Genomic DNA, 72,089 nt, shown 5'->3' on the forward strand with positions numbered 1-72,089 from the left:
GAGTCATTCAAAAGGAGTGAGGTTGCAGAGAATTGGGGTTTGTGGTAGGGAGCCTAAAATATTTTGTATTTGGAAATATTCAAAGGGATTTAGGGATTGAGTTGGACATTGCAGTTGTAGATCAGAGAGAGAGCCAGAGCACTTGTGAGCTAAAATCAGCGGGAAATTTAAGGTATGTTGTTATCCATGACTTTGTGCGGGTCGTGTGCAAACCAGGGGGGAAATTGGGGTTACACCATATGGGGGCAAGAGGAGATATAGGAGTGGTAATATCAAATTTAAGTGAATATAAGACCCATATGTGTAGGAGGAATTTAAGTGTTGGTGGAAGGTTAGAGGGAGGAGGGCGGTGTTTCTTTTGTAGGCCCCATAGGGAAGATAGGTCTGGGGAATTGATATAGTTAGATTCAATATCAAGCCAGGAGGATGTCCCGTGGGGAGAGTAGGAGGAAACTATTTGGGAAAAGTGAGAAGTTAGTAGAGTTTAAAATCTGGGAGCCCTCTACCTCCTTTGGAAATACGTTGTTTAAGGATGGACAAAGATAGCCAAGGGGGTTTACCATTCCAAATAAAATGGTTGACAGATTTCTGGAGGTTTTGAAGGAGGGTAAGGGGAACCGCCACTGGGAGGGTTTGGAAGAGGTAGAGCCATTTGGGGAGAATATTCATTTTCACTGCGATGATCTTGCCCAGTCACGAGAGTATAAGCCGTTTCCAGAAAGTCAGATCTGTTTGTAATTTCATAAAAAGCTGGGGAAAAATTTCTTGATATAAAAGGTTATAACCGGATGTCAGGAAGACCCCAAGGTATTTCATTTTCCTATGTTGCCTTTTCTTTCATTAATCTTTTACTCAGGCTTTTAGATTTCACTTTTCTTTTTAATTTTAAAAACTATTCATACATAACACACATCATAAACACAATCACAAATAATGTTTATTATTGAAGAGGGTGTTAAAATATTTTTATTAATTATGAGATTGTACATCTTTATTATCATGTATGGCTAAGATTTTATCAAAGAATCTAAATATCTAAGGGTGCATACACACCTGTACGATATCGGCCCGATTTAGGCGATTTAGCCAAATCAGAATGACAAATCGAGCATATTGTGCAGTGTGTATGCCCAATTTGCGCGTACCCGCGGTCGCAAGCGATATCGTGCGATTGGTTGTGCTGCACAGTCAATCATACGATATCGCATGTGAGCCTGTACAAGTTAATGAAGGACGGAAAAGTGATTGTTCCGTCTTTCATTAAATCTTTCAAGTGTGTACCGGCAATCATGCGATGTCCAGGGAGAAGGCAATCACCCTGAACATCGGCACGATTGCCGGTCGTTTAGGTGTGTACCCTGCCTAAGCATGTGTATAACAGAAATTCTCTATAAAGCATACAGCAATTTTAGCGCTCTGCCCATTTTTAGCAGGCCAGGATCTTTTATAATGTATGTTAATCTTTAAAATTCCATTTGTTTAGAAGGCTTGATGACACTTTCAGTGGGTGTGTCTGTGGGTTTGTGTTCAGTCTCAAAGTATCATGGAATTCCCAATTGCTTCCCTAGAAAGGAATGACTTTGTTCGCCTTCTGAAATTGATTCCATTGGGGGGGGGAATTAAATTAGCTAATTACCCACGCCACAATTAAATAGCATTTTCCCAGCGCTGTAAACCAGGGGTTAACATTTGCTAACCCACTGATTTTGTGTAAACTGCAAAACTAATGGGTTTTGGCGCATGTTAACCCCCAGAGGGTGCCTTTTCTCGCTGCCTTTTTCCACTGATTGAATCTCCTGGTGTGGGTAATTAACCACAGGGTTTAGATTACATGTACTTGAATATATTTTAAACTAATAATATGAAATTACATTTTCCTATCTAACAATATATATAGAACAGAAGATGATTGGCTTCATTCAAATGTACTTTATCAAGGGATAAACATTTCATATTAAAGTAAAAAAGTATATATTTGTCGTCATTTTACCATATAACTTGAATATATTCCCTTGAGATACTCAGCAGATTATTAAATGTCCACTTCCTCTACATACCATGGCACTTACATTATGCAAGAATAAAAACATGACTATTTCCCTCATGAATTTTACCATATATATTGGTGCTTAGCAAATACCAACTAGTTAAGAAAGCCCAAATGATCACTAAACCCACAGAAAATCTTTTTTTTTTTTTTTTAAATCAAAGACGTTCTATTTTCGAAACCTTTACTCTCCTCAATCCGCCTTTACCTCAAATAACAAAAAAAATCATACTACTAGGTAAGAGGCCATCTTCAGCTCTAGGGGTAATGTGATAATCTGTCCAGCATGACGCACTGTCAGGAGTTAAAATTTAATTTTCAACCCAAGTTCATCAGGAAATGCCCAATTGCGCAGCTCCTCCCATCTACTCACTTGTTAAGGAATAAGAGTATGTATTGACCATTACTAAGTGCTGGAGATGGCCATTGCTGGTAAGGCAAAGAATGTATTCCTCAACAGGGCGTCACAGGGGCGCTCTCCAATTGGCAAATTAATTATATATTTTTAAAACGTATTCAAAATTAATAGACATTAATATTAATTGTCCTAGGTGCCTAGTGGTTTTTAAAAGCTCTATGTGGCATAAACAGTGCTATTTCATGTTACGAGTACACTGCTTACACATCTCTTTCTTTCTGAGCAATTATAACATAATAAGCCATGACATCTGCTTCCAGGGAATCTGCTGGTTTGTTAGAAATGATAACATTTTCAATAACAAACCCGGCTCCATTTAAAGATTTCTTCAGAAAACCTTCATTTAGACAAAGACCAGAGAACTTCACATTGCCTGTCATGTAGTAGGTGTTGCCCAGATCACCTATGAGCACTAAGTATCCTCCTAGTTTTAATAATTTTATTACATTTTTAAGAGCAGTAACATAGGCCTCATAATCTTGGCATGCTCCTTCCAGGCACAGACTGCTCAGGACACAGTCAGCCTGTCGGAGAACAACAGGCTCCAATGGATTGCTGTTGAAAACATCGCATTTCAGGACTTGTTTGATGGTTTTTCTCAAATGCGCTTCCTTTTCGGGCCAAGTTTTCCTAGAATAGATGACAGTTTAGAATTAGCGAGGTTCAATTGAATGCGATGTTGAACAGCTCTGAGAGGGAGCTCCCAAAGCTATTCAATTCAATGCGATGTTTGGACGGGCTAAAGGATTTCTTCGAGCACCATCCTGGGATCAGAGGAGAAATCCGACAAAAGTGCCGGGCGCGCAGCTGTGTTCATGCTTAGCACGGCGCTAACACCCAGGTTAAGCCGCGAGAACCAGCATTCTCTGACTTAGCGTGCTGAATTGAAAAGCTCCGGGAGCTCCTTCCTGGGGCTATTCAAAATCACATTCAATTGAATCGCACTCATAATAAGGTCTTCCTTCAATATCACCACTACAGATGTGCCCCCATAAATTCTTACTGCAATTGCGCCAAACAGTCCCTCTTGGCCAGCCAGGTCCCATGCAACTTTTCTAGCACTGGGCATCTTTTTTGCCCGAAAAGCGTTTTAGTCGCAATGTGAAGCAAATAGGATGCACCATTAGACTGTGCAGATTAATTTATTATGCAACACTTGTATACTGTGTGCGGTTGCGTTTTAATCTGTATACAAAATGCTATGATGCAGCGGCTGCGCAGTCCTCCCACCATTGTAGCTGTAAGCAAACCATCAGGTTGATGATGGTGAGCAACCACAAGAATACATGTGTCTCGTTCAATGCTGCACACAGACTTCAAGCAATAAGACCAGTAATCAATATCCAGTTTATTGGGAACAATATGCTTATATATTGTAATGGGAGCCCAGAGTGACATCAATGGTCAGATGCACAGGAGGTCACTTAAGAGCAAATGGGGGTCAGATGGAGTGCCAAGCCAGTAATCAGCACACACTAGTGCAGTAAGCAGGCAATTGAGATGTGCACAGCAAGGTCAGAAGGCAGATCAGGTTGGCACACAGTAATATCAAACAGGCAGTTGGAAATCCGCAGAGTGAGGTCAGAATGAACATATGGACAATAGATGGTAATATTAAACAGGTAGATGGAGCTGGGTAGAACAAGTTCAATTCAGAGCAGGTACAAATGTTAATTGCTTAGCACTGGCCTAGGTGAAGTCTCACTATATTATTATTATCATCATTTATTTATATGGTGCCACAAATGTTCCGCAGCGCCTTACAAAGTACATAAACAAGTTGTAGACAAGCGACTTACAGAACAATACACTACAGGACCAGGACATGGATAATATATATATTGCTACATTAGCGACCATAACACCCTGATAAGCAACAGAGCATAAGCAACCAAGTGTTAGGTGCCGTAGTGGTGAGTAAGAAGTAGATGAAACTAAAGTAGGGAAAAGCACAAGAGGGTAGAGGGCCCTGCTCATAAAAGCTTACATTCTAAAAGGGAGGGGAAGACAAACAGGGGTGACGCAGATGGGGTAGATGGGGAGGAAGAAGCATGTAGCAGGGAGTTAGAATGATAGCTGGAAGGCATTGATGAAGTAGTGGGTCTTAAGAGCCCATTTGAAGGATTGCAAAGAGGTGGAGAGTCTGATGGGGAGTGAGAGAGAGTTCCAGAGGTGGGGAGCAGCGCGGGCAAAGTCTTGGAGGCGGGAGTGGGAGAAAGTAATCAGCTGGCATGAAAGGCGGCGTGCATTAGTTGAATGAAGAGAGCGGAGAGGAAAGTGAAGGGCGATGATATAAGTTAATTACACACATTTCTTACTGTACGTGATATGGACTATGCGTGTGCCGCATTTAGTCGGAATTTAATTTTCATTATATTATTTTTGACAAGGGATGTCAAAAATTAGTACAGGTTGAGTCTCCCATATCCAAATATTCCGAAATACAGAATTATTTTGGCATGACTGAGATAATCAAATCTGTGATTTTGATGGTTCAATCCACACAAACTTTGTCTAAGGAACAAATTATAAAAAATATTGTATAAAATTACCTTCAAGCTGTGTGTATAAGAGACATAAATTAATTTCATTTCTGTACACAAACTTTTCTTGAGCCACAAAATTATTGAAAATATTGTATAAAATTACCTGCAGGCTGTGTGTATAAAGGTATATATAACACATAAATGCATTCTGTATATTTGGGTCCCATTCCAAAGATATTTCATTATGGTATGCAAATATTCCAAAATACGGAATATTCCGTTATTCAAAATACCCCTGGTCCCAAATATTTTGGATACGGGAGACTCAACCTGTAAAGATTTGGTCTTTCACAGTTTTTTTAAATATGTATTCACAACACATGAAATATATTTAATATAATCGGGGGTGCCGAGAGGGAGTGGGAGCAGGTACTATTTACTGGGGTCTGTTGGAAGGGCCTGGCAAGGGCCCATTTCCTGCAGCCCAAACCCACGATGATAATTTAGATCAGCGCGGACTGACTGCTGCTGCTTTACGTGGCCGAAAAGCAGGTGCGAAAATGTTTAATTTTCTATTTTTTGTAAGGAGGGGGTTTGGCCACACCTTCCCAGGTTGGCCACACCCCCTCCCTGTACCTGGGCACGGCAGAGCTGTCGGCAGCCCTGAATATAATACATTAGCAATACTAACGTATAAAAGCTATACATTGTTGGCTGCAAGCTCTGCAGTCTAGTCTAGTATTAGTTCTAAAACTGTAAAGGTTAAAATTATTTATGTAATTTCCCAAGTTCTACCTTACACATGTTCCAGACAAAAATAATTAGTCTGTAATTACATAAAATAAATGCTACTCTGGGATGTAGGCTGAGCTAGTGTGGCATGTTGTGTACTGCACTGTACCTGTCTCCTTCCAGGTGACATACATATTTCCCAATTGCACTCCAGTCAAATGCTCCAGGTTGATTCATAAGCCATAAATTAAACTCCTCTCTGTTTTTATCAGCAAAGTCAGAGACAGTAATTTCCTTAAAGGCTTCACATGCTGACAGGAGTTGGTAGATGGTTGGACCGGTCCCAATATCTATCAGAGTTTCACCTTTCACTTTACCTGCACATCGAAAATGAAAAAGTTAAAAGAAAACATTTATAAATATGGATGCAAATATTTTCAGACACTGAGGGCAGTATTCAATTTGAGGCGAAAACCCATTATCAACGATAATTTATCGCCGATGACGTAATTTTCGCCTGTTTTAATTATCCTCCTATTCAATTTCAGAGACTTTTCGCCGGTGCGAAAAGTCTTTGTAAAAAATGGGGATAACTTTTCTCCACACAATAGGTGGCGAAAAAAAGTGCTGAATTGGGGTTTAGGGCTGCAGGTTTTAAAAAAAAAATAGCCTGCACCCCTGGGAATGGCCCCTAAAATTAATTTGTGTCAAAAAAATAAAAATAAATAATCGGCACACCCCAAAAAATGTACTTGAATTTTGGGGTAAAAAAAAAATCTGAGGGACAAAATCCTAAAGTAGCTAAATAGAGCTTGGGGTTCCCAAGTATGTGGCAGGTGTTTTCTTCATTGCGGGTAGTAGCGGCAGGTGCATATTTGAAGAATTTTAAAAACAACTTTAGGAACTTAAAAATATGCTTGCACACATTTTCATTTACCCCAAATTTGATGGAAATACAGTAGTTATTTTTTTTTAATTAAGTGCTATTCTTCACCCCTTCTTCTTAAGCCACATTTATGCACCTGCCAGCTATTACAAACCCCAACTTCCTTCAGCAGACAAAAATGGGGGTACCCATAGTGATCCCCCATGTCTGGACATCTTTAGGGGGGTGCCAAGAACAATTCCCTGATTTTTTTCTATACTTACCTTCCTGCCGGGTCCCGATTCCACAGCTTCTGGAATTGAATGCGGGGATAAGAGGGCATGTGCCCGATACTTTATCCCCTGCCAAACCTCCGTTGTGGAGCGAAAAGTCCGGACTTTTTGCTTCAAATTGAATACCCCCCTGATTCATCTTCATATCTATGAAACTTAATGTAGTTGAGGGTTGAAAAAAAAGGCAGAATTGTTTGATAAACAAATTGCTTGTGGGCTCATTAACAAAATGAATCAATGGACTTCTTACCCCTCCCACCACATTAGCCAATCTCTTTGTAATGTCACGTTCATTACCAACCCCATCCCACATGACCATCACCTCCTCTCCTTCAACAACTGTCGAAATTGCTGATACTCTTAACCCTATCAGCTACTCCTTGTACGCTCTTCACTCTTACAGCACCAACCTCTCTTACACTAAAAAAAGCTTTCTACATTTATTACTGTGCCATTACCTCTTTCATTCACCCTGGTTTTAGATATCAGCCTTGGTTAGAGCCCTTGCACCACATTAACCTACTACCTTCAAAAATGCTATCATTATGATGAGCGCCTCTGCAGCAAATCACACTCCCTTGTTGACTTCCTGTATTTCTAATTATTTTTTTTCTATCTACAGTTTTGTGTTTTCTCCATCTAAGCAGTCATACTTTGTCTCTTATATCCTCTTAATCCTCCAACCCGCACCATCTCCTAATCACCATCTTATCTCTCCGCTCCACCTCTCCATCATATCTCTGCTCTCCCCCCTTATTTCTCTCTCTGCAAAAGATTTTACCAAGAAAATGTGTTTTATCCACAGTATCATCTCATCTCCACTCATCCTGCCTCCCCCTGACCAACCGACCTTCTCTTCCTTCTCACCCAGTCTCAGGGCTTAAGTACATGCCCTTCTTTCTTCATCTCCTCCATCCATCATTAACCCCTGCCACTCTAGTCTTTGCTAGTCCCTCCCTTATAATGACTGCTCTCATTTTGTAATAGCAGCTAACCAAATTCCTGATATTTTAGGTGCTCCTGTTCCTTTTCTGTTACCTACATGAAGGCCCTTTGCTCACCACTACAACAGACTTTGATGGCTTCAATGTAATGAAACCTAAGCCAAATCTTAACATTGGTGCTATCACAGCCCCTTGATGTGCTTGGAAGAGGAAATCTATACCTTTCAAGATGATCCTACTACACCTATGTGAATTTAAACAAACATTTTACCTCAATATAAGTTTATTTTTGTTCCTACACAAATTTTATTTTGTTCATACCAATTTAAACCCTAAATCTAACCACAAATCTTGGTCTGTAGAGAAAATGACTCCATGTGTTTGGCATACAGTTGCTGCAGATTTACCCTGCAGCTTAGTAAAGGAGCCTACTAATGTTATCATTGCCTAGGACCCACTGTAACCTGAAGGCAACAATGCTGACACCTGACCTGCATTTGCTGTACTTTTGCTACCATCAGATGACCTACCACCACCGGCTGTTTGTTCCGTCATTGTCAAATAAATTCCAGAGTCTGCTCTGGCATTTTTGCACTTTCCATTGTGATTGAGCTATACTAAGAGAATCCAAAGCAAGAGATATGTGCAAATTTGAGAAGCAAATGTACTGCCAAATTAGTGTAAAAATGGCTAAACACTCAAATTATGTATAGAGTAGCTAGTGACATGTGCTGTTATACTACATGCACCAGCATACATTATTAGACTTAAGCTTTCTGTGAGAACCCAAGGGAAAGAGACATAACTGCACTGAGTGACATTGTCCATTTATTCCTGACCTAAATATCCTACATAATGTAAGGTATACAAGTGCAGTGGCTAGGAGGTGCTCCTGGAATAGTATATAAGCTAGCAGTCATGGACAAAACTTAAATTGAAAAGAGTTTATTAAATAGTAAATACTTTAATTGATATGCTTTAAAATATTATACTCTATTGCTGACAAAAGAAAATACAAACAATTAAATAAGCAAAATATAAAAAAAACAACGAGACATGACCCAAAAGGTGATTAAAAATAAAAAACTGATTATCAACCAAAGTGAAAAGTTGGACGAAACAGATCTGTGATTTAAAATCATGTGACTCAGTTGAAAATTGCCAGTCCCTTCTACTTGCTGTAATAGTAATTATATCTGTAGTTATGACAATTAATACTACCACTTGCATGGATAAGAATAAAAAAGAGATTCATCAATTAATTTGTTTGTCCTTATTATAACAGCTATTGAATAATATTATATTGACACAGCCTTGCTCCGGCCATTAAAAAGCACTAAACTCTCGGGTGTCTGTCCAGGCCAGAGCTGAGGTCCGCTCGCACTGTGCATTACTCCCGGATGGCATAGAGGTCCGCTCGCACTGTGCATTACTCTCGGATGGCACAGAGGTCCGCTCGCGGTGCACATCGCTCCCGGCTGGTGCTGGTCCTGCCCTGTGCGCTCAATGTCCTGTCACTGAGCATGGAGATGGCTCTCCGCAGCCCCTTGCTTACAGTATGTCTTTCCAGCATGATGGCACATAAGCTGCACGCCCGAGTTTCCCTCTAAACCACAATATGGGTGATGCCATGTTGGACTCTGTCACCTGACGCTCTTCCTCCACTCAGAGCGCTGCACCCAGACCGGCTGATTGCAGCCTCCAATCCCTGGTGATCCACCCCTATAAATTCCATTTCCCGACTGGCATCTGTTGCCAGTACAATGTTGCTTCTGCTGAAGTTACAGCTCTGTGCTGAGCTCCCAGGTACTCTGTTTCTGAACAGTTCCAGTCTGTGTGATTCCAGTTACAAGCCTCCATTCCATTTAACACTCAGCCTGGTTTTACTACAGAGACTTGTTTCTATCTGCCTCCATCAGTCCTAGCTCATATCTCCAAACATCAGTCCCATCAGATATCTCCAAATACCGGTTCCTTTCGATATCCTCAAACATCGGTCTCAAACCGATCAAGTTCTTCAATTCATCAACATCGGTTTTACACCAATCAAGTTCTTCAATTCATCAACATCGATCTCAAACCGAACGCAGAATCCAGATGTATGGGAATCTGCGCAGACGCAGTTCCCATTCTGTGAGTGTACCTGAATGGGTCATGCTAACTTGCTCGTAGACTGGCAGTGAATGACAGTCTGCTGCCGGTTGTGGGCGGGGAGGGGGAAGCCATGCCCTCCATTTCCCAAAATGGAGGCAAGTCGCCGCCGTTGCGGGGGAGGTAAGAAGCCAGGATCATCGTCGGCTGACGGAGATTTCCTAGCCTCTTCCTCTAAACGATGGTGGCCAGCTACGGGACCCCCAAGGATCACCGCAGCTGGCTGATGTTACGCAGATTATACGATGCTGCTTTGGACAATGCAGCTCGGATAAGTCATGCACACAAGGTGTGATACCTCCTGCTGCACTACCATATCTGCATGTGTCGCAATTGCAAAGCTGCCTGCGTGCAGCTTTGCAATTACAGTCATTGCAGAATCAGGTCCTCAAACCGATCAAGTTCTTCAATTCATCAATATGGGTCTCAAACCAATCCAGCATCATCGGCCCTAATCAGATTCTGCCCATCTCTTTAGTATCATAAATCCAGTTCCCATTCCAACCAGCTGTTCAATAAAAGACATTTACTTTACTGTCCTCGCCTTTGGGCCGATCATCCTCTACAGTTCATATAACTCCTCACATTATACATGAGGAAGTCCTGGCTCAAGCCCAGTTTCATCCACGCCTCCCAAGTCTCTTCTTCAGCCTTCCACACCTGTTTCGACCAAATCGAACCTCAGGCATGAGTTTGTACTGGCCCATGGATTCAGCAGAGACTCAGGCACAAAGCTGCTTGGTTTACACCTGATCTGGTTGTTTGCCTAAAACACCAAGAGGGTCACAGGGTCAGGTGGTTCAGTTCCTCGAAGAACTGACTAATTGCTGGATAACATCAAATCCACTCTGAAAGATTAAGGAGGCACAGCTGCATCAATTCTGATTTCTCTGGTTTCAGTTTCCTCAGCGGCACAACATCTGCACATTCCTAATCCTGCAAAATTTGATGGGTACCCCAAAAATTACAGGAGTTTCCTAAATCAATGTGAAATACAGTTTGAGCTCCAACCCAGCAATTCTCCTATGGATTGTTCCCATGTGGCATATATTATCTCCTTAGTATCTGGATCCACCTTAGACTAGGCTTCATCCTTATGGGAAAGATCAGATCCCATCTTAACATCTTACAAGGAATTTGTCACAGCATTCCGCAGAATCTTCAACGAGCCTGGCAGAGGGTCATCTGCATCTTCAGACCTTCTACGTCTGCACCAGGGTTAAAATTCTGTAGGCCAGTATCTGATACAGTTTCAAATACTGGCATCAGAACTCTCTTGGAATGAAGGAGCATTCTATGCACACTTTTGGAATGGCTTATCAATCAAAATTAAAGATGTTCTTGTTCCTCGTGATCTCCCGGACAAGTTAGAGGACTTAATCTCCCTGTGCACCAAGATGGACTTAACGTTTTCAAGAACAAGCTATTGAGAGGGAGATTCATTCAGCCTAAGCCTCGGGTGACAGTCATGCCTCAGACAAAAATATACACACTGTATCAGTCCTGCAACGCTGAGATCTTAATGTCCAAAATTTTCTTAGACGATATCATAGGTATATAAACAAAAACTCCTTCTAAACAAGTAAAACTGGAAAAAACTCCCCAGTGGAAAGAGGATAATTACACTAATATGTCTTAATATCAAGGAGATATATAGTCAAAGCCGGACAAAACTTCAGAATGATAATGTTCAATAAAAAAAATAGTCTTTAATAGAACAACATACATGGCACAATGAATATTGTCAAGCGGTATGGGTGCTCGCTCCAGTAGAAACCATATAGCACCCGGTGGTAACCGGGATTGTAATTTCACCTGGATGCTAGATATCCTGTTGGTGACGGCTCTCACCCGGGACCTACCCATCTGTGCTAGCACTCCCAATGATGCACACATGGCTCTCACCCATTGTTTTTTAAGAAGATTGCATTTTTAGTTTGTTTTATTAAAGACTAATTTTTATTTTTTAACATACTCTATTGGGAATCAAGAACTTCTCGCTATTAAGTTAGCTTTGGAGGAGTGGCGCTCTTTTGGAAGGAGTTGTGCATCCCATTTACATTCTCACAGACAACAAAAACCTGTTATACCTTAAGAAAGCCCATTGTCTGAATCTGAGGCAAGCCAGATGGGCTCTCTTCTTCTCACGATTTAACTTCAAAATTGTCTTTTCATCCAGGGGTCCAGAACCGAAAGGCTGATGCCCTCTCTCACTCCATGGAGCAAGAAAATGAGACTACATCTGCTGAGAGGCATCTCATCATTGATCCAGTGGCTTTCTCTGCAGTAGGGTCAGTAGAATCCTCACCACCTGTTGGGAAAAATTGTCAAGCCCGCATTACTCAAGAAACTGCTACATTGGGCTCATGCTTCGCAGGTCATGCAGGCATACAAAAGACCTTAGAGATCATTTCCAGGTGTTATTGGTGGCACTCTCTCACAAAAGACGTCCAAGACTTCATTACCTCTTGTATCAAGTGAGCCCAGCATATAGTGCCTCGACAGTCTCCAGCTGGGCAGTTACTTCCTTCCTCTGTTCCACATTAATCATGGTCACATCTGTCAATGAATTTCATTACTGACCTTCCAGTTTCAAACAAATTCAACAGCATCTGGGTGGTATTTGACCGGTTAACCAAGATGGCTCACTTCATACCCCTCACTGGTCTTCCGTCAGCTCCCTAGTTAGCTCAATTATTCATACAAGAAATCTTTAGTCTCCATGGACTACCTCTGGAAATAATCTCTGACCGGGGATTGCAGTTTGTCGCCAAGTTTTCGCATTCTTGTGTTCTTCACTTCAAGTCAACCTTAATTTCTCAACTGCCTACCACCCAAAGTGTAATGGCCTGATGGAAAGAGTCAACCAGGATCTGGAGTCATTTCTTTGTTTATACGTATCTTCCTCTCAGGACAACTGGGGTGAACTGCTTCCTTAGGCTTTTATTTTTTTTAGAGTTTTGTCACAACAATCAGTACCATTCTTCATCTGGTTCCAAGCCCTTTTATTCCTCTTATGGCCTTCACCCATGAGTTCCTCAGTTTTAGCCTCTTCCTGCTTCACAGTTTCCAGCTGCTGGTCACATCTTGCAGCACTTTTCCAAGATATGGAAAGAGATCCGCTACTCCCTGGTGAAGGCTTCTGAGTGGTACAAGAAGTTCGCAGAAACAGGAAGAGGAAAGCAGTCCCCAGTCTCAAGCAAGGAGATTCAGTTTGGCTCTCTACACAAAACCCGCAGTTAAGAGTTCCATCCATGAAATTTGCACCCGCTACATTGGGCCATTCGCCAGTGAGTGTGTTATCAACCTGGTTTCATTCAAACTCAAGCTACCTCCCTTGGATAAAAATTCCTTCCATATTTATTTATTGAAACCACTCATACTCAACCGGTTTCATCCAGCAAATCCAAAGGCACCCAAAGTCCAGACTCTTCATGGAGTTGAATATGAAGTTGCAAAGATTCTGTACTCTAGAATCCGTTATAGATGTCTCCAAAACTTGATCAACTGGAAGGGCCCAGAAGAATGTTCCTGGACTTTTGCCTCTGATGTCCATGCTCCTCAGTTGATCCGAGCTTTCTATGCCAAGTTTCCACTTAAGCTTAAGGGGTATACTGGGGCCACCCCGGTAAGGGTGGATGCTGTTATGCTCGGCCCTTAAAAAAAACACTTTCTTACCTCTCTGGTGTCTGTCCAGGCCTAGTGCTGAGGACCACTCATACTGTGCATCACTCCCGGATACTCTGTATCTGAATGGATCTAGTCATTGTGATTCCAGTTACAAGTCTACATTCCATTCTACACTCCAGTCTGGTTACAAGTCTCCATTGCATGTAGCACTCCAATCTGATTTTACCACAGAGACTTGTTTCTATCTGCCTCCATGGGTCCCATCCGATATCTCCAAACATCGGTCCCATCTGATATATCCTAACAATAGACCCATCCAATATCTGCAAATACCGGTTTCCTTCAATATCTGATCAAATTCTTCAATTCATCAACATTGGTTTCACACCAATCAAGTTCTTCAATTCATTAACATCCATCTTCAACTAATCAAGATCTTCAATTCATCAACAATGGTCTCAAACCGATCAAGTTTTTCTATTCATCAACATCGGCCTCAAACTGATCCAGCTCTCAATCCAGCATAATCAGTCCTAATCAGATTCTGCTTTTCTCTTCAGTATCATATATCCAGTTACCATTCCAACCTGCTGTTCACTAAAGACATTTTATTTACTGTCCTTGCCATAATCCTCTACAGTTCATATAACTCAGTCCTGGATCAAGCCCCCCAGTTTCATCCCCGCCTCCCAAGTCTCCTCTTCAGTTTCCCAAACCTGTTCTTACCAAATCCAAAACTCATGCACGATAGACACGGTTCTCAAGGCACACTAACAGTCCAGGTTTTAAGAATAGCCATACCTGAACACAGGTGTCTTAATTAGTACCTCAGTTATTTTGATTTAACTATCTGTGCTCAAGTATGGATATAACTAAAACCTGGATTGTTAGTGTGCCTTGAGGACTGAGGTTGGTAAACACTGTTCTACAATGTGGGCTCGATTCAGACCTGCTCGCTAGATACGTACGCTCATTCTCAGAGTATGCAAATTCGGCTAAGGGGCGGCAAGGCAGGCAAACGCAAGACAAGGCATAAGCACGCCCTCTATGTCTAGGCATGAGATTGCTTTGAGTATGCAGATGCCCACCAGCCTGTCCTAAAGACGCCCACTTGCGCACGTCATCTCCAGGAAGTGTATGTAACCATCGGTACATCAGGTACCATCGGGAACATTCGCAGCACTTGAGGTTGATTATACCCTACCGCAAGCACTGCAATCACTTCAGTGTAAAAAACAGCCAGGTGATGTGTACTATGACGCTGCCTGTTAATTATGCACGCCTCTGAAACTGCGTTGAGACGCTCAGACACACCTGCATTCACACCTCCACTCCCCCGCTTCTAGTGGGGGCCCCTGTTACCACCCACAAACGGCTTCTCCTGTCACTCACTCTACTGGGCTTATGGAAAAGGACCCTAGACTACAAACCCTGAATATATGTAATGGGAGGTGCTACTTGTTGAAACTATTATTGTAGACAAACAAAGACAAATTAAAAGTGCACAACTCCAAATTACTAATTATATACAATACATTTTGCAATAAAATTTTGCAATAAAAGAGGTTTTAGCATAATCATGGCCAAGGTTATGGGCCTACCCACCACTTCACGGTAACCTCTGAGGGTAAGTCTCTAACATACTGAGGTTCAAATCCAGAATGCAGGACACCCCCAAACCAGCCCAGCTGAGCCACCCCAGGGCACCACTCTAATAAGAAAAGTGAAGTGTAAAATTGGATAGATAAGCTACTGCTGCATATATAAGAATAGAGATGTGAAAATACATATATAAGAAACAAACAATAAAAGTGTTAAAAAGTGCAAAAAAGTAAAAAAAAGTATTCTAATGCGATGCCCTGAACCAGCCCACCCAAAGCAATCCAGGGGACCCACGCCCCAAAAATCAACCCAAAGCTACACTACAGTATATAAATTTGTAGGACTTACCTAAATTGTGCTCCCATAGGGCTCCGAGCAATATTATGTGAATTCGGGGCCAGAGCAGGCTGCGAGATGACATGTCATTGCCGGCATTTTAACACCGTGGCAATGGTGACTCGCACCCTTCACAATTAATTGGAGTGAGCATGTTCTAATGAGGAACAAACTGACTGCCAGAATAAAAAGCAGGCTCTCTGCACATTGATATCTCTGATTCAGATAAATGCACTGCTATTAAGGCAGGTGTCACACTGCCAATAAGGCAGACATATACAGTAGCTGCCAGTATAGAAACATCACTGCTTCTTATTGAACAAATATAAGAATAAAAAGTACAATTTATGCTAATGGTAAGTATATGTTTAAGAGTGTATATGCTCTCACACTGTTGTAATATTGGTACTACAATTACTTATATTGAAACATATATGTGCCCTGTAATAAGATGTTCTTATATTGAAACATATATGTGCCCTGTAATAAGATGTTCTTATATTGAAACATATATGTGCCCTGTAATAAGATGTTTTATTGGCTGTTTGTCTACAAATATCTTGAAACAAATTTGTGCCCTCTAATCAGATATTTGATCTGATGTTTGTCTACAAATATCAGAGATTGCAGGATCAGATATATAGTAAAATAATCACTATTGCATCTACAGTTTTTATAGAATTTTCCCTCATAGCAGATATCTCCTAGCACTGCTAAATGAACATTTCGTAAGTCATGTAACTGTAAGGAGAAACCAATTTCAAACCAGACTCACTAAGCAATATAGCCATTGAGCTTTCATGTTGGTCAGCTCTGTAATATACACAGATCAGAGCCGGATTTAGACTTCATGGGCCCTAGGCAAGATACTAGTTTGGGGCCCACCTCCTATAAACAATCTATATCATTATATACATATTCCTTTCATAAGCATGTGTGTATACACAGTTGGCTTAATGTACATATTTAGAACATGATAATATATATATATATATATATATATATATAAAATATAAATATATATTTAACGTAATCTAGTGACACCTATTGTAATACCAGTGCATATATTACAGTAGGTGTTTCTGGAGCAAGATCTATCTCTCTTGCTTCAGAAACACCTACTGTAATATATGCACAGTTATTACAGTAGATGCTACTAGATCACACATATATATTGTCCCTCCAGCCAGCTCCCACAGTGTGCCTCCAGTATTGGCGGGGTAGATCCCCTTCCGTAGAGTGACCCTGACGTCAACAGTTACTGACCAACGTCATTCCCTACCATGCAAGAGGGCATAGAGGGGAAATATAATTCAAGCCCGAAGCATGGCGAGCGAAGCGAGCCCACAAGGGGACAACTTTCTTCTTTTAGTGGAAAGTGTAGGCAGCTCTTCCGCCCTCACTCTCTTCCAGGTACGGCTACTGAAGGGGAAATATACCTTGCCATATTGGCGGCACTCACAGGACTCTCATCTTATATAAAGAAACACTTTCCCAACATTGAAACCAATGTTTCAATTCTTTTTCGATCACTAACGAAAATTCTTATAGTGGATTGAAACGGTTTATACTATGTGTGAGAGATTGTTTCTTTATATGATATTTCTGGAGAATATACATGATACATATGTGGAGGGTACCTAGGCATATTATCTAATCTTGCTAAGTGCTTGTTGATTTGGGACTAGATAAGATAGATAGATAGATAGATAGATAGATAGATAGATAGATAGATAGATAGATAGATAGATATGAGATAGACGGACGGATGGACACAGACAGACAGAAAGATAGATACAGGATAGATAGATAGATAGATAGATAGATAGATATGAGATAGATATGAGATAGATAGATAGATAGATAGATATGAGATAGACGGACGGATGGACACAGACAGACAGAAAGATAGATACAGGATAGATAGATAGATAGATAGATAGATAGATAGATAGATAGATAGATATGAGATAGATATGAGATAGATGGATACATAGATATATATGAGATAGACAGATGGATGGACACAGACAGACAAAAAGATAGATACAGGATAGATAGATTAGATAGATATGAGATATACAGAGAGATACAATTAGATAGATACATACAAGATAGAGCGATCAATATCCCAGCAAAAGGGGATGACGGCGGTTAGAATACTGCCGCCAGAATTCCAACACCTTTCAAATACCGGCGTCGACATCCTGACTGCCAGCATCCCGAAGGTAAGTAGCGGGGTTAGGTTTAGGCATTTAGGGAGAGGATGAGGTTGCGGGGAGGGGTAGGTTAGGTTTAGGCATGGGGAGGGAGGGTCAGGGGTTACCTACCTACCGACAGGTGTTGGTATCCTAACCCTGTCGGGATCCCGTACCCAATCTATCTATCTATGCATTCGGTATGATTAAGTTCCGGCCGCTAACCTAATTTTACCCCTATCCCTAACCCTCCTTTAGGGTGCCTAACCCTAACCCCACCTTCCCCGCCGCCTAAACCTAAATCCCCCGGGGGGGTGCCTAACCCTAACCTCCCCCCAGGGGTGCCTAACGCTAACTCCTCTTCCCCTAGCCTAACCCTAACCTCCCGAGGGGGTGCCTAACCCCAAGTCCCCCCCGGGAACCCTAAACCTAACCGTCCCCCCCCACCGGCGGCTGTCCGCGCCCGGCATCCCTTCATCGGTAAAATGACAGGCATCTAAATCTAGACGCCTCGACGGGATTAAGTAGGTCTGGAAGCAGTCTTCCCGTATGTATAGTGTGTGTGTGTGTGTGTGTGTGTGTGTGTGTGTGTGTGTGTGTGTGTGTGTGTGTGTGTGTGTGTGTGTGTGTGTGTGTACCTTGCCCCAGCAACATCTGCTGTAATTTATGGATCAACATCTACTGTCATTTATGGATCTATATATATATATATATATATATATATATATAAAATCATCCTGGAATATATTTATATAATCATCCAGTAATAAATACACACGTTTATGGAATATATATCAAACACGCTTTCTTAAATATGTGTGTATATACACAACTTAATATTTATCAACAAAGCCTCTCATGAGTAAAACCAGTTCATCCCTAACCTGTCCTCTCTTCTCACACACCGACTGAAGTCCTTCTTTTCAGAGTCCTCCTCACTATTGTAACTCGAGCTGGGGCTATGCCAGGGCAGGGCTTGACTGCAGTATTACAGGAGGCGGAGCCGCATGACGTCATGCGGTGCTCTGCTTGGAGATGGATTTGCAGAGGCTCAGTACGGAGCCCTGCCAGTGCCCAGCGCCAGTATTAGCGCTATTACAGGCCTGAGCACTGTGCTCAGGCCAGTAATAGCAACAAGACTGATGCCTGCCTGTAATTGTTAGGGCCGGATTTCAGGGGGCCACGGGCACCCTGGGACTTTCCGGGCCCTAGGCCGACACCTAGGTTGCCTAGCGGTAAATCCGTCCCTGACACAGATTATACACACAGTGGGTATGTTAATCAAGCGGATAATTTTTCTTTTTTCACAGGTACATTTCAACTGACTATTAAAGGGGTTGACCCCTTATAAACTACTTGACGTACGTTTTGCTTAGCTTTTTCAAAAGTGTGAGATTTCCGTTATAAGACCCTTTCAAACCATTTGCTGATGTACTGAAAAAAATCTCAGTTAATGACCAGTGTAATAAACATGCAGAATCAGCAGCCTTCCCTCTCCCAAACAAAGTAGACATCATTTTATATTTTAAAAGTGTTGAGCACACTGTAATTCTGTCATTATAACTGCAGCAGTTATACTATATTTGCACAATTAGGTGTGTCTTGGACATGTTCAGTGAATCAGACGTGGCCAGCAGCCAGCATTATCATCAGCTTGTTACTTACACCAGGGGTTGACTACCCTAAAATCTTTCATCTTTATTTGTGCCTCTTAGATGGCCGTATTAGAATGCATTTCCTGAAATGACTTTACTGCACTTTGGTCACAACTACACTCCCCTCCAACCCGTTCAGGTTCCCTTGGTGTAGGGAATGCAAGTGCAAATTCTGGCAAAGAACAGGGCTAAAGATGTGCATTGCAAATAAACACACATGCCTAATAAAAAACATCAAGTTGCATTTACTTCCAACCCAGAATCCTATATTCACTGTATTCCTATTTATATTACAGAAAAACATCATACTTTTCAAAAAGATATAGTGCTTTTTAAGTGTATATTCATTAATAATATTGTATATGAAAGAGAAACCTTCTAAATAATTGTCTACATGGGTCTATATAGACCATTATCCATTAGTTCTGAAGTGTTTGTCCACTTTATGGATTTATAATATTATACACAGTTTTCTGATAATTTGTACCAAAGGATGTGTAAGTGTATAGGGGTGCAGTCCATACTTGCTGACTTTTTTCAAAATGGGCACTGAAAATGTCATTAATCTCTGCCCCATTGCAGCTTAAACCTGTCATATAGGCCCTGCACTCTCTCCACAGATCTGCAATTCCAGGCATTACACTCCCCATCTTGCCCACTTCACTGAGAAATTGTTGGGATACTGGAGATCCATTCACTCTTCTGGGGGACTATCTGAAAATAGAGGTATTTCCTGGACATTACAGGAGAGTAGGTAAGTATGGTGCAGTCTCTTTAAAACAAATCCATGGTGTCTCTGACAGCTTTAGATCATAGTAGAAAAGGAAACAATTTTATCTTACCGGAAGTAAATGTATCCGCTAAGTGTTTCAGTACAAATATCATGAATTCATCTCCCATAGTCCCTTCACCAAAACGAAAATATTCTTCTAGATATGCCTTTGGGTTAAATAATTTCTGGTAATCTTCCTTTCCCGTGAAGTTAGACATAGTTATCTCTTTGTAATTTCTTTCTGAAATGACTGAGCTCTGACCACGGGGCACGTCCTCACTGAAATGCTTGTGCTTCTAAATTTATGCAAACATGTTGTTCTGCCAAGTTAAACTAATGATCACGTGATTCTGAAGGCCACAGAAACATAATACAGCTGGCCTCAGTGCTGGCATTGTAACAGTAGTAGATTTGACCATGAAGGGCCTAACATTAGAGCAAAGATGTATCTGCACACTTGAATTTCAATAAATGTATTTGAAATGCCTGCATTATATGACATTTGCATCTTATATCTAATGTTTAGGTGGGCCTAAATGTAATCCAGAAACCATAGTAAGATATCATTTAAAAAATGATGTGGGAGCACTTTTTTAAATGATCTTGGATTTTTTTTATAAAATACATTTTTATATTAAACATTTTTCTAGTAAAACAATATGGATGATTTATACTGGAATAACACATGTCAAACTAAAATAATGATAAAGATTGGTTAGAGGGAGGGGGAGAGGGCAAAGGACGGAATGAGTAGGACAAAGTAACAACACTTAGTCAGTGTTAGATTCAAAGTGTTAGATAAGTGTAATTACAATTTGACAACTAAGAAGGAGTTACACAAGAGATCTTATTAGGCATATGCACAGCATGCAAAGACTGATGTGACTTCTCGCTCTGTCTGATTCACAGGTAAATTGTTACTACTGCTCCCATCAGAGGCCGTTATATTGATTGCCACAGCACAGCTTTGAAAAATTATTCTAGGTAAATTGTTACTACTGCTCCCATCAGATGCTGTTATATTGATTGCCACAGCACGAAAAATTATTCTAGGTAAATTGTTACTACTGCTCCCATCAGATGCTGTTATATTGATTGCCACAGCACGAAAAATTATTCTAGGTAAATTGTTACTACTGCTCCCATCAGAGGCCGTTATATTGATTGCCACAGCACGAAAAATTATTCTAGGTAAATTGTTACTACTGCTCCCATCAGATGCTGTTATATTGATTGCCACAGCAGTTTTGAAAAATTATTCTAGGTAAATTGTTACTACTGCCATATTAGGAGCAATTTCTATAAAGAAAGTTAGGAATTTATTGTGATTCTGTGATGGTCTCCCCCCTTCTCACAAATTGTTTCTTAGACTTTATTGCATCCCAATTTAGTGTGTGTTGAGCTCGGGGGGTGGGGTCCTAATCAGTGAGCACACAGACACATTTATAACTTTAGTTATTAGTGATCCGTTAGGCTGCATAGACGTTGGCTGCAATAGTCAGCGTTAGATTCAAAGTGTTAGATTATAAGTGTAATTACAATTTGATAACGAAGACAGAGTTATGCTGGAGGAAAACCTCATCAAAACCAGAACACATTCTAAATTACATCAAGCAACATATTTATGTGAATTACTGAATTAACCATCTGCTGCTATATGAATATCCAGGAAACTCCTTACTGCACTCGCAGCTTGGACATTGCAAGTACTTCCTGTCTGCGTGCTGCTCTTGTTGATTGATCTTGTTGTTCATAACACTTCTGACTGGATCGGCTCTGTACATTGTAATTTTTGCCTTCATTCTACAGAAATTATTGTTTGTATTGCCTTTTTCCATTGCATCATATCTAATAACTTTAATCATTCCTTTAATAACTAATTCCTTCACTCACTACTCACATACCTCTCTTTATATTTCACTTTTGGAGCTGTGCTCACACAATAGCAGCACTGTTCTTTTACCTGTATTGTTGAATATTTAACAACTTTCATCCATACTTTCGCTATATCACACAGCCTCCACTCCAATTTTCATCTCACTTATTACCTTGTCCACAGCATGAACACTCTTACTTCAAACACACCCCTTATTCAATGCCCAAATAATTCCACTACTTTATGTATCCCTATCCTCCCCTCTTGTCTCCTCCACTTGCTGTTCCCCCTTTTCTTTATCTTATCAGTCTATCTTCCAACCCTCTGCTTCTTTCCCCCGCCTTTCCTGTTCCTCCACTCTCAGCCACCTCCCTTCCTCCATGGCCTTGCTACCCCCCAACTAAGCCCCATTTCCTCCTGTTTCTGCTTATCACCTCCAGGGCTGCCAAGAGAAATTCTGATCCGGGGTACAGCAACATCCTGTGGGACCACAGCATGTTGGGCATGGCTGCAGCCACTTGTAGGTGGGTCTAGCATGTTAGATGCACCCACTCACAGGAGCATGGCATTGCACCCAGCAGCTGGGACTAAAGTAGTCACTACTATATTAGGATGGCGGGACAGTCCCATAATATCTGCATTTTTTTTGCAAAATGTATCTAGATATTAAAATGTAACACAATAATTGAAGTGCTACAACTTTATTTTGTACATCTCTCATGTAAATAACACAAACAAAATCTATTTTCTGTCATATAGATAGATGAAGGACTTATTTTTGACATAACATCAGGTCATCTTAAACACACACATTCCACAGCACATATCCTAACCTACTGCTCCATGCTCCTTCCTCACCATCTACCCCATCTATGTCACCCCTGTCTGTCTGCCCCTCCCCTTTAAAATGTAAGCTCTCACGAGCAGGGCCCTCTTCCCTCACATGTTTCTCCTCCCCTACTTATAGTATCATTTACTCCTAACTCCCCAATTAGCACCTAACACTTGGTTGCTGCTGCTTGTGGTATGCAGCTATGCTTCTAAACCATGCCCCTGTCCTGCATTACTATTAACTGTTTTCTTGTGTGTTCATTCATGTACTGTTTAAGGTGCTGTGGAACCTTTGTGGTGCCATATAAGGAGAATAATAATAATAATAATAATAATAATAATAATAGGAATAGAAGACATTGCATTTATTGAGAAATATATAAATAATCGGTTAGGAATAGGAGTCTGCATTTATTGTGAAATAGATAGACTATTAGAGAAGTAGTCAGATAGTGGTCAGGTCTTGCTCTAGAACTGAGAGGCCCAAGGCTTCCCAACGTTTAGATGTCTGGAGTATCATATATGGTGGCAGTTATATGTCCCATATTGAATACTGTCAGAATTGAGTTAATAGTGGCCAGTATAGAAGGATAAATCATTTTCCAGTAAGAGGTAATTTGGCCGCTGTTAAAATATGTTTAAAGAATTTCTCTGTGGGATGAAAGATGTGGGGAATAAGTAACAAACAGAGATGAAACTCCAAAAGCTGAATGTCTGTAATGGCTTTAATGATTCTTCCAATATGACTGAATTGTGAGTCAGAACCACCATATTTGCAACCGTGAATCCTGCTGGCCACATAAGCACCAACATAAATTGGGGGAGGTAGAAAATCTAGAGAAAAAGCGAGTATGAACTAAATGCCGCATGAAAAAAAGTTTAAAAGAAGTTTTGTTTGCATATGGAGACAGAGCTTTTGCCAACTTTGTTTTTCCTTTTCTTAGCATCCCACATCTCTTACCCAAACTAGCTGATGGGTCTCCTTCAAGGGCTGTTTGTGGGATAGAAGAATATGGCATCCAGCAGAAATAAGGCTCTTAGATGATTGGTTGTCTACAAAAATATGAGATATGGTAAGAACTTACCCTTGTTATCTCTATTTCTACGAAGTCCATAGGGTTCCACAGGATACCTTGGGGTATAGGTGTGACGTCAGTCGCAGGGCACCAAAGAGTTAAGCTTTCAGCCTCCCAGGATGCACTAGGTCCCCCTCCTATACCCCGCCCCCGGGCCAAGGCACCTCAGTTAGTTACCAAGCCATAGGCCGGAGGAGGAGAAGGAAGAGAGAGAACAAAGATCTGGACACATACAAGAATCACATTCTCACCAGAGGGAGACGGAAAACCGGTGACCAGAGCAAAGCCCATCTGCAGCACAGGTGCGACAGGGCGGGAGTCCTGTGGAACCCTATGGACTTCGTAGAAATAGAGATAACAAGGGTAAGTTCTTACCATATCTCATATTTTCTACTTCAGGGTCCATAGGGTATCCACAGGATACCTTGGGGATGTCCCAAAGCAGTATCCTTTAAGGGTGGGGACGCTCCTGTGCAGAAAGGAGAATCCGCCGCCCGAAGGAAGCATCCTGAGAGGCGAAGGTGTCAAACCTGTAATACCTCACGAAGGTATGGACAGAAGACCACGTAGCAGCCTTGCAGATCTGAACTGCCGAGGCACCACGTCGAGCTGCCCACGAAGGACCCACAGACCTAGTGGAATGAGCCTTCAGAGAAGGAGGGACCGGTAGGCCTTCATGAAGATAAGCTTCAGAAATAGCCATACGGATCCAGGCTGCCAAAGTTTGCTTTGAAGCAGGCCAACCCTTTTTACGGAAGCCAAAGAGGACAAACAAAGCGTCCGACTTCCTAAACGAAGAAGTGCGGTCAACATAAGTCCTTAAGGCCCGCACAACATCCAATGAGGCCTCACCCACGGAAAGACCCGGTGAGTTAAAGGCCGGAACAACTATTTCCTCGTTAATATGAAACTGGGAAATAACTTTGGGAAGAAACTCGGGCCGAGTGCGGAGCACTGCCCTGTTCCCATAAAAAACCAAGAAAGGGGGTCTACAAGAAAGAGCCCCTAACTCAGAAACACGTCTGGCCGAAGCAATAGCCAGAAGGAAAACAGTCTTAGCTGTTAGCCATTTAAGATCCACTGAGCCCAGTGGTTCAAACGGCGGTCCTTGGAGAGCCCTCAGGACCACAGCCAAATCCCAAGGCGCCACAGGTGGAACAAAGGGCGGCTGAATGCGGAGAACACCCTGCATAAAGGTGCGCACATCCGGGATTGTAGCAATCCTACGGTGAAACCAGACAGATAGGGCCGAAACCTGTACCTTCAAAGAAGCAAGGCGAAGCCCATGATCTAGTCCCGCTTGCAGGAAGGCGAGAATCCGAGACAGACGAAACTCCCGCGGTGCATAACCTCTCGGTCGACACCACTGGAAGAACGTATGCCACACGCGATGGTATATCCTCGCGGAAGACGGTTTCCGAGCTCGTAACATGGTACGCACCACAGAGCTGGAAAACCCCCGGGACCTCAGCATGGCCGTCTCAACAGCCACGCCGTCAAAGACAGCCGAGTCAGGTCCGGGTGAAGGCAAGGACCCTGAGACAGAAGGTCCGGTCGTAGCGGCAACCGCAGAGGAATGTCCACGGACAGACCCTGAAGGTCTGAGAACCAGTGCCGTCTGGGCCACGCGGGAGCTATCAACAGGAGCGTCCCTCCTTCCTGTTTGAATTTCCGGATTACCCGTGGAAGAAGGGAGACCGGAGGGAACAGGTATGCGAACCGGAACGTCCACCGGACGGACAGAGCATCCACCAGAGACGCCCCTTTGTCTCTTGTGCGAGACCCGTACACCGGCAACTTGTTGTTGTGCCGGGACGCCATGAGGTCGATTTCTGGAAGACCCCACCTGTCCACCAGTAGTTGAAAAACGTCCGGGTGCAGGGACCATTCCCCCGGATGAACGTCCTGGCGACTTAGAAAGTCCGCCTCCCAATTGAGCACTCCCGGGATGAAGACCGCTGATATGGCCGGAAGATTGCGCTCCGCCCAAACCAGGATCCGAGAGACCTCTACGAGAGCCGCCCGACTGCGAGTTCCTCCTTGCCTGTTTATGTAGGCCACGGTGGTAGCGTTGTCCGACTGGACCTGCACCGGGCGACCCTGGAGAAACCGCTGTGCCTGCTGGAGAGCATTGAAGACCGCACGGAGTTCCAAGATATTTATTGGAAGCTCCGCTTCTGTCGGCGTCCACCTGCCCTGGAACAAGTGTGGACCCGAAACTGCTCCCCAGCCCCGAAGACTGGCGTCCGTTGTCAACAGGACCCAATTTGGAACCCAGAACGGACGTCCCTTGTTGAGGTGGGTCGTCTGTAACCACCACGTAAGGGACAGGCGAACCTCCTGGGTGAGCACAATCATCTGGGACTTCAGAGACTGAGTCAGCCCGTTCCACTTGGACAGGATCAGGTGCTGCAGAGGTCTGGAGTGAAACTGGGCGTATTCCACCATGTCGAACACCGACACCATGGAGCCCAGTAACCTCATCGCCGAGTGTAAGGACACCCGGCGGCTGTGCAGACAACTGCGCACCCTTGACTGTAAAGCAGAGATCTTGTCCTCCGTCACGAAGATCCTTTGCTGTCCCGAGTCCAATAAGGCTCCAAGATGCAGAATCCTCCGAGACGGGATTAGAGTGGACTTCTGCCAGTTGATTAGCCAGCCGTGCCGTTGCAGCAGTGCAATGGTCAGGTCCAAGTGGCGTAACAGGAGCTCTGGAGATCCTGCCACCAATAACAGGTCGTCCAAATACGGCAACATGCGGACTCCCTGCAGCCGCAGAGAAGCCGCCATGACCGCCATCACCTTGGTGAAAACACGTGGTGCTGTTGCCAGGCCAAAAGGTAACGCCCGAAACTGGAAGTGGTCGCTGCTGATTGCAAACCTGAGGAACTGTTGATGGCGCCAAAGAATAGGGACATGCAGGTAAGCGTCCTGTATGTCCAATGACACCAAGTAGTCCCCAGGTTCCAGCGCCAGAATGATGGACCGTAGGGTCTCCATCCGAAACTTCGGGACCCGCAAAGACCTGTTGAGTGCTTTGAGGTTGAGTATCGGACGATATGACCCATTGGGTTTCTGTACCAAAAATAGATTTGAATAGAAACCCTGGCCCCTCTGGGAGAATGGAACCGCCACTATAACTCCAGCCTGGAGCATAGTGTGCAATACCTTCCGCAGCTCCGTAGCCTTGTTCCGGTCTGATGGGAGACCCGTGGTGAAGAAGCGAGCCGGGGGTCTGTGCCGGAAGGAGAGGGCGTATCCGTGGGAAACCACCTCCAGAACCCAAGTGTCTGTCGTAGTGGTCGACCAACACTGGGCGAACTGTAGCAGGCGGCCTCCCACCCTGGGATCCCCCAAAGGGAGGCCCGGACCGTCAGGCCGCAGGCTTGTCATCTGGCTTGGGGGCCGGACGTCTGGTACTCCATGCCTGCTTCCGGGGCTTGACCGATTTCTTAGGGCCAGCCTGTCGAGGAAACGACTGTGGTTTGGGCCTGCCCTGGGCCCTAGATGACCGAAAGGACGATGGTCCCGAACCAGAAGGAGCAGCGGCCGACGGGAGACAGGCAGATTTGGCTGCCGCCAGCGTGGCCACAATCTTATCCAGATCCGGACCGAAGAGAACTTCTCCGGTAAACGGCAACGCTTCCAGACCTTTCTTGGAATCTGCGTCCGCCTTCCAGGATCGCAGCCACAAGGTGCGACGAGCAGCTACCGCTGCTGAAGAAATTCTAGACACCAGAGTACTAATGTCTAGAGCCGCCTCGTTGATGTAGGTGGCCGAATCACGGAGATTGCCAATCAACTCCGCCTGATCGGCCGGACAGTCGGATTCAAAAGAAGCCTCTAATGAATCCGCCCAGCGCTCCATCGCTCTGGCAACCCAGCAAATGGCCATAGCCGGCCGTGCTGCCCCCCCTGCAAGGGAATAAGCGGACTTCAGGCAGATTTCTACCTTGCGGTCCGTAGCATCCTTAAGGGAGGACATGGATGGCATCGGCAATGTGGCACTACGGACAAGACGGGTCACGTGAGAATCCACCTGTGGAGGGGATTCCCACTTAGCAAAATAATTATCCGCGAACGGATAAGCCACCGCCAGGCGTCTCTGCGGCTGGTATCTTTTGCCAGGTTGTTTCCACGCCTCCTCTAAATGGTCCACCAACTGACCCGAAAGAGGAAAGACTGTGGCATCGCCCTTCACATCTTTGAAAAAGGCATACTTAGATTTAGCCGCTGGGGGAACTTCGTCCTCAATCACCAAGGCTGTGCGGACCGCCCGAATAAGTCCAGGAATATATACTTTGGACTTAGCATCAGCGTCCTTAGTATGGAGAGGTTCCTGATCGTAAGGATCTAGAATCTCCCCATCATCAGACGTCCCTTCGTCATCCTCATAAGGAGTGGACAGAGACGCCACCGGCCTTTTATGAGACCGCATCACAGACTCCCCTTGCAACACATCCGACAAGTGCTGTACAGAACTTGTCAGGGAGTTAACCCACGCTGGCTCCTGAGAACCCGGGAGCGGGGAAATAGGGAGACTGTGGGGTACCACCAATTGTCGTGGGAACCCCTGCATGGGTGACGACACCACAGACTGCTGGGACAAACCCATCGGAGTAAACGCGGGCTGCGGAGCTAACTGGCCCACTAAAGCTGTTAACGCCTGAGCGAAACAAGCCCAGGGCGGCTCCTGTACCGGTGCTGTAACCGTAATAGGCCGCGCCATGGACAAACACTGCCGGCAAAGGCCCTCCGCGCTACCCTCCCCCTCCGCTAACGGTACTTTGCACGTGGTACACTGTAGCCGGAGGGGAAAATCACTTTCAGACATGATGGCACCACGTATGTGACCTCTCTCACCAATTAAGTATTAAATAGGCGAGAGACCACCCTGCAGCACCGCACCGCAAGGGCTTTAGCAGAAAGAACAGGGACAGTAATAAAGCTGACAGTTTAGAGAAGAAAAGATTACAGGCAGCAGCGCTAGCACAGTCACATACAATGCAGAAAAATAACAATTCCTGCACTAACAGCGCTGATCACTCAACTACACAGACACAGGGCCTGGTAGGACACAGCGCTGCATACACAGACCTGACCACAGCGGAGGAGAGGTATGCGGGGGGACCCAGACCACGATGCTTCCGTCCAGCGCTTCCAGCAGCGTTCACCATGCGTTCTGGAGAAGATGGCCGCCGAGGAGCAGAGAGGAGGCTGGCCTGGGGGAGGAGCGCTGCCACAGGACCAGTCGGCAGCATGCAGAGAGGGCTGTGTGCAGCGGGGGAGGCGCCGGCTGTGAGACAGGGAAGGCGCGCTCCCCTGGCATGCATTTAACCCCTGGGACGCCGCAGCGCTACCGCTCTGCTGCGGTCCGCTGTCCCAGGGGGTAGTGGAAGCGCAGGTTGGTCGCCTGGCTCCACGCTGCAGCCAGTCCCCAGGGAGCCCCCTGCCTGGGGACTTAGGACCATGTGATCAGCGGGGACCCACCGCGGGACCCCGCTGCTTACCTCTGTCCCCCTTGAATCCGGCCATGGTCCGGAGCATCTGGGGTCACCGCTAGCTGTGACCCCAGACGCCCACCAGCATCCCCGGATCAGTACCGGCGTTCTGGTACCGGCGGGGTGTAGGGAAGACAGCATGGACGTCAGGACTGACTGTCCATGCTGTTCATCCAGATGTGCAGCCACAGCTGCATGAAGAATAAGCTTCAGGGGCTCTTCTAGCCCCCACTCCAACAGGTGCACCCGACTCCGGCCGGGCACCAAACTAAACTGAGGTGCCTTGGCCCGGGGGCGGGGTATAGGAGGGGGACCTAGTGCATCCTGGGAGGCTGAAAGCTTAACTCTTTGGTGCCCTGCGACTGACGTCACACCTATACCCCAAGGTATCCTGTGGATACCCTATGGACCCTGAAGTAGAAATATTTAAATGGGTCTGCAGGATGTGGTGGAATGTGTATTGAGTGATAAAATGTTGTATTTGCAAGTAGTGGTAGAAGACAAGTGGGGGTGAAAAGTCATAAAATCGGAAACGAAGCATAGTGGTGCTAAATCTAAAAGGAAAGGGGATCCCGTGTTTTTTTTTAAAATGTGAGTAGAAGTCGATGAGCATAATGGAGTTGATAAAAGCAAGTAGAGAAGACCTAGAGAGAAAGAGAAAATCACACAGTATGGAATGATTTAGTGATAGAGGGATGGTGTGAAGAAGGAGATCACGATAGACAGTAGGGGGGAGTAGACTATAAAAAAACATCAGTTATTGCCACTGAGACAGATGATGATGAATTGGATTTTTAATTGGTTTGAGACCGATGATTGACGGTATCATATAGGACCGATGATTGGAGGCAATTAAAAACAAGTCTCAGTGGTAAAACCAGACTGGAGCACTAGATGGTATTGGAGACTTGTTTACCAGACTTTGGAACTGGATATAACAGACTGGGACCGTTCAGATACTGAGTACCTGGGAGCTCAGCACAGACCTGTAACTTCAGCAAGAAGCAACTTTGTACTGGCAATGAGGGCCAGTCAGGGAATGGAATGTATAGGGGTGGATCCCCATGGATCAAATGCTGGGATAAGCAGCTGGTCTGGGAGCAGCACTCTGAGTGAACATGGCTGCACCCATACTGTTGTTCTGGAGGGAACTCTGGCATGCAGTTTGTATACCTTCATGCTGGGGAACACACTATGAGCAAGTGACTGCGGAGAGCCATCTCCATGCTCAGTGATAGAACACTGAGCAGATGGGGCAGGAGTAGACCTCAGCACCAGCCAGGAGCGATGTGCAGCATGAGCGGACCTCGGTGCTATCTGGAAGTGATGCACAGCGCGAGTGGCCCTCAGCACTAGCCTCGACAGGCACCGGAAAGGTAGAAAGGTGGTTTTAAGTGTCCAGAGCATGCCAGCTTTTTTGTTATTACTAATTATATATATATATATATATATACACACACATACATACATACACACACATATATATACACACATATATACATACATACATACACACACACACACACACACCCATAGGGGGCACAGGCTGTAGACAGTGACGGTGGGGAATAGGTTGGAGTAGGAGTCTGGACACCAAACAGTTCATCTTTTTCTTCCAGCAGCCCAGGCTCCTTCTCCCTTATACCCCAGGCAGGCCAGATAAATTAGCAAGCCCAAGGTAGGAGCAAGAAAAAGGAGAATACCAGCACACACACAGCTGAGAACCCTTCACCCAAAAGCTGCATCAGCAGAACTGAAGGTGTCAAATGAATAGAATTTGAGAAACATATGGGCAGAGGACCACATGGACGCCTTACAAAGCTGCTCTGCAGAGGCATCATATCGTGCTGCCCAAGAAGTACCCACTGACTTGGTGGAATGAGCTGTCACCATGGCCAAGGCAAGAAGGTTTGACACAAAGTAAGCATGGCGAATGGTCAAATGGAGCCATCTGGGCAAGTTCTGCTCAAATGGAGCCATCTGGGTATGTTCTGCTTCGTAGCTGGACAGCCCTGTTTGTGACAGTCATAGAGGACAAAAAGGGACTCTGACCTGGACCTGTTCACATAATCCAAAGGGCCCTCACGACATCCAAAGAGGCTTCCATCAGCGAAGAATCAGGTGTTTGAAAGGCAGGGACCACGATTTTCTGGTTTATGTGAAAACGAGAAACCTTAGACAGGCAGCCTAATCGTGTACGATAAATGGCCCAGTCTACCAAAAATGGGAGCACAGGACAATACGCTCAAGTCTTACATCCACCTGGCCTACATTATGGCAAGCAGGAAGACAGTCTTCCATGTAAGCCAACGAATGTCCAGAGAGTCAAAAGGTGATTACTGTAGAGTCTGAAGCACCAAAGATAAGTTCCATGGAGCCACTGGAAAAAAAAAAAAAACGGGCTGAACGTGGAGGACACCCTGTGGGAAAGGTCATACATCAGGCATCAGAGCAATCTGCCTCTGGAAGAGGACAGAAATGGTGGAAACCTGCACCTTTAAAGAAGAGTTGCAGAGACCCAAATCCAGACCCCATCTGCAGAAAGGAGAGGTCCCGCAAGAGTCGAAATGATCTGGGGTTAAACTGAATGACTGAACACTAGGCAAATTTAATCCACCAAACTCAATGATAGATCCTCGCAGAGGAAGGTTTACGGGTATTTAGCATGGTACAAATAACTGAGTCCACAGACGGTACATCTCCTGTGACAGAGTCAAGGTGGATTTCTTCCAATTGATGATCCATCTGTGAGACTGGAGTAGATCCATCATGAGACTGGTGTGTTCCCTGAGAACATCCATGATTGGGCGAGGTTCAGAAGGTCATCCAGAGAAGGTAAAATCCTGATACCCCAAGTTGAAAATTAGCTGCCATGACCTTTTTGAAGACACGAGGGGTTGTGGAAAGACCAAATGGCATACCCAAAACTGGAAATGTTCCTCCCGGACTGCAAACCTGAGGAAGCTGTGGTGACTGAGCTGGATAGGAACATGCAAATAGGCATCATGGATGTCCAAGGAGGCCTTGAAAACCCCAGCTCCAGCACCAGAATGATGGAACGTACACAGACTACAAGCAGAGCCACAAGAACCTGTTAATGGTCTTCAGGTTGAGGGTTGACTGGAAGGAACCATTTGGCTTCTGAACCAATAAGAGGTTGGCATAAAAGCCCTTGCCTCTCCGAGATGGGACACTACAACAATTACTTTGGAGACCAGCAGGGAGTGAATAGACTCCCACAGTGCTACTGCTTTGCCTGAATCCACCAGAAAGCCTGTGGAAAAAAAATCGGTTGAGAGGCTGCTCCCAAAAGGTTAGGATGAAGCCCAGGAAGACAACACCTTGCAACCAGGTGTGTGACATGGTCACTATTCAGGTCTTGGAGAACAGAAGTCAGCCTTTCATGCTGGGATACCCCAGGTGGAGGCCCACCACAAAGGGCAGGCTTGTCAGTAGGCTTGGTGGCAGGGCATCTTGTAGACCAGGGCTGTTTAGCTTGGGGTTTGAAACCCTTGGAAAAGTAACCCTGGGACCTCAATAAAAGGTTGGTCCTTGGCTTTGCTCTGCAAACAAAAGCAAAAATTAGAAGATCTTTGACCTATGGGCTGCCATAGAAGGGAGGAAGGCCATCTTGGATGCCGCCACAGTGGCCACGATCTTATTCAAATTGGGTCAGAAGAGAATGACCCTTAAATATGGAAGAGCCATTAGGGCCTTTTTAGAGTCTGATTCAGTGCGCTAGTAATGAAGCCAGAGGGCTCACCAAACAGACACCAAGGATACTGACACCTTGGAGGTTAGGACACTAGTGTCTATTGCAGCCTCTCCAAGATAAGAGCCCGCCTCTCTGATGTGCTCCTCTAATGACAATAGCTTGTTCCTATGGGTACCCGAGCTGTGGCCCTCCTGAAAGGCATCTGCCCAACCTCTGATGGACTAAGCAACCCAAGTGGACACAAGGGCTGGACGTGCAATAGCAATTGCATGAGAATTAATCCCCTTGAGGGAAGATTGTAACTTCCTATCTGTGAGAGCCTTAAGGGATGCCACAGTAGGAAGGGTAGTGTTCTTGACTATGCAGGCAAAGTGAGCATGCATCACAGGACAAGACTCCTATTTGGCCCGATCCACAGTAGCCATGGATAGAAGGAGGCAATGCACTTAGATGCTTCGAAGTAGAATGACCTCTAGCTGCGCAGAAGATGAGGATTCTGGCAAAACCTTTTTCTGATGCTTGAAGAAAGGAAACCTAGCCTTAGGAGCCTGCTCAGCATCCTTGATGCGGAAGAAAGCTTTAACCACCTTAAGCAGGGACGCTACATGTACTGTAGGGTGCCCTTAAGGATAGAAGAGGTCTCAACATCTGAAACATTGGTCATATCATCCTCATGAGCTGAGGAAACCTCAGGGTCCGACTCATGACTGGACAGAACTATCTTGCCTGAAGGATCTACGCCTGGAAGTATGGTCCCTGTCCATTATCTAGGTAAACACAAGCTAGGTAAACTATTGTGTGCAATAAAGGGAAGTGCAATGAATGTGACCTCACCACAATAAGTGAGGCTTCACAGAGGGAGTATTACTAAACCCTGCAGCAATTAGCACTCTAAAAGGGCCTATCCATTACCTGACTTTGTGAACAGTCCAACCAAAATCAGGAGGTTTTGGTCGCATTGTTCACAAAGTCGGGTAATGGATAGCCAGCAAGGACCAGTGATACACGTGCACGCTGGGTCCTTGCCGTCCCCGACTATCTACTGAACATGACCGTCGGTTCGGCATGTTCAGAGATAGGTCTGGCTCCTTCACTGAATGACGTTCAGTGAACGCCATTCAGTGCGGTCACCGCAACTCGGCAACCTGAAGGTCTGAACGCTAGACGTTCAGACTTTCAGGTCGCCTAATGGATAGGCACCTTTAGCTATCTGCACAGAAAAAAAGATAAACAATAACACGATATCTGAAAGCAAACTACTGGTGCTTCTTAAGTTTTAACACATTATGTACATGAAAAGGAAACAGATACTGAATCCTTATGTTACAGTAAGGTATTTATGATAAGTATAGTCTCTCTGGTTGTTGTATTTCTGCTTTCTCATGGATTCTCTATCCATGCAATAAAAAAAGAACAAAAAAACAATGGTGTAGATCATTTTGGTTCTGCGTATAATGCACACGCCACCCGGAGTATTTCACTCCAGAGGAAGGGATATTTAAAGTGCCTTAACCAGCCACCTAAGTATGGGGAAAGTTATACTGACGTACCTAAATTACATGTTATTGTGGAAGATTAAAACATATAATGGTATCTTTAAAACCAAAACCAATATTCCACTCGTAGATATGGATTTATGTAATCTCTTTTTCGTACCATTACTCACAGAATAAATAATGAAAATATACACGATGGTTTCTTTATATTTCAGCAGGTGACCACATATAGCCTATATGCTCCACAACACTCAAGGATATAGATTGTGTGTGTGTGTGTGTGTGTATCCTTCCAATGGAAAGAGATCTGATGTACATCTAAAGGGGATCAGTATGCAATACCGCCAGCCACACGGCCCGACAGCGGAACCCCGGCAGGGGTGAAGATCTTGACCGCTAATTTAGGTAAGTACCGCTAACCTAACCCCCTACCCTAACCCTCCTTTAGGGGTGCCTAACCCTAACCTTCCCCTAGTGCCTAACCCTAACCCACCCTTCCCCGCAGCCTAAACCTAAGTCTCCCGGGGGGGTACCTAACCCTAACCTCCCCCTGGGGGTGCGTAACCCTAACCCCCCCATCCCCTATCCTAAACCTAACCCTCTTGGGGGGGGGGCAGGGGTGCCTAATCCTAAATCCCCCCGGGAGCCCCTAACCTAATCCTAAATCCCCCCAGGAGCCCCTAACACAGTGATGTTAAAACACGCTTTAAGAAAGAGGTCTCTTCAGGTTGCACTGGCCAGTGATTTGGTGGACCGACAAGGGGTACTGCCTTGAATGACAATGCTAAGTACTCCGGACTTTGCCTCACCTGGAAACAGGTAATCAGAGATATGTCCCTGATCCTATATACCCAAGTCGCAGTGTTCATCTTGGAGGTGGATGATCTAGTTTCAAATCCTCACGGACTCTTCACCAGGTATCCTCCCCCTACAGAGCCTTACCTTCGTCTTCAACGAGGGCGTCCCGGTCCCTGTCCGTCACAGCAAGCAGCGTCCGCTGCGAGTTGCCTTTGCTGTGTAGTTTCCAGTGTAGTTTTCTGAGTGATCTGCAGATATATCTGCAGATGATGGTTGTTCATGCACACTGAACAACCATCATGTCATCTGGCCGCGGGTCCCGCTGTGTCTCGCCACCCTCCCCATGGTCTCTGCAGCAAGTGTACAGGCGGTTGGCAGTACACACAGCGCAATGGACAGATATCTACCACTGGCTGAGCAGCAGAGCCGACGTTCACAGATTTATCGCTGGCACACACAGCCCGACGGGCACCTGATATATACAATTATATCTGCCAGTGTGTACCCAGAATTAGAAAACCCTCAGCAGCAAAATGGTTAAATCACTTAACTATAATTATCACTTTCAGCTTTTAAGTGGTGTACAGTGCCAAAAAGTAATGCAATTGTAGTCTAAAAGGACAAATATTCCACTAAAAGATTGGGACCCAATAAAGACTCAGAGGGATTGCAAAGAGCAAATCTACTTTAGGAAATGTCATGTTTCTTTAGAAAAATTAGTCTGGTGTGTCTTATTCAATATTTACTTAAAAGAACTGAAGTGGCAAAAGTATCCCTCCCATAATAGCATAAGTATTAACAGTAGTGTCATGGCCAAAATAAAACTTGATATTCATCTCTACACTGCACACAGAAAAGAAAGCAAGATAGTGTATTGGGCCTATTCCTGATTGGGAGTAAACCAAAACAGAGAAAGTAACCTTGCAATTCAACATGTTGCACTGGGCTGGCAATCACAAACAAAAGACCCCCCCCACCCCCCAATTCAGATAATCAATCCGTGGCTCTTCCCTGCACTCCTGGTGGCGGTGTGAGCAGGGGTAACGGGTTAAATATAGTACTAATGACTTCCGGCTCCGCCCCCGTGAGAGATGGCTGCAGTCTGAAACAGCTCCCTTATAGCTGCAGCTTTTACACTGCTCCCAGACCTCCTGAGGGTCTGAAAAGTCGGAACTTTGCCACCGCTATTGTAAGGAACATTTTGGCTGTGCATGGAGAAGTATTTTACATCTCTCATGCCCCCTAAACAGCAGCGCCAGAAGCAAGAAAAGGTGAGGGGTGAATCAAAGATGGCCACAACTCACACACAGTCACCACACCCAGCCACCTCTGCCTCTTCCTCACACACTGCTTCTAAGGCCCTGGAAACCCCTCCTCATGCTTTAGCCACTTATGCTGACATAATTCAAGCTATTAAAACAACCATGGCTCCTCTGATGCAGGAACAAGCATCTTTTAAGTCTTTTAAGCAAGCACTCCAGGAAGCTAATCACAATATACTGCAGCTTACACCAGGGGCGGATTGGGCCGCCGGGAAAGCGGGAGATTTCCCGCTGGGCCGGTCCCCTTTCCCCTCTGCTGGGCCTCTTGACACACTGACCATGGCCAGCGGCTCTATTGGCGAATATCGCGATCGGAGTGGCCATGAATATCTCATCCATAATATATGACATGGCCGTGGGAGGGCTGCTGCGCATGCTCAGCCGCAGCAGCTCCTCCCATCGGCCATTGCAGAGCTCATGAATGACATCTCCCCCTCCAGTTGCAGCCCTCTGGCGTTCCCCTTCACATGGGTGGCCGGCCGTGACGACGTGTGTCAGTATGACACATGACGCTGCGCCGGCGGCCCCGCCCTTCCCTGGTCTCTGTCTCGGCTCCCTACCGCAGCAGCCAAGCAAGCAAGGAACAGGCAGCCTGGCAAGTGGCGAGCGTGAGCGGAACGGAACCGCTACCCACCACAATGCGTACAGCATGGCACCAATCCCTCTACAGACTCCCTCCCCTGATCCACCTACTGTATGAGGCAGAGTGACACTGGTAAGTGGCAGTGTATTTTTTTGCTGCTCTGTTGCTGCTGCTTTTATCTCAATTCATTATATATATATATATATATATATATATATATATATATAATTTCACACAATTATATATATATATATTTTTGTTTTTTCACACAATTATATATATATATATATATATATATATATTTCACACCATTTATATATATATATATATATATATATATACACTGTATATATATATTTCACACCACATATATATATATATATATATATATATATATATATTTATATTCAATCAACCCGGCGGCACTCAGGATGACTGAACTCAAAAGAAAGACGTTTCAGAACTCAAAAGTTCTGAAACGTTGACAAGCAAGAGCGGGCTGTGAAAGTGTTTATTACAAGTCGTCCTGAGTGCCGCCAGGTTGATTGAATATACTTATTTGTCCCTCACAGGAGTGAGAGGTAAAGCGGAAGGCACCGGACGCAGTTGCATTGTCTTGGTCAATAAGGAGTGCCAGTCGACAAAATTCTCTCTCTCTCTCTCTCTATATATATATGATAAGTTGCTTGCTGTGCACTAAGGGCCTGATTCAGAGCCACTCGTAAGCGGCAGCTCGTTCGCTCCGAGCGATGTTTGCCCAACTGCGCATGCATACGGATCGTTATACGCATGCGCGAACCAGTCAGTGCGGCCGAAATTCATGTGCTCGTAAAATAGCGAATGCCTGATAATTTGAGTGACAGAATGAGGCGTATGTGGGTGGTAACAGGGGAAGGTGCTTGAAAACGGGGAGTGGAGATCCGATCGCAGGCGTGCTTAAAGGTCAAAACGGGCGTTTTATGGGTGTGCATATTTAAAACAGCAGCGTCATTGACCACGTCACTGGGTTTTTTTTAAGCCAGAACTGCTCGCAAAATTGTGGTAGCAAAAACCAACCACAAGAATAGCGAGCAGCTCATACCCTGTTCGATGTACTCGATTAATCTAATAAATAGCGGACATGACATAGGATGCGAGCGGCCAGGGGGCATAGTTACCCAAAAAACGACCGCAAGTTTTGTTCGCTCGTTCAGACCTAGAGGCGTGAACAGACCGCAAACAGCGAACGGTTCATTTGAATAGCCACCCCTATTTTCTGGACGAGCGAGCGCAAATAGCGTCCGGCTCTGAATCAGGGCGTTTTTTGGGGGGGGAGCCAGCCTCTTGGCCGCTCCTGCCGCCCCTTCTGGATGCGAGCACCAGAGCGAGTGATTTCTTGCTCGCTCCGGGGCGCGCGTGCGCACTGCCTGGCCATCGACCCGCTTGCGAGTGCTGTGCGCTTGCAAGTGGGTCTGAATCAGGCCCTAAGTCCACTTGTGTTTTCTTTAAAGTCCAATGTGAATGGATCCAAACAAGCGCTGCTACCTCAAATTGCGACTTCACCAAAACCGGAACCAATTATTCTAGGAAGAAGATGAAAGGAGCGCACATTGTAGAATCAAATCAATCTTTATATAAATAAATGCATAAAATCACGTACATCTCAGTTAAAACATCAGCGTGTAACATCACTGGATAACCACCGAATCTTGTCACTGTTGGATTTGTTATGCGTCAGTACCGAGTACTCAGACGGAGAATCATCTGCTTATAGCTGACTCATGGACATCCAGACGCACCATAAACCAAAGCTCCTGCCTTGGTGATAGCTCACAGAGTGAGTGATGAATACAGCAAGTGTCCAGCTGGGGCGGCACTTGGGGTGGTACCAGCTGGACACTTGCTGTATTCATCACTCACTCTAAGTGAGCTATCACCAAAGCAGGAGCTTTGGTTTATGGTGCGTCTGGATGTCCATGATAGAGTCGGCTATAAGCAGATGATTCTCCGTCTGAGTACTCGGTACTGACTCATAACAGTTCCAGCAGTGATGAGATTCGGTGGTTATCCAGTGATGTTACACACTGTTGTTTTAACTGAGATGTATGTGATTTTATGCATTTATTTATATAAAGATTGATTTGATTCTACAATGTGCGCTCCTTTCATCTTCTTCCTAGAAAATATATATTATATATATATATATATATATTCACACACACACACCCCTTTTTATATGGTGTGTATATTTCCACATTTATGTGTTTTTAGAGAAAACATAAATAACAAATCTGTCCATCTATCCCTGTATGTATTCATTGCCTTGCATTTAATATTGATGGTGCAGGGGCATTTTGTATCTATTTGTACCATATGCAGACACACAGAGCCGCCAATCATCCCAGACAATGAGCTTGCAGTCTTGCAGCACTTGGGCCATATTGCTTTGTCACACAAGTGCGCTGCTGAACCCAGATTCCCTATTATCGCAGAATGGGTTCTGCTAGCACGCATGCTAGCCCTTGAATGCCTCTACCTCATTGACAGGAAGAGGTATTTAAGGGGTGTGCGCTGTTCCGGAAACGGGGGCGTATCCGCCCCATTTTCCTGGGGTGGCAAGCCCAGGATCTGTGTTGATCAATGCAGTATTTTGGGTTCGCAAGCTGGCCTGGCTGTGTAAGCTATCCATCGCAACCACCCCCTCAACAGATCCCACCCTCTCAACAGACACAGTCCCCGAAACAGACCCCACTCTCATTAGGGCTGCTTCCAGAAATTTCCCGGGCTGGTTTTCCATCCCAATCCGCCCCTGGCTTACACAGAGGGTGCAATCTAATGAAACTAAGGTGGGGGAGGTTTTCCATGATGTTTTTCTACTGAAGCAACAACATGATGCCTTACAGAAAGAACATTATCAAATACTTAACAAGCTCGATGATTTAGAAAACCGCTCAAGGAGAAACAATTTGCGCATAGTCGGCCTCCCGGAGTCACTTAAAGGTGACGCACTTACTCGTTTTCTCACCACCTCTCTGTTGGATATGCTTGATATACGGGACTCCTGTGGAGACATTGTGATAGAACGTGCTCACCGTATCGGCCCGCTGCGAGACAACCCGGAGGTTCGCCCTCGAGTGACCATCTTTCGCTGTCTGAATTTTCTCCACCGTGAGGCAATATAACAAGCTTCCAGAAAGCATCGCATGCTTACATGGTATGTCGCAAGATCTTCATATTCCAGGACTATTTGGCAGAGGTTACAAGAGCCCGCAAAGCTATTAATCAGGTGTGTGCTAACCTGGTAAAGGATAACCGCCGCTTTGCCCTGCTGTTCCCGGCTCGTCTACGTATATTTACTGGGGACTCCTCCGTGGACTTTTCTTCTGCAGCGGACGCTACTGCATTTCTTCGTAAGGAGACTGAAACGGCTGCTGACGATTCTTGCTCCCATATAGACTCAGGGCTGACATATAGGTTCTATAAGTTTCATTATCCTCTACCTTTTTATATTGCCTATTATCACGGAGGTTTAGATCTCTCTATATAGATTGTTCCTGATTTTTTGATCTATGTATGTGATTATTTTTTGCTGTTTACTGATGTAATTGTTTCAATTACTTGAATTATTTATGCCTTATAATTTGTTGTGTTATATTATTGTCGCTGGCGACTGTCCTGACAATATGTTTGCACATTGTTCCTCCCACATTGTTTATGTTGATGGCTGGTCTATGTTTATGCATATGGGTGAACTGCTCAGATTTAGCTGCAGCTACCTGGAGCCTTATTCACTGCTCTCCTATTTGTGTTTACTGATATATTCCATATATACACCGGGAAGTCCTGATTTCTGGCCTGATGGCTTGCAAGGACTCATGTTCCTTGCCCTGGTTTGTTTTATTTTATTTATTTTTTTCTCCATGTATGTTTTTTTTTCTCATTATTACTTTGTACCCCATTTCCCTATCCCAGCAGCGTCGCAGAGTCTCTAGAGCTTTTACTATTTCCAAGTGGTTATCTTATCAGCAGTATGTCATGTTTCATAACCTGTAGCTGTATGAACCTTGAGTACATATTTATATATTTTCATGTATTATTTGTATTGTCCCTGGTCTTTTTCTATGCTTAAAATTGCATTATGACTAATCTCAAATTTTGTTCCTGGAATGTGGGGGGCATTAACTCCCCCATAAAACGTAAACGTCTCTTGGAATATATTCAAAAATTGCATATTGATGTGATTATGTTACAAGAAACTCATCTACTGCCTCCTGAAATTTTAAAACTTACCATGGGATTTTCTGTATTAGCCTCGGCCTCTTATAACTCTAAGAAACGTGGTGTGGTTACCCTGATTAGGAAACAATTAGCCCCACAAATTCACTTCTCCTACTCACACCCATCGGGGAGATATACAATCACTGATGTTAGTATAGAAGGTAAGAGGTTTGCAATATGTCATTTGTACGCTCCCAATCAGTACTCCAGACAGTTTTTTCAGGTTCTATTGGGTAAATTATGCCCTTATATGGACTCCTCACTTCTTTTTAGTGGAGACTTTAACATGGTTTTCTCCCCTTACATGGATAGACAGCAGCCTCCTTCCAGACACCGTGCTGCCCCGTCCCTAGGCCTCCCTTCCCTGGCATTGGAATTACGCCTGATAGACGTGTGGCGAGTACTCCACCCTACAGATAGAGAATTCACTTGTTTGTCCGCTGCCCACACCACTGTCCCGTATATACTACACATTACTTTCAGACTCTTTGCTTTGCAGAGTGGATGATGCAGGTATAGAGCCCATCGGATTATCCGATCATGCACTGACTTGGTTCATGTTGACTCCTTTGGTAGATACGGGATCCTATAAACTTTAGAGTTTTCCGTCTTACCTAGCCAACTCAGTTACATTTTGTAATATGCTGGAAGCAAAATGGTGTGAATATGCAACGAATAATGCCGAACATATAGATAACCCGGCTTTATACTGGCAAACCGCCAAATCTGTTCTTAGGGGAGAGATAATCACCTACATGTCTAAATATAGGAAAGATTATTCCAAATTGTACTTAAAGGCCCAGGCAGAACTGACCGAATCATTCAGAGTATTCAAACTTGATTCTAACCCCACCACGAGGCTTACACACGGGCTAGGGCGCACTTCAGTGGGGTTCTGGATCAGGCTGCTGCTCGCCAGACCTTTCGGAATCGCTGCCACTTTTATAAACATGGCAATAAGTCAGGGAGGCTGCTGTCTAATCTGCTGCGTACCCATTCCACCCCCTCTTCTATTATCTCACTCATGACACCTTCTGGCACTGTGTCGAGAAAGGGGAAGGACATTGTTAATTCCTTTGGGGCATTTTATACTGATTTATATTCTGATCCTGTCATAGATCATGCTCAGAAGCAGGACTTCTGGGATAAACTGGTCTTGGCGACCCTCTCTCCTGAGCAAGCAGAATCCCTTACTGTTCCCATCAGCCAGGATGAGGTTTCCAATGGTATTAAGGGTTTAAAGGCACTTAAAGCTCCCGGTCCAGAGGGATACTCAGGGGAATTCTTTAAAATACTTTCCTCCCATGTATGCTCTCCCTTGGTATCATTTTAAAATGCTATTGTTTCTGAAGCCTCTATACCTTTACATTTTAACTCTGCTATACTTAGGGTTCTGCCCAAGCCCGGTAGAGATGTCACACTGCCTGCTTCCTATAGGCCTATATCCTTGCTAGATGTGGACTATAAACTATTCATGAAAATGATCTAATAGGATGAAAGTTTTAATACCTGATGTTATTGGTTCAGATCAGACCGGATTTATCTGGGGTCGCCACTCCACTGTAAATATTCGCAAAGTGGTTTCTGTGCTGCAGTCGACTGTGGTCTCGTCTCGCCCACAGGTTATTATTTCCATGGATGCGGAGAAAGCATTTGACTTAGTCACATGGGATCACCTGTACTATACTTTGATGAAATTTGGTTTTCCTCCTAAATTTATTTCCTTATTGAAAGCTTTAAACACTGCCCCTTCCACCCAGGTATCCAGCAATGGCTTCCTATCTGCTCCCTTCTATGTACAAAGAGGCACTTGTCAGGGTTGTCCTATGTCTCCCCTTTAATTTGCGATAGCCCTGGAACCCTTGGCTGTGCAGGCTATGCAGTCACATAGCTTTACAGGTATACGTATTGGTTCGGCCGAGCTTAAATTGTCACTATTTACAGACGACATGCTCCTGTTTGTTTCCAACCCCGTTTCATCTATACCAAGTATTATTTCTCTGTTAGCCCAGTTTGGATCATTTGCAGGGTATAAAATCAATTTACACAAATCAGAATTGATGCCTCTTGCGAATATCATGGCAGCGGATTTGAGGGATCCTGCCTATCAACATGTTCGTGTTACAGCCTCCCATTTCAAATACTTAGGTATTAATATTCCTGTGGTTACCTCCTCCCTATATCGTCTTAATTATACTCCTATTATTGCCAAACTGATAAAATTGCTGGATACCTGGAAGATGCTACCCCTGTCCCTACTTGGTAGAATCGCATTACTTAAAAGTGTAGCTTTTCCTAAATTATCTTATTCCATACAAATGCTCCCGATTAGCATGTCACTAGCAGACATAAAAACCTGCACCAAGCTATTTACCAAATTTCTGTAGAGAGATGGCAGACCCCGGTTGGCAGTGAACAAGTTACTACTTCCTAGGTCTCATGGAGGGCTGGGGCTCCCTGATATTCTCACATTTACTAGGGCGGTGCATTTTAGGTATATTGGTGATTGGTTGTTGAACAGGGAAACGTATACCCATGCGCCTACTGAGGTAGCTATGTTTTCACCTTACTCAGCTGCTGCTTTGTTGCATACGCCTAGAAAATCTATCCCAACTCACATATTTCATAATGTCTTATTTCATGATACCTATTTGGCCTGGAGAGCTATTTGCCCCAAACTATCTAGACCCTATACCGCCTCGAAGTATATCCCTTTTACTGGTAACCCTATGTTCCCACCAGGACTAGATAATTCTGGCTTTTGCCAGTGGAAACAGAAGGGTATTGCCTTAATTAAGGACATTTTCGACCCAGGTGGAGTTATTCTCCCTTTCTCTACCCTCCATACTGATGCCCATATTCCACACAGACAATTCTATATGTACCTTCAAGCCACTCATTATGCTCGTTCTCTTCAATTCCTGGTTCATTCCTCTAATTCGCCTGACCCTCTGCACAGTCTCCTATCCTTTCTCGTGGTACACCCCTATAAGACTAAGTATCTTACTACAGATCTGGTGGGGAGTTCGCATGACAAGGTATGGAAACATGCATTTCTATCATGGAGCAGAGACCTGCCTACTGTCACTTCCATGGACTGCTTGTTGCATACTTATGATGCTACTCTTAAATTTTTGCGCTGTTCCTAGCTACAAGAGGTTCACATCAAAACTATTAATAGAGCATATATTTTGCAGGCTCGCAGGAGCTTTATGGTGCAAGGGGAGACGGGTGATTGCTTAAAATGCAGGCGCCCGAATGCTACGTTTTTTCATAATTTCTGGACATGCCCTAAGATTGCAAAGTTCCGGGGTAAGGTAATGATCTTTATTAACTCTATTTTTCACCTAAAACGTTATAGTGATCCGTTGGCCTTATTATGTGCTAATTTCACAAACTGGGATTTGGGCCCTGATAAATCTCGCATAGTCCCATTACTGACTGTCATTGTCACTGTAGCTAAAAAAGTCATTTTATGTGCTTGGACCTCCCCTTCCCCTCCCTTTTTGGGAATGGTTAAGTCTATTATGCTCCAGACCCTGTATTATGATAGACCAGCAGTTTTCCCTGCGCTGGAAGCAGGGGTTACATCCTTTTATAAAAAATGGGGCGCATATATTGAATCACTCGACTCCCCTACACAAGCTCAGATTTTGAAGGTGTTTGAGACTACCTCATGGTATTTACTAAGACAGTTATCTTGAATGAAAAGGAAGTTCTTATGTATTGTATTTCCTTTTGATCAATTGTAAACCTGGATGTTCCTATATAAAGTATGTATGCTCAGGGGACATGCTCTATACATCTCCCTGATATTGACCACGTATTCTCTCTTCATTGATTCTTCTGCAACGCTGCCTTTCTTTCTTCCTCCACCTCCCCTCCTTTTTTCTAATATTTGTATTTTTTGCTGTTATTTTTGTGTTTTTATCAAGATATCCATATGTATTGTTTTACTTTTCTTTGGATATTATAATATTGTTCATGGGCTATTTTTGTACTGTTATACAATTATTATTCAAACTGGGACTATATTTCTACTTCCCTAATGTATGTTTAGCGTCTGAATCAACACACCAGTTTGCTTTTCCCATGTTACCTTTGTATAACTATTGCACATTGTTATTTACTGTTATTGATATCTGCCTGTAACATTTTCAATTTTTTGTCACTTGATTTTTGAAAATCCAAAATAAACAGATCTTTATATAAAAAAAATATATATATAGTACTAATATTGTTCTTCACAGTGGGACTACAAGTCCCAGCAAGCCTGCCCTGTGGCACTTGTAGAACTACAAGTGCCAGAAGTCCAATGGCACCTGTACATCCACTGTAAAGAAAATATATATTAAAATAACACGACACACGCATGGGCTCTGAAGTGGTAGCCAATTTTGGATGGAGTCGGTAGAAATATAGCAGCTCCATTGTCAAAATGAAAACTTATATTGTGCTAACATTACATATTGTGATAACTTGGGGTAATTAGCTTGGTAGATTGGGGGTCAGTGGTGCAGTGATTAGGTGCAGAATTAGAGTCCACACATGGCATTCCAGTAAAATAAAGAAAATGGTGCTTTACTTCAGCATGGTAATCAGGAAACAAAAATAGAAAATAACAACAACCTAGCCCTCTCTTAGGACACTAGCTCACTTCTTGAACCCTCTCTATCAAGGTGCAGCTAGTCTGCCAATAAAGTCTCTTCCTGCTTCTCTGCAGGTCTATTGCCAGCTCCAGCCTGACTTGGCTTGCACAGCTATACAAACACCATCAGTCTTTGTGGCCTTCCCTGTATCCTCCAGGTATACAGTAGGCCCTGGCTTCCTCAGCCTAAGCCTGCAGCCCAGCTACTTCAATGTCACACAGTATGAGAGGTTTATGATACTCCCTTGCCTCCTGCAAGGTCCAGACACAGGCCTCCTGGCCCCCAATGGCACGCTTAGCTTCACTGGGCCCTCTGGCTACCACAGTCCCACATAGACTGTTTCCAACAGCAGCCTGACTGGTCTGCCTCCTCATCAGCCCATACCTCTCTCAACAAGGCACCCACAGGTGTATCACAACTCAGTATTAATACCCTGTGTGGGAGGATCTCTCCAACCACACACAGAATCTGCTGCTCACCAACGCCAGCTGGGGACACTGCCACATATCCCCCTTCCCAGCTTGAAACCCCTGGGTTCAGCAACATGCCCTGGGTTCAGCAACATGGGACAAGGCATTCTCATGACGATGTCCCTCTTTACTCTCCTCATGAGGGAAATCCACCGCATCCACGGTCATACAAACTCTTGAGATTTCTGGGGGTCTCATCCCCCAAGTTCCTGAGTTAATTTTTCTCCTTACTTTTTTCCTCACTTTATGGTACCAATGGTGGCACTTGTTTTCTTTATGCAGTACTTGAGGCTCACCCTTAGGTACCACATGAGGCATTAAGAACTTGAAGTAACTTTTTCCAAAGAGACATACTTCATCTTTACTCTTGCCACCTACATCAAAATCCAGACTCTCATGTACAACATGTAAGATACTTGAGTGTTTACTCCATTGATCCGCAGACTTTATCTCACGGCTTTGATGGCTATCTGCCACTTCATTAAGGCATATATCATTTGCATTTTCTTGTGCTCCTGCTTTTTGAGCCTTGAAAATATGATGAACAATTTCAACATGGTCCACCAGCACAGGTTGAAGTTCACTCTCCACAGAGGTCTTTATTTGCAAATACTGTGTAGCTGGACTACTTGCTTCAAGCTTTATCATGTGAGACCACTCCACTTCCCCACAGACAAATTCAGCAGCATTGCATGTTCCATCCTGCTTGCATATAGGCAAACATAAACATGAGTAGTATTCTTCACAAGACTCTCAGAAATAACTAACTTTTTCCAAGGGTCTGCTTCCCACAGTAAAACTGTGTGACAGAGTCACATTCTTATCACTCTGAACACATGGCAACAAGAGAGTCTCATCCTTTGAAGCCATCACTATATCTGTAGACTTCTGTACATCCTGTACCTTTTTGCTTCACAGGTCATGCGATCACCATCTGTATACGTCAGTTCTTTATTATCAACTTCGGACACAGTTTTGCAATCTGGACCTGTGCCCCTTTTGGAGGACTTCATACCCTTAGCCATCACTGTAAGCTGAAAGTCAATGCAAGGAATCTTATCTACTTTTACAATACTGCCCGTTAGGGAATTTCCCAACTTTGATACTTCTGTCTTTTCTTGTACACTGGTACTGTTAATGGAGGACATCTCTATGGTCCCACTGCTCATCACACAAGATATTATGTACCAGTAGCATATCACTCTGCGTGCCAGCCTTTTCAGGATCAACTGGTAACGATTGCTGTTTGAATTTATGTACTTTGGCCACACTGGGTTCAGCGAAGACATCAGATGCCATTTTAGGTCCAGGATCCAACTTCAGAACATTGTCCAAATTCTTTTCCTCTTCTGATTTTCCCACTACCATGTGGAACTTTTCCTGAGCCGCAGATAGCTGCTCTTCCAGCTGGGCAATTTTTGTCATGGCGCTTTCCAACTTGCTCTCAGATTGTAACAGATTGCTCTCCATAACTTCAAATTCAGCAATTCTCAACTTTTGTACAATTGTTTCAGACTCTGCCATGTTTAATTCACATTGCAACTCCAGTTCTTTGGTATACTTCTCCACTTGGAATCTCTGCAACTGGTCCTGTGTACAAAGCAGACACTTCTTAAGACTCTCACTCTGATCTTGCAACTTCCAAGCCCGGCCATGGGTAAGGTACAGCCCTCCAACAGGAGCTCTCTCCACAAGGCACCCACAGGTGTATCACAACCCAGTATTAATACCCTGTGTGGGGGGGATCTCCCCAAACCCACACAGAATCTGCTGCTCACAAACGCCATCTCTGGTGACACTACAACTAAACAATATATATTATATTTATATTATAGAAGTGACAGATCATCTTCACTACCTGGAGCCAAATCAAAGTGCACTGTCAGAATCATAATGTCCAGATTTAAGAGAAACCTGGACACCACCATTGGCTGCATGAGGGACAGCTTGGTCCTGTTATAATCTCAGCATGTACAAAACCATAATACAAATTACAGAGGCAGATTAAGGTGCACAAAAGGTTTATTATACAGAGCACATGCTGAATTAAGCTGGGTACACACATATATCTTTAACTATTTGGCTGATTCCGACACATCGGACAAAACGTAAAAAAAATGTGTAGTCTGTATGCACTACATCGTGCAGTGCGCGCTCCCGTGGGGTCGTCAGCCTTATCGTCTGATCTTATGTGCAACATATAAGATCAGGCAATGCAGCCGACAATCCCATGCAGCGCTATGCAGGGGGGCCGGCATATTGGGCGGTTGGGCACCAGATCGCCCAGTGTGTACAGACCATCTGGTATTTCGGCCTGTCGGCAGCCAGATAGTGTGTCGGATCGCTGGGTACACACATCGTTTAGTGTGTACCCAGCTTCAGAGTTCAGGGTAGCACTGGAAACAGACAAAGTATCTGACAAACAGGTTAATCTGATCATTCCAGGCAGGGTGGTGCCTGGACAGCAGCCCTCAGTCGTGAACCATAGAACTGCTAAATACATCCTGAAGAAGCCAGAGTCCTAACAGGTCTGGTGGAAAATCATGTAAGGTAGAGGTTCGCAAACTTTGATCCTCAAGGCACCCTAACAATCCAGGTTTTAAAGATATCCAAGCTTGGGCACCAGTGACCTAATTAGTACCTCAGTCAATTTGATTTAACCATCTGTGATCAGTGATTGGTATCCTTAAAACTTGTACTGTTAGGGTGTCTTGAGGACCGCGTTTGGGAAGCACCGAATTAAACAGGAGATCTACATCAATTTGGACACTTGTCTGGCAGAAGAGATGGCCAACAGAAAAGACACCTTCCAGGTAAGATACTTTAAGTCCACAGAATAAAACTTGGCAAGCGGAATCAGGTGTACACCAAAGTCCCGTGGAGAATCCCTCCTAACCACCGCAGAGTCTACAGCATCGGCGCCCTTAGGGGAGTAGCAGACTCCACTCACTTCCATTTCTGAACTGCAGAAGCCCAGTGAACCATCTACCATCTGCAAGACTTACCGGTAAGCAAGCAGAGCAGGATGCCGCTACTGCCTATTTACACTTGTACAGTTCACACACATTTTATGTACAGCACCACAAAAGGGAGACATACGAACACTTGTTGCAAACAGACAGAAGCCCCCTAAAAAGGGCTCTCACACATACCAGTATACAGTTAACACAATTAATCAGTGATCACTCCAATTATACTTTGAGTTATTTCACATGGCCAATACCACACACCATAACAATAATTCATACCAGATTGTGGTATACCAACAACCATAAATACTTAATATACACAACATAGGTGCAGTGCGGAGCACAAAAAAAAAACTGACCTATCCACAAAATCAAGCAACTGATTAGGTTTTCTTCTGCAATACAGAGAAACCCAATTAAAGTCTCAAGTCACCACCAATGGAACTTGAGGTGGATGGACAAGAAACATACCCTGAAGGAAGGTTTGAACTTCTGAAATGGAAGCCAATTTCCTTTAAAAAAAGATGGAAAGAGACAAAATCTGCCAGCAAAAAACATGACAACTTGAATGCCAAAGTATGTACCTTCTTCCACTCACACCAAGAATTCTATATCTTTCAAACTCTGTGGTAGTTTTTGGAAGAGGTTTACTAGACCTGACCAGTGACAAAGTCCTTAGCTCGGAGGTTCATGGCTTCAAACAACCAAGCCATTAAAGCCCACCAAGATAAGACTGACAGGAAGAAGGGACCTTGACTTAGCAGGTGTACTCAATCAGGCAGACTGTTGTGGCCAGTCCAGTGCCACCAGGATGACTGACATTTCTGCCTTAACTTTCTTGAGGACATTCGGAACCATAGGAAAAAAAGAGAGACAGTACCACTAAGAAGATGACATGTCATCCACTAGGACTAACTAAAGATTCCTGGTTCTTGCCCCGTGTAGCTGAACCTTGTTGATCAGCTGAAAGGTCATCACGTCTACCTCTCAGATACATTTGAACAAGAAAAGGTTGGTAATATTGTGCACTGTTCAGCCGAAGTTTAACTATACCCTAATTGGATTTTTATTAGAAATGGATTTCTAATACTCTATTGTGAGGACTGACATAGTTGGTGTTCATAATTTTGAACAGATATTGCAGTAAAATATAAAACATAACTGTGAGGAAACGGGGTGTGATAAAACTGTAATTAGGGTGCCTTGTTTCCTCCAGTATGTATGTACTTTCTAGCCCTGGTTGTAACCTTCCAAGCATCCATACTCAGGTGTTCCATATTATGTGTATATCCTTACAGTCTCAGGAATTTTGTATACAGATATACTGTGCATTATTGTCAATATTAGAAGAGATCCACCCCCCACCTTAGTACAGTCAGCACGAGTCATTATGGGATACGTTCAATATCACAGCAGATGGGATTCAGGCGGTCAAAATGCCAGTGCCAAAATCCTGACACCTGTCAAAATACTGGCGCTGGCATCCCAACTGCCAGAATCCCAAAGGTAAGTAGCGGGCTTAGGCACTAGGGAGAGGGTTAGGTTTAGAGTGCGGGGAGGTCAGGTTTAGGGTCCAGGGAGGGGGAGGTTAGGTTTATTCACCAAAAAGAGAGGGTTAGGATTAGGTTAGGGAGAGGGTTAGGATACCAACCGACAGATGTCGGTATTCTAACCCTGTCGAGATGCTGGCGTCAGGATTTTGAACGCTGGGATCCCGAACGCCGGCATCTCGTACCCATCCCATCATTGTCTTAGTCATTCAATACAGTTTGCAGGTTTAATTATGCTAATAACGCTTCCAAGAGAAGCACAGCACTTTTGAACAATTTGGAATTTATACCGGACCCCTTATCCTGGACTTTGCCTCAGCTTAAAGACAAAAGCTATACCCCTTCCAGAACTTATGTTGGCTCGTAAGCAGGCTGTGCCAAGCCACATGACTTTGCTGGTCTTTTTGCTTCTGTGCAAATGCATTCAAGTTTTCATCTACCAACGAGTGATCAGTGAACTCCATATCCTCACTAACTTTTATTGTTCATAAAAAGAGTGCAATAACAAATTAAAGTAAGCAAAATATTAAAATGTTAAAAGATGTGTAGAAAATAAAATAAAGTGGTTTAAAATTTGAGGAATTGACTGAGTTTCCTCTATATTTATTCTTACAGTATTTCATGAGATGCGTTATATGTATTCGTATTTTGACAGATGTGGATGGCGACTGAAGTAGTACCAGTTTAACATACAGGGCCTGATTCAGACCCACTCGCAAGCGGCTGTCCGCTCGCAAGTGGGTCGATGTTGTGCACTGCGCATGCGCACAACGGCGGGAGCTCCGTCGTGCGCATGCGCCAGACACGACGAGCGAAGGACTTTCTTTCGCTCGTTGTGTCTGATCAAAGGGGACGTGCTGTCGATGTTGATTGACAGCATGCCCCCTTTGGTGGGCGTGCCGGGGGCGTGCCTCCCTGACGGGGGCGTTCCCAAGGGAACGCCTACCGTCAGAAGCCGGCCCACTGACATCACTAGTGATGTCAGTGGGAGTGATTTTGGCTCTGATAGAGCCAAAATCACTCCGGGCCTTGTGGTTGCAAAACTCAACCGCAGGCTCCAGCTCGCAATCGCGATGGTCAAGACCATCGCGGCCATCAAACTGCACGCTCGTATAGGCTGTGGGTGGTGACCCACAGCTATACGAGCGTCCAGGAGGACACTCCATAATTATGGAGGGCGGCCCTCATTCAGAGCGTGCGCTCTGCTCAGAGCGTACGGCTCTGAATGAGGGCCACAGTACACATGTATAAATATTGCCAGAACGTACCTCACTGCCTAACAAAATCTCTTTGCTGCCTCTACATTCAACAAGCTTTTGGTGCCTCTTGATATTTTATGTACACCACAACCATGGCATTGTTGTACTAGATTAAAAGTTTGCTCCAAAAAAACAGCTAAGCCTTCAATGTAGTTTGAGGACATTAATCGGTATTCATCCAGGGAACAAAGTTCCTGTAGATGAAGACCCAACATCACCACTCACCAACCCTCAAGTATGGCATCTGTTGTGATGATAGTTCAGGTCCACACACACAGGATCTGTACCTGGCTGAGATGGTTTATCTTCTACCACCAGAGAAGAGAATGGTGAGTTGCTGGAGACCGTGGAAAAAAACTCGCTAGCCAATGGTGGGCCAGTGACTAACGTGCCAGGAGCTGCTTCTGAAGGGTCCGTAATTAAAATTGTATAAATTGGACTGTCTCAACACAATAGACCATTCTCCCAGGAATTGCATGAACTGGAGAACTAAACACTAGAGTGGGCTTTGTGTGCCACACATAAACAAGCCTGCACACCAGAAGCTAGCTCCACACTGCTATGCCAGCAGCAGGGTCCAGATGCTGTGTATGGTCTCCCACTAAATGGGCCTATCTGGCACTTCACATCGTTCACTGAGGGCTGCCATGGTGGTTGATTTCATTTCCAGCACAGTGAGACGAGATGGTGCTGCAATCTAATGGTGCATACACAAGGTACAACATGCACAACAACGATAATCGCTGAGATTTCCCTTCACCTTTCTGTAATGCAGGGCAAACGATTTTGGGTGTACACACTGGTACTACGATAGATATTTCAGTGAAGTCATCTCTCAACATGCAAATCATGCTGAAATCGTCCAAGTTGGCCTGCATGTACGGAAGACCATAGATATCGTTATCGGCCATGCTGAAACGCGCATCGTTAGTCGCTCATTGCATAAAAGTGAATATGAATGATTTATCGTTGATCGATATCGTTCATTAAAATCATACCGTGTGTACGCACCATAAGTTTCAGCAGTGGTCTCAGGGCCTGATTCAGACCCGCTCGCGAGCGCTATGGCTATGGTGGGCGGGCCGGGGGCGTGGCTGCCCAGATGGAGGCGTTCCCATGGGAACGCCTACCGTCTGGGGCCGGCCCCACTGACATCACAAGTGATGTCAGTGGGAGTGCTTTCGGCTCTGGTAGAGCACTTTAGGGTTTGCGGCAACAAGACCCTACCACAAGGGTCTCGTCGCAAGCCCGATGGTTGCGATGGTCTTGACCATCGCGACCATCTTCCTGGCCGCTCGCTATAGCTGTGGGTGGTCATCCACAGCTATGCAAGTGGCCAGGAGGCCGCTCTAAAAAAAAACAGAAGGCCGGCAATGATTCAGAGCGAGCGCTCTGTCAGAGCGTCCGGCTCTGAATCAGGTCCTCAGTGCGCAGTCCCTGGGCTAAGCAGTGGCCAGAAACAATTACCGAGGGGTGCCCAGTCCTCAAATGTATACCGGGTTACCCCAGCACAAGAAACCAGAGATTGTGGGGCTGTTGCAGGGGGCGTCAAGAGCAATCCTGCATGCCCCCCTCCAACAGGGTTCTCACAGAGATCTCCCCTAGTAATAGGTGTAAGAAAAATAAAATTAAACTTAGAAAGCTGCTCCTACAGCTAACAAAGATATTGCTGACTCCTAGGGCATTTAGGAAAAAAAAATGTATTCGGATTGGCTCAGGGGGGCTGATGGAACATAGAGAGGTTCAGTTTAATGTGCCAACTCCTCACAGCACCCTTTACACCCCAAGGTTGGCAGTGTCCCCCAGATTGGAAGACAGAGAAATATTATACACCTTTATACTCCATACTGCCACCATTACCCAAGACTAGTCTTTAATAATTATCCTGTACTGCTGTCATATTGCAACCGTAACACATTACACTGCCATATAATTAACCCATTCTGCTGCCATCGTTTTCTACCACTATCTCATGATGGGAAGCCGACGGACAAAATACACCCGGGGCGTGGGGTGGAGGGTTAGGTTGGGGGCTTCCGGGAGGATGGGGTACTTAGGGTCAGGCACCTCCCTGGAGGGTTAGGTTAGGGGAAGGGGGGGGAGTTAGGCACCCCCGGGGGGAGGATAGGGTTAGGCACCCCCCCGGGAGACTTAGGGTTAGGCTGCGGCACTTGGGGGGAGGTTAGGGTTAGGTGCCCCTAAAGGAGGGTTAGAGAATTAGGTTAGCGATACCTACCAGAAAGAACGATCGGAATCTTCACCCCTGCCGGGCTGCCACTACCGCTGTCGAGATTAGAACCGCTGGCTATCGGTCGGCGGTAAATCATACTGATTCCCTACGTGTAGACTTTGTGTATTGTTTAATGGTTTCTTCTTACACCTGTAGAGGTAAAGTGGGCCATCAAGCTTAGGTCAAGGGCATGTTCACATAACTGCAACACATTTGTACTTACACCTTTAGGCTGGTGCAACAACACGAAAGGGTGGTGAGCTAGCAGCTTCATATTAGTTAACTGCATATTGGTGCCTCCAGTATCACTACTGATTTGGTAATATCATATGATGGTGTGGCTGTCTATTTGCATTACTAAATGTATATTTTCACTTCAAATACTACAGGAAAGAAGAGTACTACTGGACTTTAAAAAGCAAAAATAACAGATGTTTATATTTAATTTATTTTATATGAAAAATGCTAATTTCTAATTTATAAAGAAGCATCCCAAATATAAGCACTTTGTTACATTATTACATTGTGTAAATACAGGGTAGTGTATTATTAGCATTTATGAGTAATGCTGTCAAGCCTCATCTCTATGCTATCATGTTTAACCTACTTTTGTGCAAAAGATTTCAATTTTGAGCTGGACTCAAGTTCTCCATGACACATATATGCAAATATGAAGTGAATGTTTTAATTTCAATTAAACTTAGGTCTGACTGTACAACAAAGAATGATTAACAGTTTTAATTCTAAAATCAAAAAAGGATCCTACAATACACTGCCTTTGTTGAGGCCCTTAGGTTGTAGAAGCACAATAGTGAATGACCCCACAAAAAATGTAGTTTTACAAACTGGTAGACATGAAGCAACTCTGCCTCTGAACAGAGAGCCACAAAAATCAGCTGCAGGTATAAGTACTACTGGAGTCAGGGTAAGCCAAGTCACATCAGTGATAAAGATACAGGGGAAGATTAATAAAATCTTGGAGATAAAGTGCAGAAGTTGCCCACAGCAACCAATAAGCTTCTGTCATTTTACATGCCGAGGGTGAAACATGCGTCCAGGAGTAGCTCCCGTCGGCGCCAATGGGGACACTGATATAGCACCGGAGAATCTATGCTGAATTTATCCCGATAGCGAATACACAGAATTACATACAGGTATTCCCCTACCTTCTCTTTAGTCACCCCCTCATCCGATCCAGCAGCATGACCCTGCAATACTTTGTACCAGGGCACACACATTAACACATACATGGACAGCAGAGGTGGCCTATCTTTATTCCTCCGTACTAGCCACTTAAACTGTTCACAGCCGCATGGCACAAACTCAGCCCAGGGGCTCGGCTGCGACTTTTACTACTCTATTTTGCTTTTCTATCCATACACAATAAGTACAAGGAACACAGAGACATCTGTATCTCACAATATACTTTAAAGTGCTGCTACCTATCCAGTACCGTAATTCAAACCTCTGGATACTGAGATACATTTCCCAGGTGGCTAGCAGCACCCATTTGTGAATTTTCTCTTATGCCAAGAGTATTATTATTTGTCACATGCAATACCCATATCCGGTAGCATACCATTGATTGAAATTAGCTATTTGTACCTTACACATTTTAAGGCACATTTTTATGCTATGCTCAATCAGCACTACACCTATAATAAGTATTTTGCTTATTTAGAATTCTCTTGTGCACCTGCAGGATTTTGAGATATTGGTTTTGAGGTGGACCAGCAATATATGTGATTTACTTTGTATTAAGTACAACATTGTGTGCAAATTGTATTTTATGGCATTTTGTTTCCAAACCACTTAATCTAATGGAATATGATGAATCCTTTATTATAACTAAGTGAATGTTTACCTCATCCGCACCATCATCTGAAACATTGGCTATACCCAAACTTGTTCTCACCGCCTGTTGTGAGATATACAGTCAGGTGCATAAATATTGGGACATTGACAGAATTTTCATATTTTGGCCTCTATTCACCACCACAATGGCTTTGAAATGAAACAAACAAGATGTGCTTTAACTGCAGACTTTCAGATTTAATTTGAGGGTAATTACATCCAAATCAGGTGTACGGTGTAGGAATTACAACGGTTTTTATATGTGCCTCCCACTTTTTAAGGGGCCAAAAGTAATGGGACAAACTAAACAATCCTAAATCTAACTTTCACTTTTTAATACTTTGTTACAAATCCTTTGCAGGCAATTACAGCCTGAAGTCTGAAACGCATAGACATCACCAGATGCTGGGTTTCATACCTGGTGATGCTCTGCCAGGTCTCTACTGCAATTGAGACTGTATATATATATTTTTTTAATATTGTTTTTCTTATAATGCCTGAGTAGATTACTGTATGATACATTGTCATTTTCAGCAATTATATATTCTTATTCAGGCCCTGAGGAGATCTGAGAGAATAATATTCCGCTTTAAAAAAATGTCATCCAGCAGGAGTTTGATACAATGAGTATCCCCCTTTTTCTTTTGATTGAGGAACACACAATTATTTATAAACTGTGTCTGTGTTCCACAGTATGTTCTAATATATATATATATATCTATATCTCTCTCCCAGGAATAGCGGGAGGCACTCAAGAAGACTTTACAGCTTCAAAGAACTGACAGCAAGACTGTTGCTAGATGTCATCTAGCAACAGTCTTGCTGTCAGCTCTTTGAAGCTGTAAAGTCTTCTTGAGTGCCTCCCGCTATTCCTGGGCTATTTGTGCTGATTGCATTTGGGAAGGGCACCGGAGCTATACTTACCTTTATTGCGAGTGCCGGGTCCACTGGGATTCTATATATATATATATATATATATATATATATATATACATACATACATACACACACACATATATACACACACACAGTATATACCTAAAGTTGTGATAGTTTTTTGTAATTTTGCTCTATTTTGCCATTTTTAATACTTATACATTAAAGGTTATATTTTATTAATCATATGCGCATATTCTCAAGTTGTGCCCCGCCAAGGTTTCTTCCTTTTCCTGGTATTGCTGCAGCCTATTGCACGAATACCTTTTTGAGAATATTACAGGCTGTGCAAGACTGGAGAGAGATAAAGTGTAGAAGTTGCTGAGCAACTTCTCCATTTTCTCTCTTTAAGAATTGCTAAATCTCCCCTTCGGCGGGCATTTTACCTGACTGAGGACAAGACAATGATTATATAGAAAGAATGATGCTTGTCTGATGAATATGGGCCTAAATTTGGATTTGTAGTTAATCCCGATGGTTGTGTACAAATACGATATATATTTGGGGTCTGAGCATGTGCAGAACTTCGCAGTCATTGATATCCTGTGACATTCGGGGGGCAGAGACCAGGACTGTTGTACAAAACGGGGTAGGAGGGTGTCCCAGACTTCCTGGACCCAGCTGACCAGCTGCGACGGCCAGTCTGCGAAAAGTTTGGCTTACACAGACTGGGCGTGGCTGCAACCAGTCGCAATGGTGATCTGAAGCAGTGCTTTTGGACGCAGCAACGAATCGCAGATGCATGTAGGTGTCTATTGCCTAAATACGCCTCCTGCTGCATTTGCATTTTAGTTTTACAGTATTGTACAGTCGCTTCCCTGTCGCTGTGAATCACCATCCACATCAGAATCAGGCCCTGGTTTTTGTTTTGTTTACGTAGCTTGCGTTTACTTTTCTATTTATATAGAGGTCTGCAGGTCTAATCCTGGCTTTGTATGTATAGTTCTTTATCCAACAATACATATTGTTTTCAGCTTGTAATTTAGTCCTACCGCTTGGTATTCCAATCCTATGGGATATATTCTTTAAAGTTAATTGGCGGGACAATCCACCATGCAAAGCGCCTACAACGGGCACATAACCATCAGAACTGAACCATGAAGCAATGGAAGAACGTGGCCTGGTCTGATGAATGACGCTTTATTTTACATCATATGTATGGCTGAGTGCATGTGCGTTGTTTACCTGGGAAAAAGGTGGCACCAGGATGCACTGTGGGAAGAAGGTTAGCCGGTGGAGGCAGTTTGATGCTATGAACAATGTTTTGCTAAGAAACCTTGGGTCCTGGCATTCATATGGCTGTTACTTTGACATGTACCACTTACCTAAACATTGTTGCAGACCAAGTACACCACTTCATGGCAACTGTATTCACTGATGGAAGTTGCCTCGTTTAGCAGGATAATGCGCCCTGCCACACTGCAAACATTGGGGGTCATTCAGACCCACTCGCGAGCGGCAGTACGCTCGCCAGTGGGTCGATGTTCCCCACTGCATATGCGCACGATGGAGGGAGCTCCGTCGTACGCATGCGCGAGACCCGGCGAGCGAAGGACTTTCCATCGCTCCGGGTCTCGCACCAAAGGGGGCGTGCTGTCGATGTTGATTGACAGCATGCCCCCTTTGGTGGGTGTGCCGGGGGCGTGCCTGCCAGACGGAGGCGTCCCTATGGGAACGCCTACCGTCTGAAGCCGGCCCCACTGACATCACTAGTGATGTCAGTGGGAGTGATTTTGGCTCTGATAGAGACAAAATCACTCCTGGCCTTGCGGTTGAGAAACCCGACCACAGGGTTTCACTCGCAAGTCCAATGGTCGCGATGGTCAAGACCATCGCGACCATCTTGTTGGACGCTCGTATATGCTGTGGGTGGTGACCCACAGCTATACGAGCGTCCAGAAGGACGCTCTATTTTAATGGAGGTGGGCCCTGATTCAGAGCGAGCGCTCTGGTCAGAGCGTCCGGCTCTGAATCAGGGCCATTGTTCAGGAATTGTCTGAGGAACATGATAAGAGTTCAAGATGTTGACATGGCCTCCACATAACCCAGATCTCAATCCAATCAGCCATCTATGGGAAAATAATAAAAAAACCAAGCCATGGAGGCCCCACCTCGAAACTTACTGGACTTAAAGGATGTGCTGCTACCACCTTGGTGTCAGATACCACAGGGCACCTTCAGAGGTCTTGTGAAGTCCATGACACAATGGGTCAGAGCTGTTTTGGAGTCACAATGGGGACCAAGGTATTTTTCTTACACAGCCCGGCTTGCAGAACGTGCTAGCACCAAAAGGTGATTGAGCTCGGTAAGCTGCACCACCAGCCCAGGAAGTAATAGTGTGTGTGTAATTTTTATATATATATATATATATATATATATATATATATATATATATATAAAAACTTAATGGCTGGCCCTCCGCTTTTAGCATAGGAAATGCCCTGGTGCCCTCCACAGTGTTCACTAAGGAACAGCAAATGCACAAATCAAGATAAATGGCGGGGACGCTTGCAGATGACGTCAGACTCGAAGCACCCGGTGGATTGCAGACGGAGGAAGCACCTATCACATTTTACATCATGGTATATAGGCATGTATGTTTTGTGTTTTATGTATGTTCTTGATAAAAGTCTATTCTGACTGAAACGTCAAACAGGATTGACACAGGTGTCAGTGTATTCTTCTCTCTGCATGACCTGTGTGTGCCGCCATTTATCTTGGGGGGGGGGGGGGGTGCGCGTGTGTATATATATATATATATATATATATATATATATACATACCACACACACACACACACATACACATACACACACCCTTGCAAAAGTATTCACCCCTCTGCATGTTTCATGTTTTGTTGCCTCACAACCTGGAATTACAATGGATTGTTTGAAGGTGTGCATCATTTCATTCGCAGAACATGCCTACAACTGTGAAGTTGTGTTTATTTTTAGATTGTGAATCAAACAACATTTAGGACAACATAACAGAAAACTTCAGCGTGCATAACTATTCACCCCCCTAAAGTCACTTTGGATCAGTCTATGAGCTTGCCACATCTTGCCCCTGGGATTTTTGCCCATTCCTCAAGGCAAAACTGCTCCAGCTCCTTCTTGTTGGATGGTTTCCAATTGTGAACAGCAATCTTCAAGTCTGAACACAGATTCTCAATTGGATTGAGTTCTGGACTTTGACTAGGCTATTCCAACGCATTTAAATGTTTCCCCTTAAACCACTCGAGTGTTGCTTTAGCAGTATGCTTCGGGTCATTGTCCTGCTGGAAGGTGAACCTCCGTCCCAGTCTCAAATCATAGGCAGACTGAAACAGGTTTTGCTCAAGCATATCCCTGTATTTAGCACCATCCATCTTTCTCTCGACTCGAATCAGTTTCCCAGTCCCTGCTGCTGAAAAACATCCCCAACAGCATGATACTGCTACCACCATGTTTCACTGTGGGGATGGGGTTCTTGGGGTGATGGGATGTGTTGGGTTTGGGCCAGACATAGCATTTTCCTTGGTGGCCGAAAAGTTCAATTTTAGTCTCATCTGACCAGAGAACCTTTCTCCATACATTTGCGGAGTCGCCCACATGCCTTTTGGCAAACTCAAATCGGTGTCTTCTTATTTTTATCACTAAGTAATGGCTTTTTCTCTGACCACTCTTCCATAAAGCCCAGCTCTATGGAGTGTACAGCTTATTGTGGTCACATGCACAGATACACCAGTCTCTGCTGTGGAACTATGGAGCTCCTTCAGGGTTACCTTTGGTCTCTGCGCTGCCTCTCTGATTAATGCCCTCCTTGCCCGGTCTGTGAGTTTTGGCGGGCGGGCCTCTCTTGGCAGGTTTGTTGTGGTACCATGTTCTTTCCATTTGATGATGATGATGCTCTGGGAGATCATCAAAGATTTGGGTATTTTTTTATTTTTTTTTATAACCCAACCCAGAATTGTACATCTCAACAACTTTGTCCCTGACTTGTTTGGAGAGCTCCTTGGTCTTCATGGTGTGATGCCTCTTGCTTAGTGGTGTTGCAGCCTCTGGGGCCTTTCATAAAAGGTGTGTTTATACTGACAGATCATGTGACAGATTTCACACAGGTGGACTTCATTTCACTAATCATGTGACTTCTGAAGGTAATTGGGTGCACCAGAAATTTTGAGGGGCTTCCTCGCAAGGGGGATGATTATATATTAACATGACAATTTTCAGAATTTTATTTCTAAAGATTCTTTTTTACGTACATTTTTCTCATTTCACTTTACCAAAGGTAAAACGCCAAGAGGGGTGAATACTTTTGCAAGGCTGTGTGTGTGTGTGTGTGTGTGTGTGTGTGTGTGTGTGTGTGTGTATATCTATCAAGAGATATGGTAAGAACTTACCTTTGTTATCTCTGTTTCTACGAAGTCCATAGGGTCCACAGGGTTGACCTTGGGGTATAGCTGGATCTGGATCCATGGGCACCACGCAGTTAAAGCTTTGCTGCTCCCAGGATGCACTTGGGTCCGTCCTCCTCTATACCCCACCCCGGCCACAGGCACCTCAGTTGGTAAGCAGCTAAGGCCGGAGGAGGAGACTAAACAGAGAGAAGGAAGACTGGAACACACAAGAAACCATACTCACAGAAATGGGAGACGGAAAACCGGTGACCAGCCACACAGCCCATTTGAAGCCAGGTGAGTCAGGGCGGGTGCCCTGTGGACCCTATGGACTTCGTAGAAACAGAGATAACAAAGGTAAGTTCTTACCATATCTCTTGTTTTCTACTTCAGGGTCCATAGGGGGTCCACAGGGTTGACCTTGGGGATGTCCCAAAGCAGTTCAACTAAGGGCGGGGACGCTCCTGTGCTGAAAGGAGTACCCGGCGCCCGAAGGATGCATCCTGAGAGGCGAAGGTGTCAAACGCATAGAACCTCAAAAACGTTTGAATTGAAGACCAAGTGGCCGCCTTACACAGCTGAACAGCGGAGGCGCCACGTCTAGCAGCCCAAGAGGGACCCACAGAACGAGTGGAATGAGCCTTAACAGAGGCTGGCACAGGTAAACCCTCCTGTGCATAAGCCTCACAAATAACGGAACGAAGCCAACGGGCTAACGTTTGCTTGTTGGCAGGCCAACCCCTCTTGTGAAAACCGAAGAGGACAAACAAAGAATCCGACTTCCTAACCGAAGCAGTCCGATCCACATAGATTCTAAGTGCCCGGACTACATCTAAGGAAGCCTCACCAGCTGAAAGATCAGGCGACTGAAAAGCTGGCACAAGTTCCTGATTAATGTGGAACTTCGAGACCACTTTGGGCAAAAACTAAGGACGAGTGCGGAGCACCGCTCTGTCCTGATGAAAAATCAGAAAAGGAGGGCGACAGGAAAGCGCCCCCAACTCTGACACCCTCCTGGCAGAAGCAATTGCTAGGAGAAAAACGGTCTTGAACGTCAGCCACTTGAGGTCCACCGCCTCAAGAGGCTCAAAAAGATGACCCTGCAAGACCCTTAGCACCACCGCCAAGTCCCAAGGAGCCACAGGAGGCACGAAGGGAGGCTGTATCCTGAGAACACCCTGGAAAAAGGTGTGAACATCTGGTAGTGTAGCAATCCGTCGCTGAAACCACACGGACAATGCAGAAACATGAACCTTCAGAGAGTGCAGGCGTAAGCCGAGGTCCAAACCTGATTGAAGGAACTCCAAGATTCTGGAAACCCGGAACACCTGAGGATCATAGTTTCTGGATTCACACCACTGAAAGTAAGTGCGCCACACCCTGTGGTAAATCCGTGCGGAGGCAGGCTTGCGTGCCCTAAGCATGGTACCAATGACTGAACTGGAGAAACCCCTAGACCTCAAGACGGCTGTCTCAAGAGCCACGCCGTCAAAGACAGCCGACCCAGATCCGGGTAAAGGCAGGGCCCTTGAGACAACAGGTCCCGACGCTGAGGAAGAAGATACGGAGCGTCGATGGAGAGACACCTCAGATCGGAGTACCAAGGACGTCTGGGCCACGCCGAAGCAACCAGCACGAGCGTGCCGCCGTCCTGCTTGAATTTCCGCAGAACCCGAGGAAGTAAGGATATCGGAGGAAACAGATACGCCAGGTGAAACGTCCATTTCACCGACAGCGCGTCTACCAGACTGGCACCTGCGTCCCTTGTCCTTGACCCGTAAACGGGCAACTTGTGATTGTGACGGGAGGTAATCAAGTCCAGCTCCGGCAGCCCCCACCTGTCCACGAGTAGCTGAAACACCTCTGGGTGAAGCGACCATTCCCCGGGATGCACGTCGTGATGGCTGAGGAAGTCCGCCTCCCAATTGAGGACTCCGGGAATGAAGACTGCCGAGATCGCTGGAATGTGACACTCCGCCCAAGCAAGGATGCGAGACACCTCCGACATTGCTGCCCGACTTAGAGTTCCTCCTTGGTGGTTGATATACGCCACCGTGGTGGCGTTGTCGGACTGCACCTGAATCGGCCGTCCGTAAAGAGCGGGACCGGACGACTGCAGGGCCCGATAAACCGCCCGCAGTTCCAGAATGTTGATGGGAAGAAGAGCTTCTTCCGCAGACCAACGACCCTGAAGTGACAACGAGCCGGTCACTGCCCCCAAACCCGAAGACTGGCATCCGTCGTGAGCAGGACCCAGTCCGGGATCCAAAAGGGATGCCCCTCGATCAGATGAGCTGTCTGAAGCCACCAAGCCAAAGACTGCCGAACCTCCGGGGACAACACCAGCAACTGAGAGCGGATCCGGTGAGGTAACCCGTTCCATTCCGATAGAATCAGCCCCTGTAGAGGCCGGGAATGGAACTGGGCAAATTCCACCATGTGGAATGTTGACACCATGGAGCCCAAAACCCTCATAGCCGAATGGACCGATAGGCGGCAACTGCTCAGGCAACTGTGTATCCTCAGCTGCAGGGAGAAGACCTTCTCCGGGGTTAGGAAGATCCTTTGCTGCCGAGAATCCAGCAGGGCTCCCAAATGAACCATCCGCTGAGATGGAATCAGGGAGGACTTTTTCCAATTTATCAGCCACCCGTGCGCTTGCAGGCAAGCGCCCGTCAAGTGGAGATGATGAAGCAGTACCTCCGGGGAACTCACCAGCAACAGGAGGTCGTCCAGATACGGTAGTAGCCGTACATTCTGGTTCCGAAGATGTGCGGCCATGACCGCCATAATCTTCGTGAACACCCTCGGTGCCGTGGAGAGACCAAAGGGTAGCGCCCGGAACTGGTAATGGTGTTGAAGGATAGCGAACCTCAGATACCGCTGGTGCGAAGGTGCTATCGGAACATGGAGGTAGGGGTCCTGGATATCCAGGGACACCATGTAATCCCCCGGCTCCATCGCCAGAATGATGGAACGTAACGTTTCCATCCTGAACTTGGGAACTCTGAGGAATTTGTTCAGAGACTTCAAGTTGAGGATAGGGCGATGAGAACCATTGGGTTTCCGCACCAGAAACAGAGAAGAATAGAACCCCGTCCCTCGTTGTAATGGAGGAACGGGAACAATGACCCCTGCTGTCAGCAAGGACTCTATAGCTTCCTGAATCTGTAAAGACTTCGTCGTATCCTGAGAAGGACTCGTGCAGAAAAACTGGTGGGGCGGTCTGTGCCGAAAAGACAGGGCGTACCCCTGGGAGACCACTTCTCGAACCCAGGCATCCGTGGTGGTATTGTGCCAGCACTGGGCAAATAGAAGAAGTCGGCCTCCCACTCTGGGGTCCCCCAGAGGGAGGCCCGTCCCATCAGGCAGAAGGTTTATCTTCCTGCTTGGAAGAAGGGCGCCTGGCACTCCAGGGCTGCTTCTTGGGCTTAGAAGCGGCCTTGGTCGTCGACTGCCTCGGGAAGGACTGACCTTTTGCCTTGCCCTGAACCCGAAAGGACCGAAAAGCAGAGCTCCGTACCTTGGTAGGAGCAGAAGCCGAAGGGAGGAAGGCTGATTTAGACTTAGCCAGAGTGTCCACAATTTTGTCCAAGTCTGGACCAAAAAGCAACTCCCCATTAAAAGGTAAGGCCTCCAGTCCGTTTTTGGAGTCAGCGTCAGCTCTCCAAGACCTCAGCCACAAAGACCGACGCGCCGACACAGCTGCAGCCGACACCCGAGAGGTTAGCAGGCTTGCGTCTAACGATGCCTCCCCAATGTAGGAAGCCGCATCCCTCATTTGACCTATAAACGCTCTCTGGATCTCCGGAGCATCTTCCGGAAAGGTATCCTCCAAAGCATTGGCCCAGCTCTCGATGGCCTTAGCCACCCAAGAGATGGCCATGGACGGACGGGCCACCGCCCCCGAGAGAGAGTAAATAGACTTCAAACAAGTCTCCACCTTCCTGTCCGTGGGATCCTTCAGGGAGGAGATCGACGGCAAAGGCAGCGTAGCGCTTTTAATTAAGCGGGTAACGTGGGAATCCACCGCTGGAGGAGTTTCCCACTTCCTGCAATGAGCCTCCGGAAACGGATAGTTCGAAGCCAACCGCTTCTGCGGTTGGAACCTCTTGCTGGGCAACTGCCAGGCCCCTGCCATATGATCCGTCAATTGATCGGACAGGGGAAAAACCGTCGAAGCTACCTTGGCCTTTTTAAAATTAGGGTATTTTGACCTGGGGGCGGGCACATCCTCCTCAATGTGAAGGATGGCCCGCACCGCCCTAACCAATGCCAGCACATTAATGGAAGACTTAGCCTCCATCTCCTGGGCCCCGGCATCCGAGTCAGAGTCTTCATGGATCTCCCCGTCATCCGAAGACACGTCCGTGTCCGTGAACTGAGCCGCCGGTGAAGCCGGAACGGAACGCTTGGACGCCCGTGGGGGCAAATCACTGTGCAACATATGCTAAAAAGCAGAGGACGAAGCCGCCAGACTCTGAACAGAGCTGGAGAGGACGTCCACCCAAGGCGGGGGTACTGCCTGAGGATACCCCTGAAAAGGTACCATCGACTGCTGCGGCACGGTGGGGGTTTGCACGTATACCGGCAAATCCGCATAAGGACCCACAGTCTGAGACCCGGGAGGAGACTGCACCAGACGAGTCACACCCGGGGAACGGGGCATGGTAGGCTGGGGCAACGCCCTAGAAGGGGCCGCAGTCGGGACCGCAAGTCGGTCCGCGATTGACGCCAGCACTTGCGTAAACATTGCCCACGGAGGATCCTGCGCCACCGGGGGTTTAGAGGGTCCAGGTACCAACTGGCACCGCCCGCACAGACCGTCCTCAGACAATTCTGCCCCGTCAACCCCTGCCGAACAGCGTCGGCAGGAAAACAACACAGGAGCCTCGGAGCGCTCATTCCCCTCATCAGACATGACACAAACTTTTTTTTTTCAAAAAAAGTGTCTCACCGAAACGAGGAAAGGCGTATAACACCCACGCACTCCCAAGTATGCAACCCAAACAGCCCACAAACTGGTACTGAGGAGCACACCGCAGTATGTGACGGACCTCACAAAATACGTAGATTTATATAAGTGAGGTACACAGAAAGAACACCCCTCCCCCACGCACCTGCGGGCCGTAGGAGAAGGAAAGGGATAGGTAAAAAGCTGACAGTAAGTAGAAAATAAGCACAGACAGCAGCACTAGCAATAGTCACATACCATGCAGAGAAGTTATACTCACTGCACCTTCCGCTACAATCAACCTCCCAGATTCAGTGTCTGGGAGGGCTATAGCGCTGCGAACACTGTCCTTTGCAGGGGGAGAGGTACGCAGGGGGACTGGTCCACTGGAAGCCTGCCTGGGAGCTCTGCGATGCTGCCTGAGGAAGATGGCCGCCGGAGAGCTCTGAGGAGGAGTGGCCAGGAGATTACAGCCCAGCGACGCCAGCACACATGAGAGAAGGCGCGCTGGGCTGAGGGGAGGAGCGCTGAAGCAGGGAAGGCTGCCTCCCCTGCTAGTACTAAACCCCCGGGGAAGCCGGATCCCCGCCGGTACTTACACCCCGGGGGCCAGCGGACACGCGGGGTATGCCTGAAGAGGGGGAGCCCGCCGCCGCTACTAGCGCCGCCGGTCCGTCCCCAGAGACCGGCGGCATGAAGACTGCATTATCCCCGCGTGCAGCGCTGACAGCGCTGCACGCGGCTTATCTGGCCCCTTCAGTCTGGCAGCAGTCCTTGGGTGGTCCCGGAGCCACGCTAGCACTGACTCCGGGGTCCCGCTGCGATCCCCGGATCAGTACCGGCGTCGCAGCGCCAGCGGGGCTGTTGGAGCGGCAGCATAGACGTCCAGATGGACAGTCTGATGCTGCCGCTCTGAAGACAGTAAAAATAAAATAATAAAATCTTCTCCGGCCGGGCACCAACTAAAACTGAGGTGCCTGTGGCCGGGGCGGGGTATAGAGGAGGACGGACCCAAGTGCATCCTGGGAGCAGCAAAGCTTTAACTGCGTGGTGCCCATGGATCCAGATCCAGCTATACCCCAAGGTCAACCCTGTGGACCCCCTATGGACCCTGAAGTAGAAATTATATATATATATATATAAAATCTTACCTACCTCAAACCCCACTCTTGGGACAATGAAGTGGAAAGGTTTGAGAAGCAATACTGAGTGGTATGACCTTCAAGTTCACAGCATGAGAGCTTTTAAATAAGAATTATTACTATTTTTTTTTAAATATTTATTTTCATAAAACTGGTAACAAGCCACCAACCAAGCCAAAATTCAATGAGGAATGTAGAAGTAGTGGAGACTAGAATACTACAATGACATTTCTGATATGCTTAGGGCAAATTCGTATATGAAAAAGAGTCAACTTGAAGAGCATTCAGATTTATTTGAGCAAACTAATTTGATCTAAAGCTATAGTAAAATACAGGATGTTAAATCAGCCTTTCTAGAGGTGATGCATGTGGAAAACATTGCTATTACCATACTGCAAACCAAACAACATTTTATTTTACAAGGTTTATTTAAGATGCAAACAGAAAAAGAACAAGAGAACGTAGGTTGGAAGCTTCCATCAATGTCTGATACCTAAAGGCTTTTAGCGTCCATCCAGTGCTTTGTCCCGAACAATGACAGACTCATCAAATTTGATCATGAGTGTGGTCCCTTTGTGCCAATGGGCAGTCACTTTTGCTGGAAAGCCACTACAGGTCAACAAAGACTCTACAATGCCAGCTGTGAAAGACGCACAGTTCAGAGTACTGTTCTCCTTTGGAACTGAAATGTATGCATTAATAAGAGGATCCTTTTCAATTATGTAGTAAGTTTTGTCATCATCATTTGCTTGCTCTAGTTTGTCTGCTTCTTTACCAAAAAGTGCTTTCCATGCAACAACCTTTATGAAAAGGAGGGCACTTATAACTTTAGTCTCACGTTTACCATTCTTCTCCCTCATGACTAGAGGATCAAGGATACGACAACCAACTTGCTGGCCAAGCTCAGACAGTTTAGCTTGCAGTTCAGAAACGGAATAAACACGATTTTGGCAGTACTGTACAATTTCAGAAAATAGAAGGGCAAATGCACTGAGGCTCACCTCAGTCTTTGGCCTGGCCAGTGAGCGTTCTAAAATAGAAGACTTTCCACGACTAAAGCGGGAGTCCATGATCTAAGGGAAAGATAACATTTTAACAACTTAAATGTATACTAAAGAAAAACATGTTGATGGAATACATTCATCTTTGCCATTAACTTTGCCACACATAGGTAGACTATTAAAAATGTGAAACACAGAATGGAATTTGCTCAATCAATTGATTGGCCAATCACATACACGTGCAAGGGAGAGGTTATTCTAGACAAGAAAAATAAAAAATTCCTCCAGCACACTGCAATGACCCAGCAAAAGTGACTTACTTCCTCTATTGAGTATTATGCAAGGCTGGCTGATTGCAGTGCGTTGGGGGAAATATTTTTTTTCCCTAGTCTATTAAAAATACCTAAAAATTCAATTACATTGAAATAAATCTCTGGTGACAATGTTTCTGTAATTCCTACCTTATGATGCAAATATAATTAAACGAACCCTATATTAAGAAGGTTGGTTATTTGAGTTTCACAGGAGAAAGATGCATATACAGCCTGTCTAGAATATACAAAATATATTTTCAGATGTTTTATTTGCAGAACTTTAGCCACAAACATGCCTTACATCTTTTCATTACTGAAAAAGTTTAATAACTATAGTTCAATAAGAAATTTCTGAACTACGCTAGCAAAGTGATTTTTTTTTTCTTTGCGCAAGGACATTGTATCCATCTAAACACTTGGGAATCCAAATTCTCAGTGGTTCCACTAGACAATACCTGAACTTGAACACAGGTAACAACCATAGATTAATTGCTCTAGAAAGGATGCTGCTAAATACTCACTGGGAGAATAATCAGTGTGAAAAAGAAGTATTCTCCTTAGGTACCTAAGAAGGATACTTTAGGATTGCATACAATCCTCAAGTTTCCTTCTTACTATCACTCGGAGCAGTTGCTTTAGAGTAGCGTTGTGGAACTTTTAATTCGGTATCGTGGTATTGGTTTTAGATTTACCTGTAGGTGTCTAACTTACATGTATTGCTTATATCACACATTCAAACATGTGTAGTGTGCTCTAGATGCTGCCTCACCTGGTACTCTCATGGGTAGGATGAACACTGCAAGGGATCAGAGGATTTTTTTTAAGGATCATATGATTTTTATTTTAAGGACCAAGTAGCTCACTTTAGTATCCTGTAGCTCCTCCATTATGTTATACAGAGGATAAAACAAGATAATCACAGAGAGTGGCTCTTTATCAAAATAGCATGCTTTCTCAGTTCTCCATAGGTATCACAAATATAAGAAGTAAATCAAAATGTACCCTAACCAAATTGTTTAAACAAAAGGACATAGATTTATAATAACACCGTAACAAACACCACACAATGTATTGTTCGTGTCCTCTGTTTCCATGGTTATACTTTAATAGTGCTTTCTGATTAAACTATAATTCACGACTTGAGTTAGAAATCTTATAGCCATTCTCTGGCTGTGCACAATACCGCCATGGTTACAAATTAGAACAAACTAACTGTATACTGTATGTGTCAATCTTACCAAGCGCCCTCTGATTGGTGCAGGCTATATATACTGTCAATCCCATTTTACCAGCCATGATTGGTCATAGTGTGGCGAACTGTACGTCTATTTGAGTTCCCATGGGCACTAATGGAAATCTTTTGCATACCAGAGAGGAACGTTAATCCTCACACTTACCACACAGAGGTACTTTTTTTTTTACTCTCCTCACCGTTGACCCAGTGACTACTTCGGCTAATGTTAAACAGAAAGCAGAAGAGAAAATGACCTTCCTTTCTTGCTCACCTCATCCCCACCCCCTCCCCCACACAGCTGTTCGCTGCTTACAGCACACAGTTATAGGAACAAAGCAGAGGGGTAGGAGATACAGAATCTTTTACTTTTCTATATCACTACACTAACTTCTATACAGGGAACAAAGGAGTCTGCTTCTCTAGATTTATTGTAATGATTTAGAAATGTATAGGCATGCTGATACAAATGTGAATCTCATTTTCATTTGATACAAAAAGACCTGTTACAAACTTGCTGCTTGAAACATTGACTAATTTAGTGTATTTACAATGTTATGACTAGTGACAAATTTGCTCTTAGAAATTAATCATATAGTTTGAACATTTGTAACTTACCTTCCGAGGACCTTTTACCTGCATTTTTCAATTGCTATTTTTATGTTTTTGGATCAGCAAAGACATATTGGTAAATTTATTTCACCTAGTGCAACTCTACACACATTGGGCTCTATTTATTAACATTATTTTTACTAAAATAAAGTGAAAAAGGGTGTTTTCACACCCTTTTCACATTATTTTAGTTTCACCTGTATTTATTACAGGGCAATTGGAGTAGAATTAGTAAAATTCTACTCCAACCCCCAGTATCACTTATTTTTAGTAAAGCAGATCGCATTTCCCATAATTGTAAAGGGAAATGTGATCTGTGTGCAAGTTACTAAAAATAAATTGTAAAAAAATACCGGGGGAAGCCCTGTGATAATAACGCCACCTGGAGGTGGCGTTATCCAGGGTCTCCCCCGGTTACCGGGCTCCCACTCTGCTCTAACGGGGAGAGCAGAGGCGGGAGCCGGTACCAGTAATCAGCTATGTGGTCTAAATAGACCGCAAGCTGATTGCTGTAAAAAAAAGAAAAAAAAAAATTAAACATTTTTTTTTTTACTTACCCGAATCCAGGGACCGGTGATCGGGCCTCCGGTGATGGCTCCTCTCCTCTCTGGTGATGGCTCCGCTCCTCTCTGGTCTCCCACAGTGCACTGGGGCCCGGTCATCAGGTGATCGGGCCCCAGTGCAGTATGGGAGATCACCTGATCGGGAAGCCCGGAGAAGACCACCGGAGGCCAGGAGGATGCAGGTAAGTGTAATGAAGGGAGGGGTCGCGGGGGGGGGGGGGGGTCGCGGGGGTCCGCGATCGCGGGGGGCGGGGCTTAGCGTCGGTGGGGGGGTAGTAACGGTGGTCGGTCGGCGCTTGCGCGGGCTCTTAGTCGCGGTATTTTTTCCGAAAATACCGCGACTAGAGTGCGGATGGGATCCGCAGGGACAGAGCTTTATCGCAAGCTCTGTCC

The 72,089-nt window shown here is 45.0% G+C and overlaps 2 protein-coding genes across 3 annotated transcripts in view; both read right to left on the reverse strand.

Annotated features, from left to right (window-relative positions):
* Positions 1-957: 957 nt before the first annotated feature.
* Positions 958-20,393, reverse strand: LOC148541849 (nicotinamide N-methyltransferase-like). Its single transcript, XM_088474972.1, has 3 exons — positions 20,200-20,393; positions 5,853-6,060; positions 958-3,095 (listed from the first exon to the last, which is right to left on the reverse strand). Exons 1-3 carry the CDS (start codon positions 20,345-20,347, stop codon positions 2,666-2,668), a joined length of 786 nt encoding a protein of 261 aa, XP_088331098.1. The 5' UTR covers positions 20,348-20,393; the 3' UTR covers positions 958-2,665.
* A 47,855-nt stretch (positions 20,394-68,248) lies between these two features.
* Positions 68,249-72,089, reverse strand: part of TRAPPC5 (trafficking protein particle complex subunit 5) — a 12,295-nt gene continuing 8,454 nt past the window's right edge. For both annotated transcript variants that reach the window (XM_088473332.1, XM_088473333.1), the window contains exon 2: positions 68,249-69,048. In XM_088473332.1, coding sequence (XP_088329458.1) covers positions 68,479-69,045 — 567 coding nt within the window. In that variant the 5' untranslated portion in view covers positions 69,046-69,048 and the 3' untranslated portion in view covers positions 68,249-68,478. The remainder of the gene's footprint in view (positions 69,049-72,089) is intronic.

Source organism: Taudactylus pleione, unplaced genomic scaffold, assembly GCF_031769625.1.
Source record: "Taudactylus pleione unplaced genomic scaffold, aTauple2 ptg000016l, whole genome shotgun sequence".
Taxonomy (NCBI): domain Eukaryota; kingdom Metazoa; phylum Chordata; class Amphibia; order Anura; family Myobatrachidae; genus Taudactylus; species Taudactylus pleione.

What these genes read in the sequence shown, in the direction of transcription:
- LOC148541849 (XM_088474972.1), bottom strand. Translation starts at nt 20,347, where the DNA reads ATGTCTAACTTCACGGGAAAGGAAGATTACCAGAAATTATTTAACCCA. An exon ending in AGCGGATACATTTACTTCCG is followed by an intron (nt 6,061 to 20,199) that starts GTAAGATAAAAT and finishes TTCGATGTGCAG; the next exon opens with GTAAAGTGAAAGGTGAAACT. An exon ending in TGTCACCTGGAAGGAGACAG is followed by an intron (nt 3,096 to 5,852) that starts GTACAGTGCAGT and finishes CATCTATTCTAG; the next exon opens with GAAAACTTGGCCCGAAAAGG.